At 35.9% G+C, this 72089-nt stretch overlaps 2 protein-coding genes across 2 annotated transcripts in view; one reads left to right on the plus strand and one right to left on the minus strand.

The window, feature by feature from the left end:
- LOC121266241 (membrane magnesium transporter) overlaps positions 1-6089 on the minus strand; it is a 9505-nt gene extending 3416 nt beyond the window's left edge. Inside the window, exons 1-3 of the mRNA XM_041170015.1 lie at positions 5924-6089; positions 5710-5762; positions 5415-5515 (exon numbers count right to left, since the gene is read on the minus strand). Of these exons, the coding sequence (XP_041025949.1) occupies positions 5415-5515; positions 5710-5762; positions 5924-5996 (227 nt within the window). The 5' untranslated portion in view covers positions 5997-6089. The remainder of the gene's footprint in view (positions 1-5414; positions 5516-5709; positions 5763-5923) is intronic.
- Positions 6090-19020: 12931 nt separating this feature from the next.
- LOC121264845 (phosphoglycerate kinase-like) lies at positions 19021-51124 on the plus strand. Its single transcript, XM_041168152.1, has 16 exons — positions 19021-19034; positions 21009-21015; positions 28552-28689; positions 32810-32994; positions 33085-33125; positions 33722-33992; positions 34167-34510; positions 34640-34925; positions 41694-41761; positions 42192-42434; positions 43626-43701; positions 43964-44040; positions 44122-44171; positions 44888-44972; positions 50273-50371; positions 50598-51124. Exons 4-16 carry the CDS (start codon positions 32841-32843, stop codon positions 50826-50828), a joined length of 2025 nt encoding a protein of 674 aa, XP_041024086.1. The 5' UTR covers positions 19021-19034; positions 21009-21015; positions 28552-28689; positions 32810-32840; the 3' UTR covers positions 50829-51124.
- Positions 51125-72089: the final 20965 nt, after the last annotated feature.

Below are 72089 nucleotides of genomic sequence, written 5' to 3' on the forward strand. Positions count from 1 at the left end.
GAAGACATTGTCCCTTGGTATCTCTTCCTCCATTAAACAATATAGATGGATAATCTTCGGATTGAGTTTTGCAAAAGGTTAATGAGATTCAGCATATTGTGGGAATCTCACATGGAGGATGTGAAGACCAATTTAAAGCTCTAATCACTAAGATTGAGGTGAGCCACTCACGTGATACCAAATCAAGCTTTAAGAAAAGCAGAGAGTTGAAGCATCTTTTTTGTGCAATCAACTATAACGCTAAGGGTGGAAGCTCAAGTCTAGGGCATAGAGGTTGATGTATGTTGGGTAGTCTTTCGGATAGAGGGTATTTCGGATGGAGGTTGGGCTATGGGAAACATTGGGTTGGGGTTGGGGAGGTGTGATTTATTCTAACTTGGGCTTGATGTATGTTGGGTAGGTTTTCGTGGGCTTTTGGGGCAATAGGAGCTTTCTAGTATGGGTTAGGGATTTTCTTGTATACATCCAGTGTACTTGATTACTCCTATTGATATATATATAATATTTTTACTTATAAAAAAAAATTATAAAATTTTTGCAATATTCAAACTCAATAGAGGATCTATTTGTTAGTTGTAAAAGTTCCATTAAATTTAGAACTTTTACAATTTCTCTAATTTTTAATTATTAAATCATATTTAAAAAAAACAACTTAAACTGAGCCGAATCGAGCTCAAACAAAGATTAGATAAAAATCTTGAGCTCGGGCTTAAGCTCGAGTTTTTTGAATCAAGCCGAGCTCAGCAATCTAAAGACCAGGTTAGCTCAGCTTGATTACAGCCCTATTGTTTCCAAAGTAGCAAGTTCACCTCAAATCATGCGATGCAAGGTCAATCGGTCCTTTTTGTTACATGTTAAAAGTGAACTCAACCTAGAGTTAGATTTAAGTAAACCTTCTAGGATATCTCACCCAAATAGAATACCCTATAATAAGTTTCCAAAGTAGCAAGTCCCCCCTAAAGCATGGATACAAGGACTAATGGGTCCCTTTTGTTACTACCAGCCTACTCAATTGCATGTGAACTGATATCATGTGTGAAGAATAAAATGGGTATCCCGGATGCAAATTTTATGACGTCATACCTCACCAAGGCAATATGCTTCAAAACTACGCATGAAGAGTATATCCCAAGTACACGACCCACCCATCAGAACCATGTATCAATCAATTAATTAAGGGGAATTCCTAATATGGAATTTTTTTTTTTTATGACGGGGGAACCACCCCACGGCATAGCCCTTAGAACTCACCCATGGAACCTAAACCCCCGGGGAGACTAGCATAGCAACCCACCACCATGGCCTCCCACTTAAATCCTAGTTTGATCCCAGGGGGAATCGAACCTGTGACATGGGCTCAACATGCACACAAGTTCGCCTTTACCACTTGGGCTACCCACAGGTGAGGAATTCCTAATATGGAATTGAACTCAAGTACCTGAATATACAATTCGTCTTAGATGAGGATTTACTAAATTAATAGAGCAAAAATACTATAATCACACAAATAAAAACAATAAGGAAAAATATTCATAATTTATTTATTTATTTATCTTTTTGAATAAATTGTATGTCATGCAAATACGATAAGATATTACACTTTCTACTACTAGGGAGCTAGCACAACAATCTCTAAAACATTTGATTTTCATAAGTTGCAACCATTGATGAACTAAGTTAGCTCTGTATACACGCAAGATATAGCATTATTGTTGACATCAATCTTACCAAGTCAACTAAACTAGCTAAAACATTCCTATAAATAAATATTTCCACTGGGAAATCTACTGTATAAAATGATAGACAAGATGAACAGCAAACAATCTAAACTAAAATCAAGCATAAGTTTTACACATGAGTAGTACTACACTTCCCAAATAAACGTCCCGAACAGCACATTTTATTTTATTTTTTTTTCTTTTGTTTTTCATATATTTTTTTAATCATCATAAACATTTTTAAAAAAATAAAAAAATTCACAACATCATTAAAAAACACTTCCTTAATCACTAAGGAAAAAAAAAAAAAAAAAACTCATTCAGGACACCTTTTTGCGTCCCGAATTCGGGACGTTTAGCATCTCTTTACACATATATTCTAGGAATTAGAAGAAAATTTAATCCCCTAGACTCTAAAATGTAATGCCGCAAAAGAGGCTTCAGGCATCCAGGTGGGAAATAATTGCTCTCTTATGAAGGTAGAAGATCTCACTAGAAGTGATGCATTCAATATATGAATATTCAAACATATATATAACTATTTGCCAACATTTTTCTTTCAGCTTTTCTTTTAGTTTTTGAACTATAACCAATATTTCTTTGTCATTCACAAATAACAAAAATAAGAAACTTGCATTTTTAAATAATGATTAAGTTTTTGTTCAAGGGGTTGACGTAACTAACCAAGGAAAGCCCAAACCACATCCGGTAGGACTCTTGATAAATACCAAAATATCTCGACAAAACCAAATAGAACCATCCAAACCGACCTGTTTTTTATCTGTCCGGTTTGGTCCTCTGTCCCTTGATTTCAGGGTCTTGATTCGTTGAGAATGGATCTGTCATACTCAAGCAACTAAGCTTTTAAAATTTGAGTTTATAATTTTGGTTGAGTAATCTCAAAATATGCCTCGATTTGCCTAATTACAGCATCTGTACGATAGTCTTAAGTTTCATAATTAGTTGATTTAGGAGCTGATTTGTTATAAAAGGCAAGTGGATGAAGCTTGTCTAATTAGGTGTAGTATAGAAAAAGGAAACATACCAAAATTGGGAAAGGCACTAACCTAGAAATTTCAGGGTTTTAGATTCCTAATCAAGGTAGCCATATTTGCTACTCCTAAATCAAGGTAGCCATATTTGCTACTAACCCTAGGAAGTTGCTTGAAACCATGACAAAGGAACCTTCCTAAAAACCTTAAAAGCCCTATTTTTGTCAGCAATTATGCAGCCCAAGAAAACCCTAACTTTTAAGTTTTTATATCAATTTTTGTTTATAAAGGACCTTTTTCTTAGAGGTAATTGTTTAAAAAGGACCCTAAACCTCATTATTTCAACTTGGCGTAAACTCCCACTAGGTGCTGCCCCTTTTAGGCCCTAAAACTCAAAATAAATAAATAAATAATAAAATCGTAGCTCTTCTCTTCCCTCAGCAGAAATCCTATCTGTTGGCCTCCAGTTGGAGAGTTATGTGAGTTTTCTTCTTCAATTTTAGAGTGAAAGTTACTATCTGTCATCCAGCAACTAAATAGGCATGATAACCCTGAGTTTTCTGCTTATTTTACACTCCTACAACACCTTTTCCAAGTCCTAACAAACCCCCAGAGGTTGCACAAGCTGCAACTCTTCGTGCAACCTCTAGGTTGAATCCAAGGAAAGTTTCATCAAGTATTATCTCTAAATTTCGAAATTCCTTACTTAGTGAACATGACATATTACTTATTCTTTCTGTACGTTGAAACATAGAATTATAGGGCTAGAAGAGTACAAGAACTCAGCTTTTCAGCAAAGGAAAAATGTGGACAGAATAGTCATCCTTTTTCCTTTAAAGGTAAAAGATATTTTATTAATGCTAATGGAGGAATCAGTGAAACCCAAGTACATAGGATGTATAAAAGAGAAAACGCCAAGTTAAGATTAAGAAATAGACACAAGGAAATCATGGAAATTGAGCCCAATAAAATCTATAGTTATTACCCAAAGGAACAATGCATTGAAAAAGAAGCTTTAAAGTTCTTCTAGTGTTCGTTCCATGTGCTTTAACTTTCTAAGAAAAAATGGTGATCAACAGTCAAAACAAACTAAAAAACAGAATGTAAAAAATAACGAAATGACTTTTAATCCCCACATTAAAATCATTTTTTTTTATAGGTAAACCCCCACATTAAAATCATACAGTAGACTAACCAACCAAGATTCCAATGAAACGAAGAACCAATAATATCAATCCCACTTTAAACAAAAAATTCATAGCTACTAAAGAAATGAAACAAAATTGTGGGAAACTGAAATTTTTAACAAAGGAAAATTCTTTAATTTTTTTCTTTTTTCATTCCATTTTATTAATTATATGCTGCCTTTTCTCGAACCAAAGTTATATGCAGATTTATCTGCTAAAAGAGCTCAATTTTGTTTTATTGAAATTCTATTTAGCTTATATAATAGATGATAAATTTTAAATCGTTTAGTATAGAATAATTATTCAAATCTTACGAACTACGAAAGATTTTGATACAAAGGGCCATTTCAAGTTTAAATTAGATAGACAGAAGCCAAGACCATGCACATTGCAACATCACTATATGTTGCCATACATTACCATGGGGTGAATGCATAAAATACCAGAGACCTATTTTTTCTTCCCAGATTTTTTCAATAATTTTTTTTTTTTATATTTCAAACACATAAATACTTGGTGGCACCACTCTATGTCCCAAATTCTATTATTACTTATCAAAAAAAAAAAAAATGTCCCAAGTTCTATTATCATTACATAGTCACATTATCATTTCGTTTATGGCAGATTGACTTGGGCATTTGCTTTTCTAGAATGGAAGTTAAATCTCAGTAAAACAAAACAGAACCTAGTGCTAGAAAAAAATCCGAAAATGTGTGGTAAAACCAAGTATTGATACAAAGAACAACTTAATTGCTCACTGGTTGAAGGGGATGTCTTTAAAACTGCCACTTCTATGTCTACGAGAACAAAAAACAGATAGCAACTGACTGCTCCATATTTGGAGCACAGAAACTTGCTTTTGGTGGGAAGAAACAGAGCTCCAAATAAGAGTGAGAATGCTGCACGAGTTTATGTGTGGGGTTTTTATAACACTAAATGGTTTTGCAGAGTTCAAAAACTTGATAGAATTAATTCTAAATCGGTTATCGCCTGTAGTTTATGTTGCTTTTGTTGAGTCCACTTTGATATATTTTTAGTATCGGTTATCTCCTATAATATAAGATACTATGAACTTATAAAAAAAATATATAAGATACTATGAACTTCTCCCTTCCAAGCAATGAGATACTATTCATCAAGCAGAACTCACCAACCTCCCATAGATGTGGATTGTTACAGTTACCAATTGGACCATATTTTGGATGCTAGTGTACTTTGTTGTAATAAGATCAAACTAATATTGAAATTCGAAGGAAACAATCACTTCTGGATTGTAATCAGGTTTGCTTGGATATAGATATTAGGTTCTACGTTCAACAACCAATAGAAGAACAATGTCCACAGACATAAATTGAGGTGAAGGTTTTAGCCTCATTGTGGTGGTTATATGGTGTTGCTTTGACTTTCTATCTCCTCCTAACCAAACAAAATGTACTCTCTCCAAGTACAAATCTCCTATCTCCAAGTGCAAATCTACCAAACAGAGAAAATAACGAAAGAAAGAAAGACAACAATACCTATTTTCTTCGGAATCCGGAAGTATGGATAGAAACTTCCCTGGCACGGTTAGCCCCGCCCACATACAGAACACTAGCCCAAGAAGCAGCTCAGCAACCACCTGCACTCCAAAGAAACCTCCCAGATTCGTAAAAACACGAAAACTCCGCACAAAACAAAAAAAGGGTTAAAGAATCTCTTTCAAGTTGCTCTGGGACAATTAGGAATTCATTATCGGTAGACACGAAGTAATAAACTTAGGGTTTATCAGGACCACCCTACTTAAATGATAAAAGAAAAGTCAACAATACTCACGTTCATCGGCGGTCCTGAAAACTCTTCCTCCGTAATCTTCAACAAACCCCTATCTGCAACCACAATCAAATCTATCAGAAAAATAGCAAAACATGAAATCCAACACCCAGAAAACTAACCTTTTACTTTCATAGAATTTAAATGCATAAAAATTACTATTAAGCAGGTAGGTATGCTTTTGCGTATGTATATGCATATATCTTGAGGTGTTTACATTGGATGGTCGAATAAGCAGCATGAGCGAGAATCAGGACTCCAAAGACGCCAACGACGAACCCCGGACCCATTTCAACTGAGACGCTTTCGGTGATTTTCTCCGAACTCCGCGGGGAACAGCTCCGGGATCGATTATGGCGAAGATGGAGGGTGCGCGTATGATGCGCATGTATAATCTATATATTCCCGTACAAGAACAAATCGAAGAACGATGTCGTTTCTTTTTGTATACGTGTCTCGGAGACAAAGACCGTTTTGACCATTTTCAAACTGTTCTTTATTTTATTTTTAAACTCACCGTTTCGCACGTCTAACACGTTTATTTTTCTTTAAACTTTTTACCTTTTACCTATTCTACTTCAAATTTAATTTATCTTTACTTATTTATCTATCCATAATAATAATAATGTTTAAGGCGAGTTTTGCCACCAACTAAACTCGATCGCTAACCTATGACAAGAAAATATGATGGCATGATATGTCTAGTATTTCTGATATCTAAGTTAGAGATCTATATATATTGCCTTATAATGAAGGGTTAGAAAATTACCTTAGACTACTAATGTTAGCCCTTTATATAGATGTGGATTATCGTTGATAAGGATAGTTCCATAATTTCCTTGAGTCTAGAAGACTCCATTATCAAATTTCTTAAATTTGCTTCAAGGAGAAAAAGATTAATATATCGAGAATAAATATCGCAAATATCTCATTCTTTCTTTAAGAGTAGATTTTTTTTATTGGCGATAGTTACCATATTAATCTCATTAGATGGTGCGATCTCAAGGTGTCAAGCGTATGAGCGTATGGTGCGTCGCAGCCCTCTAATTTATTGGGCCTCCTGTATAGATCTTATTCGGTATATTCGGGCATAATTAGGTGGAGATAAAAGAGCATATCCTAATAAAATAATATTTTTTTAAATTTTTTATTTTACTTGTCTAATTGAAAATAGTGATCTATAACCTCATCTTACAATAACTTATTTTTCAAATTTTTAGGGGAGAGAGAGAGAATGGAGATGAGGTTCTATGTAGCTCGTATGAAGGAAAGAGATGTTTGAGAAAAATCTTATCATGAATATATAGAAAATAATATTAAAAGAAGGAAACGGCTAACTCATTCCACTGTTACATATTTGTTAAGTGAAATTTTACTCACCGACCATTATTCATTCTCACATCTACACGTATAATTTTTTTATTTTTTATTTTATAGGATGTAGATATATTTTTCATAAAGTGTGAGGTATAGTAAAGTAATGAATAATGATTAAATTTAAAAAAATAAATGGCATGCCCACTTCAATGCAGTTCAATTTTAATCCGTATTAAGGCATTGACATGAATGGTTAATTTGAGCAAGAAGTAGCCTATATCACATTAGCCAAGTCCAAAATATTTTAGTTCTTCGCTACAGTCTATCTAAGAATGTTTCAACCAATTTACATCTTCACTGTAGCAAAGTCATCTAAACCCCTCTCCATCTTCGGTTCCGTTTGGATTCAGACATGATTCGAATAAAATATTGTTAAAATATTATTTTTTAATATTATTATTATTTTGAGATTTAAAAAAGTTAAATTGTTTATTATATTTTGTGTGAAAATTTAGAAAAATTGTAATGATGAGATGAGTTGAGATGAGTTTTCAATTCAAATCAGGACGACATCTCACTCCATTCTGCTTACCCTCACTGTAGTCTCTTTTGTGTGTCGTCCAAGTCCCAAGCTCTGACTCATTTGACTATTAGGGGTGGCACGAGGAAGGCGAGTAAAGAACGGAATTCAAGAATGATGTAGTAGAAACAAGGAAAGAATGAAACTTCGTTTAACTATACAGATGAAATTTGATGAGATGAGAAATTTATAAATAGTAATAAGATAATTTATAAATAGTAGTGAAATAATTTGAATTAGATATTTTATGGGGTTTTGGAAAATGAGAAAAAAAAATGGTTGAATAAAAATTATAAAGTTAAAAGAGGGTTAGAATATAATTTTTAATATTACTTTTGTTTTGAAATTTGAAAAAATTGAATTTTTTTTGTATTTTGTTTAGAAGTTTAAAAAAACTGTAATGATTATATAATGATTAAATGAAAAAGTTAAAAATTTAAAAATTTGAAATTTAAAAATATTTGTATTTAAATGATGTTTTGACGTTAAAAAGAGATAAAATGAAATGAGATAAGTTGAAAAATTTACGAAATCAAACCAGGCCTGAGAGTTGAAATGGTGCGTAAAAATTATATTAAAAATATATATTCAAACAACATTTTAATTTTATAATATTTTTATTCAACTTTTTATTTCTCATTTCTCAAAATCCAATAAAATATCTTAACTTAAATATTCATTATTATTCATAAGTAATTTAAAATGATGCATTTAATATTCTTGTAAAACAAATGGTGTAATGGGTTGAGTATATAAAAGCGGGAAGGAAAAGTAGAAGGGGTTTGGTATTAAGTTTGAAATTACGAGGAATGTATTTTATGAAGTTCCTATTTGAGGAAATTAGGAATGTATTTTTTTTTTTTTTATAACAAAATTAGGAATGTATTAAGTTCGAAATTATGACATAAATTTCCATATGGGGTTTAGTATTAAGTGACGATTAGTGGAAATAAAGGATTTTAGGAAAATTCATGTATCTAAATCTACCTTGACATTAAGTTTATGGAAAGAATTTGGGGTTTACAAGTAGAAGAAGATTTATTTAAATATGTGTATACCTTAGACATACATATTATAGGAATAATTATTAGGTCAGCACAATCAGAGATTGTCATGAGATTTTGAAGCTTGATTTGGAAGTTTAATTGATGTTGTTATGCTTATAATTGAGGTACTTGTTAATGGACTAGACATAGCTGCTAGACAAGCATATTTAGAGTAATACATTGGAGGTATGGGCCCATTACCCATAGGACCGAGATCATTGTAGTATTTCATTTTTAAAGATTTTAGGATTGATATATTTTTTCAAAAACACCAAGTTTAGAGACCTTCGTATTACTATTTATTTGAGGTTATTAATTTATAAGATATTTATTTATAATTTTATGCAGAGAGTTTTATTTATTATTTTATATGAAGATTTTTATTTATTATTTTATACGGAGATTTCTTACTATTTTTATGGAGTAAAGATAATGGGTTGGGTAAAAGTACTATTATTAGGCCTTGAATCCAACCCATTGCTAAGGTTTATATTTTTAAGCTTGTATTGGATTGCCCAATGGTTGACACTAAGGATGCGTTTGAATGTTGAAGTGAGTTGAGTTGAGTTGATAAAATATTATTAGAATGTTATTTATTATTATGATTATTGTTTTGAGATTTGAAAAAGTTGAATTGTTTATTATATTTTATGTTGGGATTAAAAAAGCTGTAATAATGAATTGAGATGCGTTGTGTTTCTAAACGAAGCCTAAGTGCGCAAACATGTATATGTGAAGGATTAGGGAATATCTGGAGTTTAGAAATAAATATCAGTAGACTTAAATCTCTTGGAATATTAGGCTCGACTGAATGATTATGGATTTAAAATAGAAATATGAAAATGATGTGATGGATAAGAATCTAGGTTGCTTGAGGTACTATCAAATTTCGAGAACGGAATTTTTTGTAAGGAGGGGAGTTTGTAACAACCTGATCCAGATACTATTAGGGATTGAATGCGAATAATTTTATCATTTGATTTTTCATATTATTATACAATTCTCTTATTGTTATTATTAGTATTATCAATTTTATCAGATTATATGACATTAATAAGTTATTTATATTTTAAATAAGGTTTTTTATTATAGCTATTATTTTAATTATAATTGTTAATAATTTTATTTTTCTTAATATTAATCTTTTCTAATTAGCTTAAATATTTTGGGATCTTCCGTCATCCTTCAAATTTTTACTTTCTCGAACGTTCACTAGTAATTTAAACGTTACGTTGTGAACAGAATGTAAGTGCCAAAATTCTCATTTTTATACCTCTCCTTCCTCTACATTATTTTCCCTTCACGCCGCTATTTTCTCTCGAGTATTTTCTTAATCTAGAAAATATTGTATATTGTAATCGACTTATGCCCACGTCTCTCAGTTTTGATTGAGTTGAAACACTTTCACTTTTGTAACCAACAGATTCACATGCATCAAAATCTACACTTCTTTATATACCCACGTAGCCCATGCACATGCACGTCTTTCTCGTCCGCTAGGATTTCCTAAGTTAAAAGGTTTCCTCAATTTGTAACGGACTAAACTTCCTTAGTAACCGACATCATGTGTTGTTGGAAGTCTATAGTTGTTTTGTTTCTCAACATATGCATTTGTGTTTGAATGCAAAAAGGAAGTTGTTGGTTAGTTTGGATGAGTTTGTAGATTACATTCTTTAATTTATTAATTGCTTGACAGTTTGTTGGAGTTGTAGATTACATTCTTGTTGGGCCTTTGTATATGAATGCTTTATGTTTTTGGATCTTTGTATATGAATGCTTTATATTGTTGAACAGTCTTTACATTTATATATAAATGTTTAAAGGACTGTTACATCTATAAAAAAATTATATAAAAATAATCTTACAAACTGACATTTGTGGTTAGAGTATTTTCCAATATAATACTTTACAATATTGCTGTCTAAAATATTTTTCAATGTTTGAAGTATTATATTGCTGGAAAAAGATCTAATGCTAGGCAATTTTGCCTTCCCATACCTTTTTCCTACACTACAACACTACTAATCCAGTACTCATAAAGAGTCTTTCCCCCCTCCCTCTCTCATGCTTCCACTCTCCATTTGCTTGTCGAGAAAGTGTTGTGTTGGACATCCAATGTCATTCTTTTTATCATTGAGATGCTTTCTACTTGAGGTTTCTTGTTTAATTTAAGAAAAATTTTATTTGCAATTTTGAATAGAGAACTGTATGTGCAGTCCTATTAATAAATGAGAGTGAAAAGAAAAATAAAATCATTTTAAAAATGATATTATTATAATTTAAAAATTTTTTTAAACATAATTGTATTGGCTTGTATAAGCAATCTCCATTTGAGGACTATATGTAGACTAACTTTTTATTTAATGCATTTTATATCTCCAATTTCGTAGATAGAGGCAATGAGAAATGATTTGTACAAGCTCAAAATAGATAAGCCTCATATAAACTTTTGTAAAAAAATAGACCCCACTTTAAAAAAGTGTAAAAAAAACTATTATTTATTAGTGAGACCCATTATTTTATAAAAGGCTTGTATGAGACTTGTCTATTTGGAACTTGTATCTTTTACCTTGCTGGAATTGTTTTTTAAAATTGTTTTGGACGCTTGAAGCGTTATATTGCAGGAAAGAACTTGATTGGAAAATTTCCTCTATTTGTACAAGAAAAAGAGATAGTAAAAGAGATAGTTAATTTGGTTTTTAGGTATAATAGTTGGATGCAAGAAAAGTTTGTACAAAATTAAATTGACAACTTTATAAAATTTTAGATATTTACCATTAGGTTCTCAGCTGCAAATAATTTATGATTGAAAATATAAGCAAAAACTAATAACTTAATTGGAATGAATGATATAATCGTTATGTTTCAAAAAAAAATGTACGTTATAAATTATGAAAATTAAAATTGAATATCTTTTATGTGGTTAAAAAATAAAATATAAGCATGAAAAGTGTGCATTTTAATTAGGATAATTAAAATGAAATATATATTTTTGATTAAAAATAAATTATGACCCGTAGATTATTAAAATATAATAAAAAAGTCAATAATAAATAATCTAATGTGGAAGTTGGTTTTGTGTTAGATAGACAAAATGGAAAAAAATTGTTTGGTTAGGCAAAATTTGCCTAACGAGACAATGAATCCAACACTAGGGCAGTGGCATTGGCTTAGTCAAATGTCATAAAATACAAAATATAGCTCATTTTCCTAGAAAATGCGTATATTGAATTAGGAGAAACGTGAAAAGTGAAATTTTGATCTACAATAAAGTAAATAAAAGGAGTCAATCATATAGAGCAAGTGTAGTACGAGATGGGTCCCAATAAGAGCGAAAGTTTTTTTTTCATTCATTTTTTTATACCCTTAAACATTTTTTGTTGTAAAAAAAAATCACAACATCATTAAAAAATACTTCCTTAATCATTACTTAAAACAAAATAATAAAAAAAATTTGTCAAGACCCAACAATCAGCGAGAGTAGATTTAGTCCGGTCATATATGGCTAGAAACTAATTGAATACCAAATCCTTATTTTATTATGTTAAAATGAAAATATTATTGCCCTCGCTCGTTCCATTCCCACAGTATTTCTCAATTTCTCTCTCTTTCTCTCACTCTCTCTTTCTCTCGCTTTCTCTCTTACGAATCTGTTACATATTGGTGGAACATGGACGATATGGTCTCAGCTTCGAGGGTGAGAGGTCTCCAGAAAAGGAAAGAAGTCAAAAATAAGAGAAAATCAATGTTGTATTCAGCATAAGGGGAAAATTCTCAATCATGTGAGCATATACATCACCTCCTATAACTGACTATATTAGAAATTGTTAAACTACTCGATGATTGTAAAATAGAAGAAATGACAGGCATTACTAACTATGAGGTTGAGGCCTTGTCTGACTAATGGGTCGAGACCTTTACACTACTTTATTACAATAAAATGAGTAAACAAAGCAGGTCCAAGGCCTTTAACCCACGACAGGCCCATACACGACCTCCCTTAAGCTTTCGAAGTACCCTAAATCTCCATTTCTCCTATTCGTCTTGATTCTGAGTTCAGATATCCTGATCCTGCCATCCACATCAGCCCCCTGGTAGCATCCTCTATATCTTCGCCCTAGAATGTTATATTACCCCTTTCTTGTAAAGCAACTCGCCCACAAGGTGCGAGAATGCTGCTTTTAACTTGTAATAATTTTCCTATGTTGCATCCTCCCTTCTCTGCCCTTACCAGTGCACCAATAGATCTGTCACTGGTCGATTGTTGACTAGATGAACCCTTCGGTCCAAAATCTCCTCTGGTTTAGGTTTCAACACCCTGAGATTGCTGAAGGGTGGTAGTCTCTCCACTGCCACAGTGCCCTTCCCCATGCATTTCTGACCTGAGAAATGTGAAACACAGGGTGGATTTGTGCTGTGGTGGGAAGATCAAACTGATACACTACATCGCCCACTCTACTGATGATTTGAAAAGGAACATAGAATCGTGGAGCCAATCTCAAGTCACAGTGTTGAGCTATAGATGTTTGTCGATACAACTGTAATTTGAGGTATACCCAGTCATCTACCTCGAAAGCTTGTTCCTTTCTCTTTAAGTTTACATTTGTTTCCATCCTTTCTTAGGCCCAATGTAAATTGTGGCGAAGAAGCTGGAGTATGAGCCCTCTTAATTGTAGTGTGGCCTCTACTTCTTCCACCAAGGTCATGCCAAGGGTGTAGGACAATAGCTTTGGGGCAGGGAGAGGGGGGGGGGGGGGGGGATAGCCTTACAGACCTTTAAAAGGGGTTAGCTTAGTTGAGGAATGTGGGCTGGTATTGTACTACCATTCTGCAAGGGGAACCCATTTTACCTAGTCCTTGGGTCTATCACCCACAAAACACCACAAATATGTTTCTAAGGTTTTATTCACAACCTCAGATTGGTCGTCGGTCTAGGGGTGGTAGGCCATGCTGAAGGCCAACTGAACCCCTTGTACCTTGAATAACTCCCTCTAGAATAGACTAATGAAAGTACTGTCCCTATCCGAGACTATGGATTGGGGCATACCGTGAAGCTTGAATATATGTTTGACAAACAACTAGGCCACTGTCTTGGCTGAATATGAATGGCCCAAAGGGGTAAAATGACTGTATTTTGTCATTCTATCTACCACTACCCATAGAGTGCTAAACCCATCAGCCTGGGGAATGCCCTCTATGAAATCCATAGCGATGTGGGTCTAGGGCCTCGAAGGAATAGGCAAGGGTTGTAACAGTCCATTAGGAAGGACAGTTTCTGTCTTTTGCCTTTGACAAACTTCACATCCCTTCATTAACTCCTTGATATCAGACTTCAAACTAGGCCAATAGAATTCTCTTCTTACTTGCTGAATTGTCTTGTGGAAACCTATGCCGCCACCCCCCCCCCCCCCCCCCCCCACCCCATGTACCTCCATGCATGAATTGTAGTAGCTTGCCCCTAAACTCTGGGTCTTGAGCATTATAGAGTATGTTCTTCTAAAACAATAGGCTCTCCCTCAATGTAGAATGTGGGCTTAATTTCCCCTGCTTGCACTTATTGACTAGTTCTTGTAGCTCTGGGTCAGCTTCATAGCCCTTTTATATTTCCTCTAACTAGTCCAGGGATGGTGCTAAGATCAATGCTAGAGGAATTTCTTCTTCCTTCTGTCGTGACAGAGCATCAGCTACTCTGTTCTTTAGGCCCCTTTTGTACTCAACAATGAAGTCATAGTCTAGGAGTTTACTTAACCATTTTTGTTGCATGGGGGTTCCTATATTTTAATCCAAAAGATATTTTAAGATGTGATGATCTGTCCTCACTACAAAGGACCTTCCTAGAAGGTATGACCTCCATTTTTTTCATGGCCACAACCAAAGCATACAACTCCTTTTCGTATGTTAACAATAAGAGGGCCCTACCTTTCAGGGTCTGACTAAGGAATGCAATTGAGCTGAATTATTGCATATTTTATACATTTAGAATCAATATATTTTATTTATTTCATTATGTTATTATTGGTTTTAGATGAAAAAATAGTTAAGATGCATAAATTCGAGTTGTGATTTAAATTGATTTATAGCATAGTTTATGCTTAATTTTATAACTTGTGATTTAATTGAGAAATATTTCTTTACATGCACAACATATTTTTTTTTTTATATATTCTATTCTTTCTTTTTATTTTATTTTATTTATTTATCTTTTCAACCCAAGAAATGCAAATGAGAAAAGTCAAAGCTGCAAGGGTTTGAAAAGTATATTTGGATGGAAGCAAAGGCAACACACAGAATAAAAGAAAAAAAGAAAAAAAGGAACCAAAGGACGCACGCCAAAATAAAAAGAAAGGCCATACAGAAAAGGGGAGAGGGTATTTTTGGACGGACGCAAGAGGCAAAAAAAATAAAGACAGGTTTCTTTTCGGCTTGAAGAAGAAGACGCTCCAGCGCCGCTGTTAAAGAGCTCCTCTGGGGTCCAACATTTGTCGCTGCCTCCACGGCTTCTCATCCTCATCTTCATTTATTTGGCTTGACTTTTTCATTCCATACTTTTTATTTAATTTCAGTTTAAAGTTTATGGAATATTTTTGAGATTTTTGACTTAGAAGTTTTGGCAATTTATTTGCTGTTTATTTACTTTGTGTTATTTATTTTTCTTGCTTCTTTTAAGCTTTCATTTAACAGTGATTACAATTGCCATAGATTATTTTGAGAATTTGTGATTTGAGTACAATGATGAACCCTATAATCTTGATTTTGGAGCTTTTCAATTCTCAATTCATATTTTATCAATTACTTTCTAATCTAGTTTAATTCTTAACTTAATTTTATTAATCTCTTAGTTCTATTGCTATTAGATTGATTAAAGTTTAATTAGGACTTAAATAATTTCAGTTTTATTATTTAATTTTCAGATTAATTAAGATTGTTTAGTTTAATTGATTCTTTGATTGTTAATTTCAATTTGTTAGTCTTTTATATTTCATTTCGACACTCAAAAATCTAAAAATATGAATATAGTCTACGACTAGTGCCCTTTTCATTTTTGTTGCACTCTTCCATTCATTGCACATACCACTATTTTTATTTTCTCTTTGTGAATATTTTCACCATTTTAAACGAGTTTGATTTTAAGTAATTTTTGCTAAGGAGAAGATCTAAGAATTTATTCCTAATTATTACGCTACATCCTCCTGCACTTAGGATAGCCTTTGTGCTACTAATTTTTGAGTGAGTCAGAATGCAACGGGCTTGCCCTGCTGCATTATTACTGCCCCCCCACCTTTCCCATAGGCGTCACACTCTATAATAAAGGGTTTAGAGAAGTCTGGAAGAGTCAACATTGGTGGTTGTGACAATGGTTCTTTCAAATTAAAGAAGACTGTATATGCTGCTTCATTCCACCGAAAGTTAATCTTTTTTAGGAGGGCTGTTAGGGCAGCAACCTTGATCCCATAACTCTTAATGAAACGCTTGTAGTACCCAGTGAGACCTAAGAATCCCCTTAAGGCCTTAACACTCTTGGGTTGAGGCAACTCTACCATGGCCCTTAATTTTTCTAGATCAACTCTTACTCCCTGACCGATATTAAGTGGCCTAAGTACCTTATCTCCTGACATCTAAACTTGCACTTGGACCACTTTGCAAAGAGCTGGTGCTTCCTCAAAAGTCCTAGGGTCAGTTTCAGGTGTTCCCCATGTTCCTCACTACTTTTGCTGTATATGAGTATGTCGTCAAAAGGTACCAACGCAAACCTCCTTAAATAAGGTCTAAAAACCTCATTCATCAAATTTTAGAACGTTGAAGGTGCATTGGCCAGCCCAAAGGGCATGACCAAAAACTCGTAATGACCCTCATGAGTGTGGAAGGTAGTTTTGTGCATATCTTCTGACTTTACTCTGATTTGGTGATAACCAGACCTCAGATCTCGTTTAGGAAACATCATCGACCCACTCAACTTATCCAACAGTTCATCCACCACAGGAATAGGGAACTTATCCTTTATTGTGACCTGATTTAAAACTTTGTAGTCCACACACATCCTCCAAGACCCATATGCCTTTCTCATCAACAACACTGGGGAGGAATAAGGGCTTTGACGGAGTTATATCATCCCTGAGTTTAGAAGTTCTTGCACAATCTTCTCAATCTCATTTTTCTGAAAGAATGGGTAACAATAGGGCCTTACTGACACTGGTTTAGTTTCAGGTAATAGATTAATTGCATGATCATGTGATCTGTGAGGAGGAAACCCTTTTGGCTCTTGAAAGACATCCCAAACTGTTGTAATATCCCATTGAGTGGTTCTGGTTCAGTAGTAAAATCTTATTTCTTAATCAGTTGAAGATCCCTCCCTTCCTTTCTAACTTATTAATGTTCTTGCAGGAAATTTCCTCAAGGAACTTGACTGTTGCCATTCCGATCAAGGTAATACTCTGCCCATTAAAAAGAAACTGCATTGTTAGTTGTTTAAACTTCCATGAGATTGTTCCCAATGTTTGTAACCATTGTACCCCTAGGACCATGCCACAACCAGCAAGTTCTAGGACAAATAAATCCATAGAAAATAAGAAGCCTTGTATGTTCACTACCACCCCCATTCCTTTTCCTTTACTGAGAAGTTGATCCTCATTAGCTACTCAAACCTTCACCTTCTCCTCCAAACAGATGGAAAATTTAGATTTTATGGCTATTCTAGGGCCCAAAAAATTGTGGGTGCTACTTGAATCTATCAAGATCACCACTCATTGTCTTGCCACCTTCCCCTTTACTCTCGTTGCTCTCGGGTTGGAAGAACCCACTAGAGGATGCAGGGGTATGTAAGGCCCTTCAGAGACCTTTGGGAATTCCACAATCTCCCCACCAGATTTTATCAAAGGGGCTTGACTGGCTACTATCAAGTCCTCCCCATCCCTTTCCTCTATCTCTTCTATCAAAAAGAGTTTAGGGTTCCTACACTTGTGCCCTGGGTTCCATTTCGAGTCACAGTAATAACACAGTCATTTTTCTCTTCTTTTTTCATCTAGTTAGAGTGTATTTTTTAGATTGGAACTATAGCCTTGTTATTGAGTTTGGTTTGGTCATTCACCAAATTGTTCACCCCCTTCCCAAGCCCATTTTCTATATAACTCGAGTTACCCCCTGAAATTTCTCCTACTCAACTTCACATTTTCCTCATGGAGTTTAGCCAAACTAAAAGTTGTTAACAGATTGAGGGGGTTGAACATACAAACTGCCAATCTAATTTCATCCTTAGACCACTCAAGAAACAACTTAACTTGTGTGGATCTGAAAGTCTCCTTAGTCTATTAGAGATTGTCTCAAACTCCACCTTGTATTCTTCTACATAACCTGTCTGTCTTAGCCTTGTAAGCACCTCCATCGGGTCATCATATGAGCTAGGGCCAAATTTGATCAAGAATGCCTTCATAAAAGACTCCTAATCCACTACGATTCCTGACTCCTCTAAGTCCTGGAACCATATCATGGCCTTTCCTTCCATGTGGAAGGAAGCCAATCTGAGTTTGTGGTGGGGCATAGTGTTGTAAAACAAGAAAAATTGGTTGGCTTTGTAAAGCCATCCCAATGGATCATCTCCACAGAATGATGGAAAGTCTATTCTTACTGACCTGGGAAATGCTTCCCCATGGACTTCCCCAAATCCTTTAGCTCAATGGTGGCTCCCCGATGACTCTTCCTCTTATTGAGGCCTTTTGTTTTTCCTCTGTAACTCCAATATTAGAGCTGCCAATTGTTGTATCACCGAATTTGACTACCTTTTAATTGCCAACATTTCTGCTTCCAGGGTCTTCAGTTGGGACTCCATAGTCTTCTTGAATCCATTCAAGCCATCCGCAACTGGTTCAATCTGGTTCCTTCCATGGTGATAGTAAACAATTGGCAAGGACAGCCTAACTGTAGATACCAATTTGTTACACGCTGGTGGAATATGGATGACATGGTCTCAACTTCAAAGGTGAGGGGCCTTCAGAAAAGCAAAAAAGTCAAAGATGGAAAATCAGTATTGTATTTGGCATAAGGAGAAAGTTCCCAATCACATGAACATATACATCACCTCCGGCAATTAATTATAGTAGAAATTGTTAAACTACTCAATATGACTGTAAAATAAAGGAAATGACAAACATTAGTAACTATGAGGTCGAGACCCTCACACTTCTTTATTACAACAAAATGAGTAAACAAAGCAGGCCCATACACGACCTCCTTTGAGCTTCAGAGGTGCCCTAGCTCTCCACTTCTCCTCTTCGTCTTCATTCTGACTTCAGATACCCTGATCCTCCCATACGCTGTTAGCCCCTGGTCGCAACAGTCATATCTTCGCCCTCGAATGTTACAGAATCACATCTGTCACTCTGTTAAGAAGAAGATTTGTTTCATTTCCTGGAGCCCAAATCCTCCATTTTCTGTTCTCAAAAGAAAGTGGAAAGGAAGGAATTCTGAAGAGAAGTTGGAAGCAAATGAAGTAGAAAGGGGAGAATGATTGAGGGAAGGCTTCTATTATTCTATTAGTTAGTTACGTAATAAGCACATGTCTTTTAATACATTATAATTACACTAGTTGCCTTACTTAATTGTCATAATGTACCAAAATGCTCTTATCTTCATAACAGAATGAATGATAGAAATTGTGTATAAAATGAAGGGCTTTGTAAATGTAAATCATTGAACAAAGTTCAGTAAAGTGAATCTTGGAGGAACTGATGCCTCGAAGATCAAATTGTGAGTTATTCTTGAGTTTTGACCTTACAATTGGTATTAGAGCAGTTTGATTTTTTGTGGGATTTTAATGGCCTCACAATGTCGTTCCAGCACAATAGCAAGTCAATAATCATTCAAAGTATAAATGCTACCAAGTCTGAAATAGTTGAAGATATTCAAATCTATCAATTAACCACAGTTGAGAGGAAAGGAATTTTGTTGCTGTTAATTCAGCAGCAACAAATTGATGTTCAAGAAGAAATTGATGAGGAAATACAACAGAGTTTAAGTGTAACAGCCCGTTAGAAATTCACTGGTAGGATTTCTATTGACTTTAGGAACCTCGTAAAAACCCCATAAGTTTTTACGAATCGACTAATCGCACAGGTTTTAATCTATCAACATAGTCATTGTTATCACTCACTATGGTGTTAGAAATATGAGTTTAATTTTTTGAGGCAGTTAGAAGTGTCAGAATGTGTTTTGGTCTATGCCATTAGACTCAGTTGATTATTTAGGATTTAATGCACAATAGCTCATTTTCATAATTCCGGACGAAATTCCTGTTCGAAATTGTGAAATTATTTTTAGAGGCATTTTGGAGTTGAATTTCTGTAAACGATTTTCACTATAGATTAATATGAATGTTTAGGATTTTTAGTACTAGGTTTATTATGCTTTTGTTTTAGTGAATAGTAACCTTGATAAGCGCACTCAGTGTAGTGTGTTCAAAATCATAGTGTGGGATGTCCAAATTAGGTTAGAGAAGTTTTATTTAGACATTTGGCAACTATACATAGTGAATATTATTAGACACTTGGTACCATAAGGAACCATTAGAAAGATTTGTGAAGGAAATCAATGTGTGAGATCATGCCACCTAAGTAAAGTTTTGTTTCATCTGATCAACCAAATTGTGTCAGATCAAATAGGGTTTCAATCCTAGTCAAAACCCTAAATGGTTGGAATCCAATTGAAATCCCAAAAACTTGGTTGAAACCGAAACCCTAAACTATTTCCTAAACCCTCAAGTTGGCCTCCAAACTATTTTTAATCCAATTTCTAGCATTGTGTTTAATCACTTGATTAAAGTACTTTCACATGCTATTAATTAATTAAACTATTGTTATGACATCATTATCCAATCTTTTGAACTTTGAAAATTTGATTGGGCTAAGAAAAATTAGATTTGGGCTTGATAACATCCTAATCAAACCCCATTTTAACTCCAAATTGAAGCCCATTTAGTTGAGGCCCACCAAGGCCCATGAATTTGTTTCTTGAATAAGTTTCCTCCCTCACATGGCAGACCATTCACTGCCATTGGCTACACTCAATAGTGCCTTGACGTGAAGGAGAAATCCACCCCATCAACCTCTATATCTCACAGCTGTTGTAGGCAGTCCTTGCTTCTTTCTATTCTTCACTTTATGTCATATAGCCACCTTCAATCAAGGGTCATTCAAGCCCATAACTCCCCCTCCATAAGTCTAAAGTCGTACAAGATACATTTCACTTCCTTTCATCACTTTTTTACCCCGTTAAAGAGAAATTCAAAAGAGCTCTCTCGACAGATTTCTGAGTCTCTTTGGATTGAGATTTTTGACCCATTGTAAGTATTTTTGCATGATAACTCTTTCATAAAAGTTGTTCGTCTTTGAGTTTAGTTTCCGTGGATATCTTATTAGTCTCATTCCATACACATTCAATTATTTAAAAGTATTTTTAACCATGAAAAGGTCATTCTGGACGTGAAACTAGAGAGTATGTCATATTTTAGAATTTTTGACCAAGCTAATGGACATATCTTGGTCCAAAAATTTTATGGAGTGTTGTTAGCATATGTTTGTAAATTTTCATTGAGACTTTGTTGCATGAATAAAGCTTTTGATGATAGAATTCTTTAGATCTAGAAATTTGAAAACTGGAAGTGGGAAAACAGTTTTTGTTTGCGAAAGTTTGATTTCGTGGTTCAATCTTATTCTAAAGGCTTTGATATTTTTAAGTGATGATCCTAAACCTCTTATATACATGATGTTATTTTGAAGATATTTAATATTAGTTTTAAAAATATGATTTTTCTATATAAGAGGATTTTGGTTAGGCCGAAGATTTTATGTTGTTGGGTTAGATTCATGTTTTATTGAGTTTTAACCATGTGATTTTAAGATTGATGGTTGAATCTTCTTCAGGAAACATTTTTAAACCATGGATCAAGAGGTTGATCAAAGTTAGTTGAGAGAAAAATTTCTGTTTTTACACTAAGTGTAAAACCAAAAACTTCAAGTGTTGTTTTGTGATTTTTGGTGACTTTTGTTTGATAATTTAAAGCATGGTTGATCTTAAGATGATGTTATGAATATGTTAGAAGTAAGATTTGATTTTTTTGAGATTCTTGGAGATGTTTTTATTAAGGTCAAAACTTGTGATTTAAAGGTTTACCTTTTGTTAAAAAGTTTGGGTCTTCTTACAAAACGTTTAGTGTTCATGATTAGCTTTTTCTTAATGAATATTTTAAGTGTGTTTTTAAACTTAGGATATGAAGATCTTTGCTACAAAATTTTGGTTTAATCATGGGTTTTGAAGATAGAAGAAATTGCAATCAAAATCAAGAAAAATGACCTATGAATGTTTTGGCTATAGTGAGTTTTCCATAGTTGTTAATGATTTTAAATTTTTTTGAATTGATATTTGAGTTTAGGACAAAATTTATATGAGGAATGTAAATTTTGGTAATTTTTAGAGTTAGAATGTGAAATCCTTAAGTTAGGAGTAAAGTGGTCATTTTCTCACATGTGGAGAATAAAATGGTAATTTTACTCTAAGTTGTCTCTTTTCATATTTTTAATTGTTAGTAATTAAATTTCTAACTTTTAGAATACCTTCTTATAGTTCCTCGTGTTTCATGCTTTGTTTTCGTAGAACGCGACGATCGAGATAAGTTAGCTCTTAAGTTACTATCAGTTTACTGTGTATGTGTGATGGGTAAGAGAACTACAGTTTATGTTCGTATATGTCATGTCATGTTATGTTATCACATGTTTATCTATTACACGAATTATTTTGTCACAAAAATCTTATTTGTTACACTATATATTTTGTCTCATGTTACTATCTGTTGCAAGTATGTCGCATTACGTATGCATATGTTACATGTATGTCATGTCACGTAATATTCACTGTCACATATTATGCCATGTTACAAAATATTATCTGTTACATTTATGTCTCAAAGTATGTCATGTCTGTCATCTTACGTTCATGTCACGTTACATTACATCATGTTACATTATGTCACATTCATGTCACGTCAAGTTACGAAATGTCATGTATGCCAATTAAGTTATTCATGTCAATCATGACCCTAAGCGCTTGGGTAGGGTAATATCCTAGTGGAACTTGTTTGTTCACGATAGAGTGTCTAAATAGGTGTGAAATTCTCTGATTTAATGAAGTACAGTCAACTGGTTGCAAATGGGGCCTAACTAGCCGGTCACCGGAGTGCGCCAGACACTAACACAGATGGAGCCACACTTTATGTTACGTGTGTCTACAGCAAGTGTGGCACTAACAAGTCATGGGGCCACAACAACTGTAGAGCATGAAGTATGAGGCCACAACAACTGTGGAGCATACACTACGTGAAATATCGATTATGACACACAAAATACGTAGGGTCACAACAATTGTGGAGTATGTATTAACGCACTCACAGCTGGTGTAGGCACTTGTGTTGTGATTGGATAATTTGCAATGACACACGGCTCAAGGGGACCCGTGTAGCACTCGTATGGTCACTTTTATTAATTAAGTCTATTGAATAAGATTTCAAGTTCATGTATTTTACGTTCAAGTCATGTTTCACGTTATGTTATATTCAAGTTCACGTTCACGTTATGTATATTCACGTTTATGTTATGTTTCAAGTTCATACCATGTTTCAAGTTCACGTTCATGTCAAGTTATATTTATGTTTATGTTATGTCATATTCACGTTCACGTTATGTTTCAAGTTCATGTTTATGTCATGTTATGTTCAGGTTCATGTTCAAATTATGTATGTTCACGTTTATACTATGTTTCAAATCTATGTTATGTTCCAAGTTCACATTCATGCTATGTTACTACTCCATGTTATATTTTAAGTTCACGTACATGCCATGTAACGTCAAGCTAAGTTTCAGTTTCAGTTCAAGTTATGTCATTTATGTCATGCTATATGTCAAGTTATGCTATGCTTACTTAACTTTGATTATGCATTCATTCCTTTACTGCCATGCATGCATCATTAACCTGTGTGGAAGTTTCCTGTTAACTTGCTGAGATTTGTAATCAAATCTCATAGTGGTAGTCCCAACTACCATTCCTCCCGAATAGTAGGTGATGTGTCAGGATCAAAGTAAGGAGTAGACATTGGTAGACTGGAGGAGGTTGACTAGACGTTGTAAATGTAACACGGAGCTTGCAACCTCTATAGTTAGGTCTTTGGATAGTATTCCGGCATTGTTAGTCGAGTTATGCGAGCTACTCAACGAACTAGTCCTGTAGTGTATTTGACAATGTAATTATGGAGTTAGGTCTCCGTTGTTTTGAGATTACAGTCTTCTGAGACTCATGCTATAATCGTGGATATTTATTTTGTTAAGTATGCATGATTTATGTTTTAACTATTTGGGATATTATAAGTTTGGTGCAAAGTATTGCTAAAAAAAAATATCCGTTGCGAATATTGCATAATGCTAGATGCATGTTAAGAACATTGCATCTTATATGTCATGAACGGGGGCAGGTAACCTTGTATTGTATGTCCCGACGCTTCGGATGTTTGTCTGATCCCAAGCGAAATCTGGGAGCGTCACATTAAGTTTCTCTACAGTCTTTGATGAACCGAAAGGATTGCCTCCAAAAAGAAGTCACGATTGCAAGATTAATTTGAATGAGGTTACAATGCTTGTTTTCGTTAGGCCATATAGGTATCCCTTTATACAAAAGCTGAGATTGCAAATATAGTCAAGGAATTACTTGAAGCTCGGGTAATAAGGTGTAGTTATTCTCCTTTTTCTTCTCTAGTTATTCTTGTTAGGAAAACTGATGGGTTTTGGCGTATGTGCATTGATTATAGGGCTTTGAATAGGGAAACTATTAAAGATAAGTTTCCTATTTCTGTGGTGGATGAGCTCCTTGATGAGTTGTGTGGGGTTACTATTTTTTCTAAACTAGACCTCAGGTTTGGTTATCATCAAATCAGAGTGAGGGAATCTAACATTGAGAAGACAGCTTTTCGAATCCATCAAGGGCATTATGAGTTTTTGGTTATGCCATTTGGCTTAACCAATACTCCTGCTACTTTGTAGTCCTTGATGAATGAAGTGTTCCAGCCAATTTTTAGGAAGCTTATCATAGTTTTTTTCAATGACATTCTGATATATAGCAAGACCAAGACTATCATTTATAGCATTTGGCTAGGGTATTGATAGTTTTAGCAAATCACTCATTGTTTGCTAAAAGAAGGAAGTGTATATTTGCTTGTAAGCAAATTGACTATCTTGGTCATTTATTGTCTACTGAGGGAATGCAGGTTGATCCATCCAAGATAAAGGCCATGATTGATTGGCCTCAACCTAAGTCTATTAAATCCTTGAGAGGATTTCTTGGACTGACTGGTTAATACAAGAAATTTGTGAGGCACTATGGGTTGATTGCTAACCCTTTAATTGATCTGCTAAGGAGAGATGCCTTCCATTGGGGACCATCAACTACTCAAGCCTTTGAAAGATTAAAAAAAGCTATTACTTAGCCACCTGTCTTAGCTTTACCTGATTTTACAAAACCATCTTTGATTGAGTGTGATGCATCACGTATAGGAGTTGGAGCAGTCTTGATGCAAGGTGGAAGACCTTTGGCATTCCTTAGCCAACCTTTGAGAGGGAAAGTTTTGGATTTATCTGCCTATGAGAAAGAATTCTTAGCCTTGGTGTTGGCTGTCAAAAAGTGGAGGTCTTACCTTTTGGGGACTAAGTTTGTCATAAAAACTGATCAACAAAGTTTGAAGTTTTTGTTAGAGCAGAAAATAAGCACAACATCACAGCAGAAATGGTTTAGCAAGTTGATTGGCTACGATTTCACAATTGAATATAAGAGAGGCAGAGAAAATGTAGTTGTAGATGCACTTTCAAGAATGGATGGGATTAGTGAGAAGGAAGCAGTGTCAACTGCCATTACTGTCTTGGATCCTATGTGGCTGCAACAATTTAAGGATTCTTATTTGCAAGATGAAGAGATTTCTGACATCTGCATGAGGTTGCAGCAAGGAGAGTTGGTGAATAAAGCTTTTACAGTCAAGAATGAATTTTTGTTAAAGAAAGGGAGGCTATTTCTTTCAGCTAAGTCTTCCTCGAAGCATCAAGTACTGCAATTTGTACATAACAGTGCCTTTGTATCATAAATCATTGCCCAGAGCCAGAGTAGACTTTATTTGGACTGGAATGAGAAGAGACATTAAGCAGTTCATTAAAGAGTGTGAGGTCTGCCATAAATGTAAAGTGAAGAATTTATTACTAGCAGGCTTATTACAACCATTATCAGATTCCTATGAAGTCATGGAGTGATATCTTTATAGATTTTATTGATTCTCTTCCCGAGTCACAAGGGTTTTCTGTAATATTGGTAGTTGTGGATCATTTAACAAAGTATGCTCATTTTTTGCTTATGTCTCATTCTTACAATGCAGCTTTAGTACTTAAGATTTTTATCTCCCAAGTTTTTAAGTTGCCTGGAATACCTGCAACAATTGTCACTGACAGGGATGCTACATTTACAAGTACTTTCTAGAAGGAGCTTTTTAGGCTTCATGGTACTAGGTTGCAATTTAGTTCTGCTTACCATCCTCAATCAGATGGGCAGACTGAAATTGTCAACATGTGTGTGCAACAATACTTAAGGTGTTTTGTATCTGATAGGCCTAAGCAATGGAGCCATTGGTTGGCTTGGGTAGAATGGTGGTACAATACCTCTCTACACTCAGCAACTAAAGTTACAGCATTTGAGGCCTTGTATGGTGTGACACTACTTGAAATGAAGCAATGTATTGTGAGTTAAGATCAAGAGAAGAAATTCTGTCATTGTTGAGGAAGAATTTGGCAACAACTCAGAATCATATGAAGTAGCAATATGACAGGAAACATGTTCACAGACATTTCCAAGTGGGTGATAGGGTTTACTTAAAATTGCAAAAATACAAACAACATTCAGTGGGGGTTATTGTCAATCCTAAACTAGCAGCAAGGTATTGTGGTCCTTTTAAGATACTGCAGTGCATTGGATCAGTCGCATACATATTGGAATTACCAAAGGGTTCAGCTGTGCATCCAATATTCCACATGTCCATATTGAAGAAGCATGTAGGTTCATTGACAACTGTTTCCCTAGTACTGCCATTGCAAGATTCTCATTGGGCATTTAGAAGCGAACTTGAAGCAGTGTTGCAAAGGAAAATGACTGTTGTTGATAATGAGCTTTTTATTGAATTGTTGATCAAATGGAGTGGCGCTACTGAGGAGGATGCTACTTGGGTTCCTATAGAACAGCTGAGGTTACAATATCCAGACCTTGTAGGCAATGTCTTTTGAGGGGGTGAATTGTTATGAGTAGCAAGTGGAAATGAAGGAATTCTTAAGAGAATTTGGAAGCATATGAAGTTGAAAGGGGAGAATGATTAAGGGAAGGCTTCTGTTATTCTGTTAGTTAGTTACGTAATAGGACGCTGTTAGAGGAACCGATGAAGTACCGATAAAACATGATTGATAAGTGTAAATGCATTTTTTTTAAATTTTTTTTCTCTTTTATTTCAATCATTTTTATATATTTTTAAAAAATAAAAAGAATACCAATTTACTAATAATCATTTTTTAATTATTAAGTAAAAAATAAAATAAAATAAAAAATAAAAAAGTCAATCAATTACTTTTATCTGTCAAAATTACATGTTCAAGTAGCATTTTCCTACGTAATAAGCACGTCTTTTAACACACTGTAATTACACTAGTGGCCTTACTTAACTGTCAGTGTATCAAAATGCCTTTATCTTTATAACAGAATGAAAGATAGGTGATGAAAATTCGGTTAAATTATTGATAGGTCGGGGCTCTTTCTCTCTCAAACTCTCTCCCTTCTCTCTAAAACTTTCTCCACAGATACGACTAGAGGGGGTAGGAGCTTTGGCTCCCTTCCCCTCCCTCCCTCCCTCCCTCCTCCTTCTTCCCTCGCTTCTATTTTGTGTTGTGTTTTGTTTTGTGTATTTTCAGGCGAAATAAGGGAAAAGCCTAGATCTGGGTCTTCCGGCCGCCCACAGGCCAGCACGCGCTCCGCTATGGTGTTGCCTAGCCACCGATCTTCAAGACCATCGAATGCGGCACCAAACGGAGCGGCGAGTAGCCTGCACGCGCGGGTCGATGTTCCGACGTCGTTTGGCGCGTGGTTTTCATGCACTACCAGGGAGCCCTTTGCCAACGCCACGTGCGGCGTTTCTGGAGTCTGTGAGTCCGGAATCTTCAAGATCGACTGTTGGTTCTCTTCCAAGAGTGGCGCATAACAGCCTCTATGCACTGCTTTTCTGTTTTTATGCAGTGGTTTATCTTTGTAATTCTTTTGTGTAATGTTGTTTTTAGGAAAAAAAATAAAAAAAAATAGTGCCTTCGGACTTTGATCCGAATGGAGTAGTGGTCCCCCCTTTGTGTTGACGGGGTTTGGTGAACCCTACCCTGCTTAGTCAGGATATGGGGCTTTGTAACCTCTGTCGTGGACATCTATGGTATTTCTCTAAGACTTAGGTATTTAGAGATTTATTGTTTGAACTAGACCATATCAGTCATGAAAGTGTACTGGAAAACTACTAATGTTTATAATTGATTTGTTTTTTCAAGTCAACTTTATAAATTCTCTCTTAATGAAGGGTTATGATCTATTTAAAAAAAAAAAAAAAAAAAAAAAAAGAATGAAGGAAGGGAATTGTGTATAAAAGGAAGGGCTACATAGATGTAAATCATTGAACAAAGTTGAGGAAGGTGAATCTCACCTGATCCCTCAAAGATCAGATTGTGAGTCATTCTTGAGTTTTGGCCTTACATTTTCTCTCCCTTTCTCTCTTCCGAATCACGACTGTCACTGTTGAGAAGAAATTTTTTTTTTTTTGTTTCGTTTCCTGGAACGAGAATCTGCCATTTTCTCTAACTTTCTCTCCCTTTCTCTCCATTTTGTAATAACCTTCTTCTTCTCTGCTCTCCGCAGTAAGCTTAATCTCTCTTTTGGTTCCTACCCATCTCGGTAAGCTCTCTCTATTTAAACCTGATTTATATGGATGCTATTGATGTCTATTTCTTGTTTGGTCTTGTCTGCAAGATTATTTTTGATTTTTGTTACAATGGAAGTAATGTATGATACGAGACTGGGGACTTAACTCTCCATTTGGATTTCTCGGAGAAGATAAACGACATGCTCCTAAGGGTCTTTTGTTTCCCCAAGTTTAACATCTTTTTTTCGATTCTTGGTTCGAAGTTTTAGAAATATTGTTTTCATTTTCCTTCTCCTTACGAAGATGTTCTTTTATTTGAAACAAGTACTTAGTTATTTTGTTTCTATAGCTCATAGATATCACATTCCCGAATCGTTATTGAGAATCTGTTGAGTCTCGAATTTTTTTTTTGGTCTGTTTCTCTCATCGATTGAGAGGGCTTCCCTCTGGCGATTGAATCTTCCTGAGCAGCGATTGATCTTGTGTGGCAGCTAGGTAAAAATTCTTGCTTCTTGTTATGTTTGGGCTAGTTGTTTTTTACTTCATTGTGTACTGGTTTTTAGTCCTTGTCGGTGGTATTTTGTATGAATTTTAGATTAATTTAGGGCTTGTTCAAGTGATTTTGTAGTTGGGTTCCGTGTTTGTGCTTCTGTGTTGGGGTAAGTTTAGTAATTTGTTGTTCTAAATATGTGGTGTATGCTGCTGCAAGAATGAAGTTTTAAATCTGTGTTGGGGTATCTTTGTTGTTTTAAATGCTGCTGGGACCTCATTTTAGTTTTGATTTTATTTTGTTACTAGAGAACTATATATTCTTATCATACGCACATCATGCTTAAATGTATACCACATTCTCTTTTAAAAAATAAAATTGTGAAAGATATGGAGTTAAATGGTAAAAGACAAGTTCTGATAGAAGGTGAAGTTATTGTGCCGGCCTTGGATTTTTGTCTATTTTCTGTGTTTAATTCATGTGAATACTTCCAAAAATATGAGTTTAGATTTTGAATATGTACTGTCTTACTCTCTTGCTTGAGCTGCTAATCATGGGCTCGAGAAGTTAAAATATAAAACTTTAGTTTGTTGTGAAGGCTAACTTCACCTGCCTTGGATTTGTGTCTATTCTTAAAGTTGATTGATTTGAATGGTTCCAAAAATATGAAGTTTAGAGTTTGAATATGTATTTTCTTTTTCTTTTGCTTCAGCTGCTAATCATGGGCTCGAGAAATTAAAATTAACACTTTAGTTTGATGCCAGAGTCCTTTGTACATTCAAACTTTTTGGTTAAATGCTTCACCTTCATCATCAATTTGGGATAAAATTTCAATTGGTTGTATATATGGTGTGATCCTTATTACGACTTCAGCTTAAACACATGCATTTATTTTTAATAAAGTTATTAAGTGAAGCCTTATTCCTGCTATATGTGATTGGTTACTAGGATTGTGGTATACCATACTGCTTTATTTGTTAATGACTAGGTCATGATGCATTTGTCTTAAATTTCAGCCTCTGCAACCTCTTCCTCATGCGTTGCAATTACTGTCATTAATCAGATGCGATCAGATTTCTCCTTTTAGATCCTTTAAAACATCTTGATCAGTTAGTACACACATATATACATACTGATGCGGGGTCATGCTATGGTCTTTTAGAACTTCAGGTCATGATCATTGGAGATACGAGCATGTAGCATGTAGGGTCATCATGCAGGGTCGTGATCATTGGTTGTTGTTGCATGTACCAGACTTTATGTCATTCTTGGTGAAAGCCATCTCTTTTATATTTTTCATTGGTACCCCTTTTCTTTTAGAGTAATTACTGTAACTTAAAATCTGCATGGCTTGGACCATTCAATCAGTTCAGAAAATTGCAGCAAAAAGACTAGCAAGAGCAGCCCCTTCAAAGCAATGTGGGATGAATCTATTGAACTTATGCCCATTTGTTATTATTTCAAGTTGGGATTTTTTATGCTGGCAAAAAGACTAGCAATGGCAGATTTTTTATGATGGATCTCATGATGAATTATTATTATTTTTTAAGTTGGGAATGTGCTTGGACATGTTTCAAAAATTGTAGATGTGATTGTTGGGTAGAAGAAAGGTTGACAAAATGTGTTTGTTGGATAATTAGGTTGACAAAAAAAAAAAGTTGGCAAACAATAATTTAATTAAAAATAAATTATTAATTAACATATGGTTAGTATAATTGCAAAATATGAAAAACAAATTTTATAAAAAAAATATTATTATTAAAAAAATAATATTTTATTATTATTTTGGCTAATAGATGGATAATCCAATGAAGGGTTAGAGCATTGGCAATGTCCAAAATTTGACTAAAAAAAAAATTGGAGATATTAATCCACATTGGATTATCCATCCCAAAGTCAAAATAATAATATAATATTACATATTTAAATAATATTTTTATTTTATTTATTTTTTATATTTTGTAAATATACTCCATATATTAATTAATAATTTAATTTTTACATAAAATTATTGTTTCGTGACTATTTTTTTTCTCAACCTAATTATCCAATAAACACATTTTGCTAACCCTTCTTACACCCAACAATCACATGTACAATTTTTGCATCAACAACCACAGTTTGCCAACTTTTCTTCTACCCAACATGGGGGTGTAACCCGTTCAATGTGCCACAACTTTTCCAAGTCCAACCCACAACTTTTCCCATTTCTTTTCCCTGGAATTAAGAAAATCCAATCGTCTCTCTGATTCATTGGTTTTTTTCCCTTTTCGGGTTTGGTTTTGTTTTCTTGTCTTGCTCTACAATTTCCTGATTTTCATTCATTCTTTCCTCTCCTTTGATCCTATTTAAGTTCCATCTCAAATGTTTTGTGCTTTGTTTCTGAAATTTTTCGTTCGTTCTATTCTCTTCGTGTTTACATTCCAATCGACAACAATCTTGATGGTCAAAGCCAGCAATTTTTGCAGCATTATACGTGCAAAAATGCTACCATTTTCTCCTGTAGTTTTATCTTTTTTGGGTATTATTCAAATTCCCAATTTCTCCTAAACTTTGCTTTAATGTTTTGTTCGTCAATCAAGAACCCTCAAGTCCCACATTTACCCAAATAATCTCTTTTATCCGTAATAATTCTAAAAAATCTCATTTTGATCTTACATATATTAAAAGAATGAAGCTTTTGGTGCATGTTATTGATGCTCGGAATTTACCGGCAATGGATTTGAATGGGTTAAGTGATCCGCTCGTGAGGTTGCAGCTGGGGAAATAGAAGGTGACAAAAAGAAGGAAAAGACGAAAATGGGGGCGTCGGGTGCGAGTTCTCTTTTGGCGTGAGAGAAAAGGAAGAGAAAAAAAGAAAGGAAAATGGGAACTGAAAAATGAGGGAAGGAAGAAGATATCGTTGGGAATATTTTTAGAGTAAAATATTGTTTTGGAGATGAACAATAGCTGACCAAACTTGGAGAATTGTTTGACTTTACTGTAGCTCAAATGTAGAGCATTGGAGTTTTGACTACTCCAATGCAGACCACTTTAATAAAAGTTAGCCAACATTTGACTAGGCACTGGCATTTGGCTAGGCCAATGCTAGTGCTCTTATATCTTAAATGGCAAAGGCAAAAGGCAAAACATCTACTTTTAGGTGAGGTTTGGATAGTAAGTTGAGATGAGATAAGTTGAGATAAAAGTTGAATATTGAATAAAATATTGTTAGAATATTATTTTTTAATATTATTATTATTTTAGAATTTAAAAAAGTTGAATTGTTTATTATATTTTATATGAAAATTTGAAAAAGTTGTAATGATTAGATGAAATGAGATAAGATGAATTGATTATCTCTCAATTCAGATGGGGCCTTAGGCAAATTTTGGCTTTGCCTAGACCATTGCCAATGCTCTAATGCTAGGCAATTTTGCCTTCCCATACCTTTTTCCTACACTACAACAAATGCTTTGAAGGAGAGAAAGATAAAAGGGCATCAGCCACCTCTACTCTATCTCCTTCCAGTACTCAAAAAGATTCTTTCCCCCCTCCCTCTCTCATGCTTCCACTCCGCATCTGCTTGTCGAGAAAGTGTTGTGTTGGACGTCCAACGTCATTCTTTTTGTCATTGAGATGCTTTCTACGTAGGGTTTCTTGTTATTTAATGCATTTCACAGCTCCAATTTCGCAGATAGAGGCAATAGGGTGATGAGTCAGCTTCTGAATCTAGTCCAAGCAACTTTCTTCTTAAATAAACTTCGTTTCTACGATGGACCCAAGTTTCTTCAGCAAAAGTCCTGTTTATACTTGGGAAAGTATGCTCAACTTCAGAAATATCAGGATCTTCAGTTGTCTTTGCAAGGTTAAAGAATTTCAATAATTACTTTTAACATGTTTGTTGTTTCTCTTTCCATGTTTTACTATATTGAAATGTGGAAGTTATGTTTTACAGGGGAGGTAGTTGTTCATGTTGAGTGCTTATTCAAATGTAAGGTATCATAATGTCCTGTTTCCTTTGTGAGATCATTCAAAGTTATTTCTTCCTGGTAGTGATTATGTTTTAGAATCCCTTTCTTCAGTAATCGTTAGTGTTAAGTCTCACTCTATGTACCTACATAGTGGGCAAAATATTTTAAGAATAATTAATTCCATGTTATGTATCATGAAGTCATTAACAATTGGTATTTGTGTCGCAACTTTTACAAAAAATCTTCAAAGATGCAGTTATAGAATTAATTGACAAGAAACCTATCTTTATTTATTTGGGGTACTTTTTTTTTTTTTTTTTTTTTTTTTTTTTTTTTTTTTATCTCCTTTCTTTTAAGGATTAAATACTGTCATATACTTATTTGAGATTGGAAATAACGGAGAAAATAAAGAAATGTGTCCTTTAGTTTGAACTTAACGGCAATATTTCTTTTATATTTAATTTGGTCAATGCCCCTAGCAGATACATATCTCCAACATTTCAAAATGCTATGTTGCATAAGCAGTTATTAGTGGTATTGACTTGCATGTAATTGCCTTGTTACATCATTTGAAGTCTCTGAAAACTCTTGTTGGCTGTGGTATTAAGTGGTTTCCCTTAGGCCTATCTTTGCAGTGGAGGAGAATTGGATGCCTTCCCACACATACAAACTCTAAGAAAATTTCCCAAGGAGGAGCTTGATGCAAAAGCTGTCTTGGTCCGATTTGATTCTGCCATATTGCTCAGGGAGGAACAGGAACAGCAGAGTCAATTAGTCTCCAATGCGCTTTTCACCATTAAGTATTTATATGAATCTGGGGCCAAAGTAGTTCTAGCGAGTGACTGGTGTACAAAAATCAACCCAAAACTTATTCATGCAGAGTCTGTTGCAGGTAATGTTTAAACAAACTCCTGCTTCTGATATAGGACATCGTTTAGTTAATATTGGATATAGGATCCTGCTATCATGGTTCATTTGTGCTGGACATTAAGTGCAGAATTCAGTTCTACTATGTGATTCAATTAAGGAGTTGTTCCGGCGTAATTAATGGTTCTCTATATTTCAGATTTCTTGTCATCAATCCTTAAATGCAGAGTTGTTCCAGTGTGCTCCATTTCTTGTCGCACTCCATCAAAGAGGGAAGGCCTTGAGAAAGCAGATATCCTTCTTCTTGAGAATCTTTCTGAGTTTAAAGAGGAAGTTGCCAATTGTTCAAAGTTTGCTCAATTGTTATCATGGGGAATTGATATTTTTGTTAATGACTCATTTTCCCTGTCACATAAAATCCTTGCATCAACTGTTGGTGTTGCTCGCTTCTGTCATTCCTGTGTAGCTGGTTTTCACTTTGAGGAGAGCCTTTGTCAACTGAAGAAGGTTGCCGAAACCAGCGGAAATCCTTATGTTGCAGTTGTATGTCTCTGCTGTTAGTTACAAGTTATTATTATTTGTTTAGTAGTTCAATGTTTCTGTATAGTTCTCGAAGTTGCAGAACTTTCCTCTTATTATTTTTAAACTGTGCTTATTATGTATGCAATGCAGATTGGAGGTGGTAATCTCTATCAAAAAGCTGCTGCCTTGCATTTCTTGGCTTCTAGATGTGATGGTTTGGTCTTTATTGGAAAGATGTCATTTCAAATAATGCATGCACTGGGTCTATCTGTACCCTTGGATTTTGTGGAATATGGGGCACTAAATGAAGTTTTAGATATAGCCCAGATAGCATACAATAGAAATACACAAATTCTCTATCCAAAAGACTTTTGGTGCAAGAATGATTGTTTTCCTGGGAAATTGGAGTTATTTCCTTCTGATGGAATTTTGGATGGTGAGATTGGTTTCGATTGACAACATGAAACTTTGCTTTTACTTTTTAGTTATTAGACTATTCGAGGAATGAGTAACCCTTATGAAAAGTAGCCTAGTCAGGCTTAATTCTATCTTATTTCTACAAATTGTTTTCCTAGTTAGCATGTCACTTGGTTATATCTGAAGTTGCATTAATGTTTTGATTGATAGCCAAAATTCTTGTCTTTAAAAGTGCACACCCAAAAGAAAAAATACTCTCTTGTTAAAAAGGCTATCTGTGTGGTTTCGAAGGCAAGGGCTGATAGACATACATTAACCATCCAGTTTTTTCTTTATTGTTTCAATTCCCATTTTCCTTCACTTCCTTTCAACTTTTGGCTGTAAGCAGTATTAGAACAGCTTTGTTGTTCACTTGCAAGTTCTTTGTTGTCTACTCCACAATTTGCAGTCAACTTATATGTATTTAATTTACAGCTAATATATCTTGGTGTTCCATATATTCTTGTAATCATGGTAAGGAATATTGTGTCTAGCTGCCCCTGTTTGCATTTTATGCTTGATTTGACTGTATATTTTTTACAATATCCTTTTAAGAGGACAGGTTAAACTGAGGCTTTGAGACCATTGATCTCTGATAACAATCCATTTGCAGTTTAATTTGGTGATCCCATTGGAAGAGGTCTCTCTGAAGGGAAAAATGGTTGTGGCTGGTCTAGTTTCGTGCAGACGGCTCGTGAGATTGCCGGGTCTAGACCCTCTATTTCTGTTCAAGTAAAAAGAGGTCCATTTGATGCTGTGAGGAAGAATAGTACCAGTGAAACTCCTTACTTAGTTGTTGCCAAGAAATTTGCAGATGTTGATTTCGACATCAATAGGAGTGATTTGGTTGAATCATTAGGAATAACCAAGGAGGTATTGAAGGAGATGAACAATCGTAGGGTCTCTTCTGTTGAGGGTGATGTTTGGAGTTCCGAGATGTGGAAAAAAGTTGGGGAAGTTGAGGGGTCTCTCTGGCAAATTCGGGCGGAACTATTGGGTTGGAAAGAAAAAATTGGCTCTTTATTATTTTCAGTAGATAAAGGCTTGGGTCTCTTGATGGACTGGGGAAATGTGAAGGGTGGGCCTCAGGCTGTTAAGCCTTATGGGAGTATGATTGTTGGGCCAAATAGAGGCCCAATTGGAAAGCCCTCTGAGGTTGGATTTCGCCCCTCGGCTATGAGGCTTTCCCCGGTTTAGAAGTTTGATCCTTCTTCTCAGACAAGGTCGCTGGCGAGGTGGGAACAGTCGGGGTCCGTTCTGGTGATGAGTTCTGCGGCCGTGAATAGTGCGATAGTCCCTGGGTATTCTCCTTCGGCTATGGTGGATTGTGATGGTTAGTGTCCTGGTCTATCTTCACAGAAAAGGTCGCCGGTGAGGTGTGAGTTGACGGGGACTTTAGAGTTGCCAAGATCGACAACTGTGAATAGTGTTGGGGAGTCTATTTCTGCGGCAAAGTTGGTGTATGCCCAGCTCAGGGAGGAAATGGGTTAGATCCTGTCAGTGCCTTTACAGAAGGGATCGATGGAGGTGGGGGGGGGGGTCTTCTAGCTGTATCCCGACATTGTCTGTGTCAGTGCAGGAAGGGTTGGAGGATGGAGTGCCGTCGGTAGAGCTTATGGGATCGAGCCCAGTTCAGATTGTGGAGGCAGATGATGCTTTATCTCAAGATGTTAGGGATGGGGCCATGGAGGAGTGTAGGGAAGGTTTAAAGGGGTCAGATTCATCTGTGGATGGAGTGCCCTGCACTTTTCCTAATAATTCTGGTTTATAGTTGGTGTTGGGGGGAGGTGAAGACTCCGTTTCATGTGAGTCGGGGGAGATTTTAGAATCTGATGAGGATGTAAATCCTGTCCCTTTGAGTTATTTGAATCCAGTTCTTGAATGGCCTTGCAACTCTTCTGATTGGGTTTTGAGGAAGGTTGAAGAGATCAAAGATGTTGTGGGGATTTCTTGTAATGGTTATGATGAATAGTTCAGTGCTCTTCCAATTGCTATAGAAGCGGGTCAACCTGCTTTGGCTAAATCTGCTGCTAAAAAGGAGAGGGAACTCAAAAGGTTGGAGTGTTCTGTCACCTACAAGTCTAAAGATGGAAGGGTTTTGAGGGAAAAAGGTAAAGAAAGGGCTGTTTCTGGTATGTCATGAAGCCCAAAATCATTTCTTGGAATGTTTGGGGTCTAAATGATTATAGGAAGCGTTTAAGGGTGAAATATTGGTTGCGTCAATGGAAGGCCGATGTTATTTGCTTTCAAGAAACCAAGCTGAAATTTGTGAATCAAGCCTTAGTCCAGAGTTCATGGAATTGTTGTAGTGTGGGTTGGGTAGAGTTGGTCTCTAATGGGGCCTCGGGTGGTATCATTATTTTGTGGAATAGGAGGGTGGTGGAGCTGGGGGAGCACTTTGTGGGGGAATTCTTGGTGGCATGTCACTTTAAGAATCTTGAGGATGGGTTTGAGTGGGCGTTTGCCGGGGTTTATGGCCCTAATGTGGATAGTAGGAGGATTCATTTATGGGATGAAATGTCGGGTGTTTGTAGTTGGTGGAATTTACCTTGGTGTTTTGGAGGGGATTTTAATCTTACTCGGTTTCGTAGTGAGAGGACGGGGGACTCATATTTTTCAAGTGCTATGACTACTTTTTCAGATTTAATTTTTGAGTTAAATTTGATAGATTTGCCTTTGGTGGGAGGAGATTATTCTTGGTCTAATGGCAGATCTTCTTCTAGATTGGATAGGTTTCTGGTCTCGTCTTCCTGGGAAGCCCACTTTTCTGGTTTGATGCAGAAAGTTTTGCCAAGACTGTGTTCCGATCACTTTCCCATTTTGTTGGATTGTGGAGGAATTGTGAGTAGAAGAAGTTATTTTAAATTTGAGAACATGTGGCTTAAGGTTGAAGGTTTTGGGGATAAGGTTAGAGGTTGGTGGAATTCCTATAATTTCTCTGGCTCTCCGAGTTTTGTTTTGGCTAGAAAGTTGAAATCTCATATGAAAGATTTGATGTGATGGAATAAAGAGGAGTTTGGGCTGTTGGTTACCAAGAGGAAGCGGCTTCTGGAGGAGATGCAATCTTTTGGAAGAGAAGGAGGTGCAAGGGTTGTTATTGGAAGAGGATAGAACCAGAAAATTAGGGGTGGTTTCTGAATTGGAAAATTTAGCCTTAATGGAAGAAATTTCGTGGAGGCAAAAGTCGAGGGTGTTGTGGCTGAAGGAGGGGGATAGATGTACTAATTTTTTTCATCAAATCGCTAACTCTCATAGAAGATATAATGCGATTGAGGTTCTTCGTGATGGGGACAGGTTGATTACAGATCAAGAAGAGTTTGGGCTGTTGGTTACCAAGAGGAAGCGGCTTCTGGAGGAGATGCAATCTTTGGAAGAGAAGGAGGTGCAAGGGTTGTTATTGGAAGAGGATAGAACCAGAAAATTAGGGGTGGTTTCTGAATTGGAAAATTTAGCCTTAATGGAAGAAATTTCGTGGAGGCAAAAGTCGAGGGTGTTGTGGCTGAAGGAGGGGGATAGATGTACTAATTTTTTTCATCAAATCGCTAACTCTCATAGAAGATATAATGCGATTGAGGTTCTTCGTGATGGGGACAGGTTGATTACAGATCAAGAAGATGTTAAGGCCCACATTGTGAATTTTTATTTTTTTGAGCAGTTGTTTTTAGAAAACTATTCTTGGAGACCAAAACTGGACAGCCTTGTTTTTAATTCTATAGAGCAGGTGGATGCTGTGTGGTTGGAAAGAGAGTTCGAAGAAGAAGAAATTCTAGATGTGGTAAAGGGTATGGATAAGGACAAGGCTCCGAGTCCGGATGGGTTCACTTTGGCATTTTTTCAATTTTGCTGGGATGTTGTAAGAGATGATATTTTGAAGGTGTTTGCCGAGATCCACTCGTATATGAGGTTTGAGAAGAGTTTGAATGCTACTTTCATTGCTCTTATTCCGAAGAAGGCAGGGGCTGTGGAGTTAAGAGACTTTATGCCTATTAGTTTGGTGAATGGTATTTATAAAATTATCTCTAAGGTGCTGGCAAATCGTTTGAGTAGGGTGATGGAGAGGATAATTTCTCCATCTCAAAATGCTTTTGTGAGAGGTAGACAGATTTTAGATTCTGTTTTAATTGCTAATGAATGTTTGGAGAGTAGATTGAAGGTGGAGCAAGCTGGTATTCTTATTAAATTGGATATGGAAAAGGCTTACGACTATGTAAGCTGGGATTTTCTTGATTATTTATTGAGGAGATTTTGTTTTGGTGTTAAATGGTGCTCGTGGATTAAGCATTGTGTTTCGACTTCAAAATTTTCTATTTTGGTGAATGGAGAACCGGCTGATTTCTTTTGTAGCTCCCGCGGATTGAGGCAAGATGATCCCATTTCTCCATTTCTTTTTGTTATGATTATGGAGGCTTTGAGTAGAATGATTGAGAAGGCTGTGGAGGGTAATCTTCTGTCCAGTTTTGTGGTGGGTAATGAGACTAGGAATAGTCTAAAGATCTCTCATTTGTTATTTGCCGATGAAATTTTGATTTTTAGTGAGCCTGATTTGGATAATATACGTGCTTTAAGAGCACTTTTGCTGTGTTTTGAAGCTGTTTCGGGATTAAGAGTTAATTTATCGAAGTCTGAAATTGTTCCTGTGGGGGATGTTCAGAATTTATCAGACTTGGCTAATTTATTGGGATGCAGAATCTCTTTTTTGCCCTTGAGGTATCTTGGGCTTCCTTTGGGAGCCTCTTTTAAAGCTGTTAGCATTTGGGATGGGGTGATTGAAAAAATTGAAAGGAGGTTAGTTGGTTGGAAGAGGATCTACTTGTCTAAGGGGGGAAGACTAACTCTTTTAAAGAGTACGTTGTCCAACATGCCCACCTATTTCCTTTCTCTTTTTCCTCTTCCGGCAAGGGTTGAAAAGAGAATTGGGAGTTTATTTCGAAATTTCTTATGGGGAGGCAAAGGTGAGGAAAAGAAGTTTCATTTGGTTAGTTGGAAGAAGGTTTGTCAACCATTGGATTGTGGTGGTTTGGGGATTAAAGATTTAAGGATTTTTAATAGAGCTTTACTTGGGAAATGGCTTTGGAGATTTCAAATGGAGAGTAAAGCCCTGTGGAAAAATGTGATAGAAGTGAAATATGGAAGCTTGAGGGGAGGTTGGTGTTCTAAAGCAGCTAGTGGAGCTTACGGGGTTAGTTTGTGGAAATTTATTAGAAAAGGATGGGATTCCTTCTCCAATAATTTCAAATTGAAGGTTGGAGATGGAAAGAGGATTCTCTTTTGGCATGATCTGTGGTGTGGGGATATTGCTCTTAAGCTGGAATTTCCTACCCTTTTCAGTATTGCTAGGGATCATAATGCAACTATTTATGATTCCTATTGTAGTAGCAACAACAAGGTTGATTGGAATATCATTTTTAAAAGGGATGTTAATGATTGGGAAGTGGAGGAAGTTAAGGCTTTGCTGGTTAAACTCTACAGTTCAAAGTTGGTGCTAGAAAGAGAGGATAGCATGGTGTGGATTCCTGCTGGAAATGCTAAGTTTTCAGTTTCTACTTATTACAGAATTTTGTCAAGCCAAAGTTGTTGTGTTTTTCCTTGGAAAAGTATATGGAAAGTGAAAGTTCCCTCTAAGGTTGCTTTTTTCTGTTGGGTGGTTTCTTTGGGCAAAGTTTTGACTACTGATAATCTTAGAAGGAGAGGTATGTTTATTGCTGATTGGTGTGTCATGTGTAAAAGGGATGGAGAATCTGTAAATCACCTTTTTCTTCACTGTGAAGTGACAAGATTCTTGTGGAATGAGGTTTTGAGTTGGACAGGATTACATTGGGTAATGCCTAGAGAAGTGGTGGATTTATTGGTAGGGTGGAAGGGTTTGAAGGGCTGCAAGAAGGTGGCGAGGGTTTGGAAGATGATTCCTCCTTGTCTTATGTGGTGCATTTGGCTTGAGAGAAATGGTAGATGCTTCGAAGATAAAGAACGCTCTTTGGGAGATCTTAGGGATTTTTTCTTGAGTACCATTGAGTTCTTGGGCTAAAGCTTTTGTAATGGTGGATAATTTCCGGCTTCTGTTTTAGTTTTTCTGGTGTCAGTTTCTTTTTGTTTTTGGAAGTTGTAGGTGTTTCCTTTGTATACGTCCTGTGTACTTGGGCTTATGCCTATTACTTTGAATAAAATTATTACTTAAAAAAAAAAAAAAAAGGAATGGGAAAGGGTGGTTGGTTTTAAGGTATAGAGGGCAATAAATAACAATTGAGTTTTATATCCGTAACTCTCAAGATGAACCGTATAACAATTGATTTGTACAGGTGGCAATCCTTCAGAAGCATGAATTCATTTTTCCATGCCACTCAAGTTTAAGTGGAGCATTCTCTCCCTGTTAATAGGAAAATGAGCCCGATCACAGAAATGCGCTACTCATATAAGTAGTGACCTGAAGCAATGTTAGCAAGGATCTACAATTTGTTATAACATTTTTTTTTATGTCCAATACTTTGTTATCAGTTCCTATGTTGCTTGGTGCTACTGTGTATCAATGACTCTAGAAACCTAGACACCATCGCTATTTTCAATATTTGGTGGGTACCATGTGTTTTCAGTTTGCAAGACCACCAAAAGAATGAAAAGAAATCTGTAACAAGTGGATTTTGTGGGTTTTAACATCAGAGGTTTTGGTTGTTATAATTATAGAGTTACAATTTCAGAAAATAATTGTAATTACTGATTTTGAATTATTTATTTGAGGTTTTCTCTGTTTTAGGTTGGGTACCTGTTGATCTTGGGCCAGTGTCATTGGATGAAATAAACTCCTTGCTTACAAAATGCAAGGTAAAATACGAATAGCAAAAAAATGAGTTCCATCTTTCATTTGTTTTTGTAGTTCGAGGCTGCCATTATCTGGGATGGTTATTATTTAAGTATATCATAAAGGGTTCCATGAGATTAGCTTTTTCCATGGCATGCTGAACTTAGTCCAGGATACAAAGATCTCAGAATTTGACAAACTAAAAGGGGAAGGTCTTTGGTACATCTATTAGAAGGAAGATAATTGACAAGGGAGAAGGCTATACCCATTATGTACTCTATTAAGTATGACATGACCTTATATAAATTTGATTGAACTTTTTTCTATGATTGCCACTATGCATAGCATTCATTCTTAAGTAAATTCTTCTTTAACTTGATGATCACTTTATGTTCTCAGGACTGATTTGCTGTTGTTCTCAGTACCTGAATTCTTTTCCTTATTTCAATACAGAAAGTTCTATGGATTGGTCCCTTGAAATTCAGTGACTCAAATCAACACACAAATGGGTCATCTCCATTGACTCAAATGCTTGATATTCTATGTCGAAGAAAATGTGATTTAACTGTTGTGGGGAGCATGGCTGAGATGAAGAAATCCTCTTCTGACTCAGATTTTAATATGCTTGTGAATGCTTCGGTTGTATGGGAGTTTCTCAAAGGAAGAAAGCTTCCAGGGGTTATGGCCTTAGATAGAGTATGTTTCATTAATTCATTCAATCATTTCTATTGATGCAGTAGAACCTAAACTAAGAATTTTGCTTGACTTGGACTATAGAATAAAACTAACGATTTTGTAACTTCTGAATGTGTCAGATTCTCCTCATGGTTAGATTTACCATTAGATGAGACTTGCCATCGAGTTCTTTAAGTGAGAAATTAAATGATGTTTGACAATTGATGTGGTGAAAAACCAAATCCATTCAGCAATGTTCATTTTTGGGAATTACTCATTTCTGGAGGAAAGCATACATACCTGACAAACAATGTACAGAATCAGTTTACCATGCGTATCTTAATATCCCTGAAGAGATTTAGCAACTTCTAATATTTTGTGCCTTAGAAATTTTGGAATTAGAACATAAAGATCATGTTTGCATTAAAGAGTGCCCATGTACAAAAATTAAATCTCTTAAGACCTTTTCCCATTCTCTAGATAATCATATGAATCACAAATGTTTGGGATTCTTGCTTCATATCTTAAGATAGTGGTGTTATTTCCTTGCCAAGTGTCACACTATATATGGCATACAAGGACATGAATAGATTTTTTCTTTTGGGGGGGGGGGGGGGATGGACAACCTACCCTAAGTGTGCGTGTAATATGTGCGTATATATATAAAATAAAAACAAACAAGTCAAATTTAATTATGTCATAACTATCTACATAAACTACAGGTCTATAGAGTCATCTTAGAATAAAACTTTTCTTTCAGAAACAAGAATTTCCTAGTTTGCTATAGACCTGAACCAAAATAAAATTATAACAGGAAGAAGTTGGCATCTTATTCAAATTGTGCTATGATCTTTTTTGGAAGTAAATTCATATATTATCATCCCTGTAATGAAGTTCTTAGCAATTTCTTTCTTTCTCATCATGAATTATCAAATGAGCTGCCAAATACTCTTCCTCTATTATAGTTACATAAATAGTTTTTTATGTGTTTCTTGGCAGAAAAAGTGAAAACTGCGGTACATAAGTCAAATTCCTTACTATTAATAGTTTTTTTTTTTCTTTTTTTTTTATGAAGTGACCTCCTAAAAATTACTTTTTTCTTATGGTGAGAGGTAAGAGATTTGACTTATGTATTCTCATTTGAGAGGCCGGAAGGGATGAGAAGTTTCACTGGGTACTGTTAAAATTGCTTAACATAGTTGCTTTGTGCAGGCATACCCATTTGAGATCAATTGGAATGCTACTTACTGTGATCCAACACAACCTTTGGTAGTAGATATTGGAAGCGGTAATTTTTCCCTGTTTGCTTTCTATGATTTTTCTTTTTTTTTTTGGCATGGTTCAGTTTCTTTATATTAGTTATTTAAATTATATTGAACTGAGATGAAAAGAATCCATTGATGTTCTTATACGTAGGTAAAAGAAAGTAATGGATATAAATTAATGATGCAAGAACAAATATGATTTCATTTGATTCTATGATCCTAACCGAAGCTCCTAAACATGAAAAGGCAAAACATTTTTGCTTGACATTTTCATTATGTCGACAGGTAATGGACTTTTTATTATGGGGATGGCTAGAAAGAGGACAGATTTGAATTTTCTTGGTTTAGAGATTAATGAAAAGGTTTCCGGCATTCTCCCCCCTTGCATCGTTTCCAAGTCATAAACTTCATCATATTGTTAATTCCTTTTTCTATTTTCTCAGCTCACAAGGCGTTGTGTAGCTTCTGTTCAACGCTCTGGAATAAAGAATGGGTAAGGGCCATTAACTTTTAGGCTGAACAAAAATCACTCACCTCAAAAACTATTTTCAGTCTAACTGAACCTTTGTGTTAAAACTTAAGTTTATGTTTTCTAGATTCGACAAGAAGTTTTGCAGTGTGTGAAGTTTTCTTTTCTTTTCTTATCTGTATGTTCCGAAGTTTTAGTTCGGTTTCATGTTTGATGGGCAAAATGATAGAATAGGATTCTATCCGTTTCTGATGGAGAGAAGCCATTTAGTGCAAAACATAAGGTGTTTTGATCATTATGATTAACGGATTAGGTCATTTACCAAAAAATATTTGTGATTAAAGGATTAGGTCAACAAGTGAAATTACCAAAACATGTATGTCTCATTTGCATTTCAACCTAAACGGAGAGTTTTGTTGTCCCAAAATGATACTGTTAATGTGTTTTCCATTTAGACAGGTAGATCATGTTGTTTAATTGATTGTGAGTTGTGTGGATGCCCTTTGATTTTTCTTTTTTTCTCTGCCAAAGAAATGTTTTCATTTTCATAGTCAAGTTGTCTTTCCCAAGATATTATGGGTTTAGGTGAAAAAAAATGGCACCAGGCATATGTTGGGCTTCATTTATATATTGTTTTTCATTGCAGCTGTTTTAATATTTTTGATTTGCTGCATTGAACTATGAACTTTGAGTTTTTATTTCATCATCTTAGCTATGTTTCGTGGTTTAATCTGTTTAAGGTACTTCATTGCAACAAATGCAACGTCAACATTTCGTTCCATAGTTTCTAGTTACCCTGGAGACTTGGTTCTTGTTTCAATACAGGTCAGGACCGCAATTTCATAACCAATTTGCAGTATCCACTTCTTTTACTAAATATATACAGATCTTGTTGATGTGCCATATTAGGCATAGCAATTTAAAAGCTCAAACTTTAGAACCTTTTTGTTTGTGTCCTTTATGTGTAATGGAACTGACGATGTGTTCTCAGAAAAAATTGGATATGAGTTAGTCTCATTGGCATTGCATTCTTGAAGAATGATCTTTTACATTTCTATTGGATTTGCACAATATTACATTTTCTACATTATGATGTGCAATTCACAATGTGAGATCCCTGGAGATAAGAGAATGCAATGCCACTATCACCAACTCCCCAGAAACAAGTCTCCTTTGAGCCGTCATGGCCATGACCTGGCTCCTCTGCTGGATTCATGACGCTACCTTTGCCACTAGTGTCAGTACCACTGTTAAGTTCCCCTGCCTCCCACCATCAAACAACCTTGGCACCCCAATTCCATATCTCACCATCACCATTCTGGGAGTTTATCTTTTATTTTATATTTTGCTTAGCTAGAATTTTTTTTTATAAGTAAGAGATAAATATTATTGATATGAATGAAGTAGGCGTGGCCCTTGTACACAGGAAGTATACAGAAAGAACCCTAAGTACATTCCAAGAGCGATAAATTAGAGACAAGAAATCACAAACATTGTTCCCATTTAGTAAAACAGCAGAAAACCAAAGCATTAAAGTGTGAAAGAAAAAATTCTTCAGCTTCGCCATAGTGTGTTCCTTGTCTTCAAAGCATTGCACATTCCGTTCCAACCAAATACACCAAATGATGCACGACGGGATTATCTTCCACACGGCTGCCACTTGGTAACAACTTTGCATCTTCCTCCAACACCCTAACAAATCCACTGCCCTCAAAGGCATAATCCAATCAATATCAACCCTTTGAAAGATCTCATCCCATAACATCCTTGTTACCTCACAGTGCAATAAGAGATGATTCACAAATTCTCTATGCTTTTTACACATAGAACACCAATCCATCACAATACATCCCTTCTTCCTCAAATTGTCCGTGGTCAAGATCTTTCCAAGAGCAACATTCCATACAAAAAAGACTACTTTAGAAGGCAATCGAGACCTCCAAATATTCTTCCAAGGAAATGGAGTAAGATCCTGTGTTGACAATATTTTATAATATGCCTTAACCGTGCATTTCTTGTGATCCTTGTACCTCCACTTCCATTTGTCGCGCTGTGCCGTAGGAGTTCCCATCGAGTATAGTTGACTAAAAAAGTCTGATACACTAGATAATTCCCAATCATGAAAGTCTCTATTAAAAATTACATTCCACTGGTGAGCGCCATGGGAAAAAAGCCGCATATCTGCCACTGAAGCCTCCCTATTAGCTACAATACAATAAAGAGCTAGAAAAACCCTTTCCAATGCATGTTCTCCACACCACACATTTTTTTTTTTTGATAAGTTTTTCACACCACACATCCCGCCAAAAACTTATTTGATTACCCTCTCCCACTACAAACCGAATGTGTTTTTCGAAACAAGGCCACCCTCCCTTATAAACTTCCATAAACCCATACCATGCCCCCCTTGCACTTCATTGGAGCACCAACCGCTCCAAGCAACTCCATATCTAACGTCAATAATTTCTTTCCATAATGATCCCTCCTTCGAATGATATCTCCAAAGCCATTTTCCCAGTAAAACTTTATTAAAAGTTCTTAGATCACTCACTCCCAACCCCCTATACACAACTGGAGCACATACTGTCTTCCATCTAACCAGGTGGAATTTCTTTTCCTCTCTCCCCCATGCCTCCCCATAAAAACACCCTAAAGAGTTTTTCAATCCTGTTCACCACCCCTGTAGGCATTGGAAACAGAGATAAAAAATGTGGGGAGGTTAGTAAGGGTGCTCTTCATAGGAGTGAGGCGACCCCCTTTTGATAAATACAACCATTTCCACCCAGCCAACCTAGTCTCTATCTTCTCTACCACCCAATCCTATATAGCTCGAGCCTTAAAAGATGCTCCCAAAGGAAGATCCAAATATTTCATTGGTAAAGAGGACACTTTGCAGTCTAGAAGGCTAGCTAGACTGAGGATATTAGAAACTGCACCCACCGGAACCATCTCAGGCTTACCAAGATTCACCTTGAGCCCAGACATTGCTTCAAAACAAAGTAGTAGTGCTTGTAAAGTTTGGATCTGGTTGCTATCTGCTTCACAAAAGAGTAGAGTATCATCTGCAAATAAAAGATGTGAGATGATGATGGAACCACCAGTGCCATTACCCACCTGAAAATCAGATAAGAGACCTCCACCAATAGTAGACTATACCATCCGGCTAAGGGTCTCCATAACTATAACAAACAATAGAGGAGATAGTGGATCTCCTTGTCGCAAGCCTCGAGAACTATCAAAGAACCTAGCAGGTGTACCGTTAACTAAAACTGAGAACCGGGCGGTAAAAATACAATGACTCATCCAGGAAATCTACCTATCACCAAAACCACACCTCCCAAGCAGATATAATAGGAAGTCCCAATTCACATGATCATAGGCCTTCTCCATGTCAAGCTTGCACAGGATTCCTGAACCTCCCTCCCTCAATCTATGGTCCAAGCACTCATTTGCAATAAGTACCGAGTCAAGAACTTGTCTCTCACGAATAAAGGCGTTCTGGGACTTGGAAATGATCTGATCCAACACAGGACTTAACTGATTAGCAAGAACCTTTGAAATAATCTTATACACACTACTAACTAGGCTTATAGGGCGACAATCCTCAATAATCGAAGCCCCATGCTTCTTGGGGATGAGCGCAATGAATGTCGCATTAAGGGATTTTTCAAACTTTTGGAAAGAGTGAAATTCACTAAAAACTTGCAAAACATCACCTTTCACTATGCCCCAACAAGTTTGAAAGAAACCTATTGAAAAATCATCCGGGCCCGACACTTTATCTTTAGCCATACCAGAAATAACCTTATAAATCTCATCTTCATCAAAAGGTCTCTCCAAAACACACTCGCACTTTGAGAATCAATTGCCTCAAAGGACAAGGCATCAAGCTTCGGTCTCCAGCTAGCCAATTCATTGAGAAGGGCCTCGTAATAATGTACAATATGATTTTCTAGCTCGGAAGGAGAAGATAGGACCTGAGTACCTGAATAAAGCAACTCGATAGTGTTGCTATGCTTATGTGAATTAGCCACTTTGTGAAAATACTTTGTACACTTATTACCTTCTTTTAGCCAAAGGGCCTTGGATTTTTTACGCCAATAAATCTCCTTCGACAACAAAACCCTCTCCAAATTTGCCATCATTGTGGCCTTCCTCAATAACACCTCCTCCGAAATATCACCCAAAAATTCCTTACCCTCTATCTCTTGCAATTCCTCCAACAGAGTCGACTTTTGATTGTCAATGTAGCCAAAAACTTCCAAAGTTTTACTTCTTTAGGTCTTGCTTCAAGGCCTTCAGTTTACTTGCAAGAATAAAACTTGGAGTGCCTAAATACTGATATGCTGACCACCAGGCACACACCATCTCTACAAATCCATATGCTAAAAGCCACATGTTTTCAAACTTAAAAGACTGGCGACCCTTGTTCATACCCCCACAATCTAGAGTAATAGGAATATGATCTAAGCTAACTTGAGCTAGCCGTTTCTGACAGACTTCCGAAAAGTGGGCTTCTCATGACGGAGAGATAAGGAATCTATCCAATTTGGACCAAACCCGACCATTTGATCAAGTATACTCTCCCCCTACCAGTGGAAGATCCATAAGTTCCAGGTCAAAGATGAACTCTGAAAACTCCTCCATTGCCATAGAATTCCGATAATGCCCTGATCGCTTACTAGGGAAGCGAGTTATGTTAAAATAATCCCCATACACCACAGCACATTCCAAACAGAGTATAGGCCCGCCAACTCCTCCCACAGCCTTCTTCTATCCCTGTCCACATTAGGACCACATGTGCCTACAAATGCCCATTCCCATCCATCAACAACATTTATGAAAAGAGCCGCTACTGAGAAATCTCCAATACACCTCAATCGCCTTAACCAATCTTTTATCCCACATAAGTAACACTCCGCCTGAGGCACCCTCAGAGGCCTAGTAAGACCAACCCACATACGAGTATCCCCATAGGCACCGCACAATACTTCTATCAATGAGTTGTAGCTTTGTTTCTTGAAAGTACACGACATCACTCTTCCACATCCGCAATAATGATTTGATACGAAGGCGTTTATTGCGATCATTGAGCCCCCGCACATTCCATGATATGATCTTAGGCTTCATGTAAATAGAAATTGCCCCTTCCTTTCGATGTATCCCTTCCACCACTTCCTTCCTTCACATCATAATTAATAGAGCAAGTTAGCCTTCTAAGTTCCCTATTGCTAGAATTATCAGCACTATACCATTGCTAATACAATTATTGCCTCTTTCTCACTAGTACTTTTACTATTGCTGACACCTCCACCATCACATCTTCGGCTACAGTCCCACCATGCTGCCGAAAACACCACTTCACTGCCTCTAACATTTGGCTTCTACTTACTGCTGGTTACCTGCATGAGATCTTGACCACAGCCTTTGTCTTTGCCTCCTGCACTACAGTTGTTTTTAGTCATGACCGTGACTGCCATTTATTTTGACTGGGAATGTTGGCCTCTTCCTCCCTGGCATCAATTTGACTCATAATAGTTGAACTAATTATCAGGTGCGTAGACCTTTTGGGGTTTTCATTATACTTTTTAGCAAGAGGGTCTTGGAAGGGAGGGAAAGAGTGAAAGGAAAGAGCTCTTCATTATACTTTTTGACAGGATATGAGCCCTGAACCTAATGTCTTAGGACATAGGATAAGAACAGTTCAGATGTATTTTTCCTCTATTGTACAGTTCAGCTCAGTGTTTGGTGGAACTTGAACGCCCTCTGAATCCTTTTTCCCAAGCTGCCAATGCCTAAAACATGAGAAGAATATTTTAACACAATTATTGTTGTTATTTCTTGCGAACAGCGTTAAGTATGGTTTCGTTCTTAGATTTCTCATCGTAAATCTTATTAGAAGTTGATACGGATCCAAAAGGGGGTATTTCTTTAAGTTGTGCTTAATTTCACTTGACTCTCTCCCCCTCAAAAATGAAACCCAAAATAGGCCATTATGATGGAGTTACAAATTCGATGGCATTCACTTGCTTTTTTCTTTAATTTCATTCTTTCTTTGACATCCTCTGATAAATTTAACTGTAGTTATAGTTTAAATAAAAACTTCCTCTGTTCTTTTCATGTAGTGTCCAAACCCTGATTTTAATAAACCAGAGCATAGATGGCGAATGCTGCAGAGGACATTAGTCGAAGCAGTAGTAGATCTTCTTACATCTGATGGAAAGGTAACGGTGTTTCTCCGTGTCCTAATATCTTTAATTTTGTTTTCTACTCTTCCATTGTGAAACTGGGTATCTGTTTGCTTTTCTAAGTGAAGTGACACTGTTTGCTTTTTTTAATCATGTTGCGGCTTGCTCAAAATCAGACAACCAGGAAATGCCCTGATCCAGTTTGTAAATTGTAGCCTGACCGTTAGACAGATTATTAACCATCATTTTGTGTCTTTAATAGGTTTTTCTTCAATCTGACATAGAAGCAGTTGCTGTCCGAATGAGAGAACAATTTCTGAAATATGGCAAGGGTAAACTTTCTGTTATGCATGACGAAGGAGACACCAAATCTAGAGAAGGGTGGCTTGAGGAGAACCCATTTGGAGTTAGGTCAGATTGGGAACAACATGTTATATATCGTGGGGCCCCAATGTATAGGTTGATGCTTTCCAAATCAACCAATATTGAATGAAGTTGCTGGAGTGTTGATTTGTGAAAGCTGGCTATTGTTTAGCATTAAGCTAACTGGGACGCCCCTACCTCTAAAAAAGTACACAAAAGTGAGCAAAAGTCTGTGCAGCAAGGCTCTACTGTTTCTAACAATTGTTTCTCCAAGCGACATCATCTTGAAATAGTAGTATACAAGTAAGATGCTGCATCATATTAATTTTTTTTTTTTTTCAATTCAGATACTGATAGCATGCAGGAAACTGATGGTGAGAAATGGTGTGTTTGCTTTATCACCACTCTTAAAATATCCCTTTTCATTATGTTGAAATGCAATAACCAGGGCAGATCGATACCGTTAACAAATGGAGCATCAAAGAGATAGGAGAGGCTTATTCCCTAATATCTGGACGTCGGAATTCAAGCCAACGTGAAACACAAAGATGTGCCTTTCTTCCATTAATTTCAAAGTTTCACGGCATCTGCTGCACATTTTGTCAGAAAATTCTGGTAGTGGTTCAATTCCTGCCACAAACTATGTAGCTTATGGAAATAAGTTGTTACAGACCATTCTGACCTTGGGGTTGTTCTTTGGAAGTCAACGCTTCATTTCATAAACCTGTTACATTACCAGTTTTTGAATAAGTATTGAGTTGTTCCCAAGCCTCCTTCGTAGTTTGGAAAAATAATACCTTGACTAATATCTGCTTGCAGAGAATGCAATAGCCACATAATTATGAAGTTACGTACATTCCATTTATCATTAAATTCCATTTCATACATTCCATTTATCATTATGTCAAAAAAGTTGAAAGCGCTTAAACAGGACTTGAAGTAATGGAATGAACAAGTTTTTGACAATGTGTTTCAGTAGACTCTCTTATGAACTACAAGGTCTAGAAGGTGAGGAGGAGGCCAGAACCCTTTTTGAACTTGATAAAATTTGCAAGAGTCAGGTAGTTGCTGATCTTGAAACGGTTACTTTGATGGAGGAGATTTCATGGAGATAGAAATCAAGGGTACTCTGGCTTAAGGAGGGGGACAAATGCACGGAATTCTTCCCTAGAATGACTAACTCTCACAAGAGGAACAATACTATTGATACATTGATGGTAGATGGGGCATCTTCTTCAAATCAGTTGGTTATCAAAAACCATATTGAACAATACTATCAACAATTCTTATCTGAAGAGCATAATTGGAGACCGAGAGTGGATGGTTTGTCTTTTTCCACATTAGATTAGTAGAGTGTAGGGTGGTTAGAGAGGCCTTTTACAGAAGAGGAAGTGGGCAATGTTATCAAAGGTATGACAAGTGATAAAGCTCCCGATCTGGATGGGTTTACTTTGGGTTTCTTTCAAGTTTGTTGGGGGGTAGTCAAGGAAGATATTATGCAAGTCTTTCATGAATTTCATTTTGATGCTAGATTTGAAAAGAGTCTTAATGCCACATTTTTAGGGCTAAAAAGGTGGGGTCTAGGGATGTGAGAGACTATCGCCCCATTAGTCTTGTGAATGAGATCTATAAGATTCTATCTAAAGTGTTAGCAAATAGATTAAGCTCGGTGGTGGAAAAACTAATCTTGAAGTCGCAAAATGCGTTTGTCAAGGGTAAACAAATCCTTGACTCGGTATTTATTGGAAATGAAGTCTTGGATGATCGATTGAAGTCTAGAGAAACCGAGCTATTTTGCAAGCTGGACATGGAGAAAATTTATGATCATGTCAACTGGGAGTTCCTTCTTTACTTACTTGGAAGATGTGGTTTTGGGGGGAAATGACATAAATGGGTAAAATTTTATATCTCTTTAGCTTTGTTTCTCTATCTTGGTAAATGGCTCACCGATGGGTTTTTTCAACTCCCTTCGTGGCCTGATTATGTCTAAAGAATAATGCGGTAGTTGTAGCATAGTTTTGGGGTGTCGATTCCACAGAGAGACAAATTAAAAAAATTGAAGAAAGAATAAAGAAACTAAAGAAAGATTAAATTATTAATGGGAAAACAAAGATTAATTTTAAATGCAAATTAAATTGAAACAAAGTGACTAATGGAAAAAATACTCAAGTTTGACAAACAGCAAAGCGTCGGGAACCCCTTGCACAAATATGATATTTTAATTATTCTTAATTCATTGAATAACTCAATTGGGAACTCAATTCCTAATATTTCCAATCGGAAGGTATAGATTTATAAACCAAGATCAAACCAAATGTAACCCTTTGAAAAATCATTCACCACTTTTAAAATACGTAAATTATTATCACTATTGAGAAAATCCAACGATGACAATATATCTAGGAAGCGATATTGCAGCAAAGAATTAAATCAATATAGAAAAATAATTGATCCAAACATAATCAAAGAGTCAATCCATTCAATAGAAAAAGCATGACTGAATCTATAAACAGAATAAATTCTATAATTATTTGGAGAAGAAAACATTAACGATGAATTGAGAATGATAAAACAAAAGAGTTTTAGTAATTGAAAATCAAATACATAAATTAAGAATAAATTAAAAATACCATCTAATGTGCAAGTTCATCCCTAGCTTTACTTGAGAATTTAGTTACCCATAAATATAATGGACAACAAAAATCTCAAGAGAAAAATAAAGCAAACGGTGGCCGTGGAAATTAATTTTAGATCTTCCTCCTTCAAACTGAGCGTCTCCCCTTCTTCTGGACTCTCAAATTTCGTGCTAATGATGTGTTTAAATAGGGTAGAAAAGAAACCCTAATGTCTTCATATTCCTACACACAAAATCGCCTAAAGTTTAGGACTCAACTTGGCTGCCACGTACGTGCTTCAAGGGTTCGAATTTGGAAATCTTTATTAGAGACAACTTTGTAGCTCTTTGAGATAACTTTCCAACACATCAAGAATCGTATTAATTCGATATCTAAGTGAAAAGTTATGATAAAATAATAAAGTGTGTCTATTCTGTCTCCTAGCACATTTTGGACTCTAGTTCAAATTACTCTCAAACCCCATCATTATCCTTATTTGAATAGTCCTACACTCGTTGAAAGTTTTTAGGTTGTTCCAACGTATTGCCCACTTGAAAGTCCTTTGAATTTGAATGGGTTTGGACTTGCTCTTTTATAGACTCTGAAATTAAACATAAAAATCTGCTTAGGAGTATCCCAAAGTAAATAGAAACTCAATTCAAGAATACACATTAATTTCAATGATTTCTATTAATATTTTAGCATTTTAGTCTAGTAATAGGGTATTTAAAGTGCACTTTCGTACACTCATCACACCCCCAAGTTGCTTATTGCTAGTCCCTAGCAATTTCTATGCTATAGAGATGAAAGAGATGAGAATCACTAAAATAGGCCACTAATTCACATTTTTCAAATTCACATATCAAAAACAAACTAAGGAATCCAATAACCCATCAAGATCAATCCATTTATAGCAATTCACAGAGTGTGTGTTTTTCAAGCTATAACCATCTTACCACTAACCTTGACACATGCAACATCAAGAACATCTCAAGTAAAATGTTCAACTCCATAACTCACGGGTATAATAGTGTTTCGTGTAAGGGCTCTCTCCATGGAGTTGACAAATGGTGTACACACAATCATATATAGATTTAGGTAATTATGAACAAGCAACAAGCAAGTATTGATCTTATGATAGGAACACTAACAAATGAGAATTCAACCATTCTTTCTAAAAGCTTACTTAGGATCAGAATGGTAAACATAAAAGGTTGTAACGTGGCTATATGAAAAAAAAATGAAAAATGATTCAAAAACTTCCAAGTACATAAAAAGGGAATCTCATTAAATATCTCAGTAGACCACATTTCTCACTTGATGTACTCTTCAACATTTCAAATCATCAAATAATGCCTCTTTTTCTTTTCCCTTTTCTTTTTTTTTCTTTTTTTTTTTATCATTTTCTTTTTATAATTTGGTGATCAATTACATGTCACCCTAGTATTTTGCTATTTCTACCCAGCCTTAGTATTTTTGCCTTTGTAACTCACTCACCTGAACACCTTGTAACTCGTGTTCTTCCTTTTTTTCTCTCTTTTTTTTTTATTCCTTTCAAAAAGAAGAATTCCACATCTAGTACACACTTGGAAGAAACAAGGATAGGAAAAATTAGTGTATAAGCTATACTCCAATGTGGAGAGGCATGCATGTGGGCATATGAAAAGAAAATGTTACATGTATTTATTGGCTCAAAGTTGGCTACTAGGGATCTATAATGGAAAGGGTTAGCTTGAAAGGCTCAAATGTTGATCAAAGGCTCAAACGTTGATCCTAAGTTGATCTTCGTCATATCCCGTGTATATCCACCATTTTATCACAGACCATGTAATGATATTCTCAAAAGAAGTGTCCAATTCAACATATCAATGAACGCTTATCACAATTTATTGCATTTATAGGCTCTCAATCCTATCCAAAACTCACATTAATACTTAAGCAAAAGAGTTCTCTAACTACATATGTCAAAACACCATCTTATCATAAAGCTTGGATGAGTGCATTAAAGATTTTGTGAATGCCTTAACAAAAAATGATTATGGTGGGTTTGATGAATTCACGAAGATGTCTATGAATGAGAATGAGTACACATGTGAAAAGGATGACGTGTGATGCAAAATTAAAAAAAAAAAAATTTGACACATGAAAATATGCTACGGAGTTCCAATAAGCATTTCCAATACTGAATTTGCACCACCACGCCCCAACTTAAATGAACCATTGTCCTCAATGTTTAAGAATCAAATTTGAATGAGGAATAACTAAAAATGGTAGAATACACCTGATGAGTGACGTGGGTAGCTCGCTAAGCACCAAAGATGGTAACCTGAAATGATAAAATGAAACTAACCTGCAAACAAAAACAAAGAAAACAACAGCAAACAAAAAGGAAAAGAAAGAAAATAAGAGATAACAAAAATAAAACAAAACAAATAAAAAAAATACCTGTGTGGTGTGGTCAAGGTTGATAGACCGGATCCACAAGTGGAATGTCTTCCACTTCCGGAACTTGTCTATCAATTAATATTATAAGGCATTGACCATTTACTTTAAAAATCCGACCATCCTTATGATCCTCTATTTCTACCGCCCCATTTGCAAAAACATTATTCACAACAAAAGGGCCAATCCACCTAGACCTAAGTTTTCCTGGGTGCTTATGGAGTCTAGAATCATATAAGAACACTCGATTATTAGGCTTAAACGTTTTTCTCAAAATATTTTTATCATAAAAAGCTTTTATTTTAGCCTTATAGATTCTAGAGTTCTCATAAGCATCATTTCTCAACTCCTCTAACTCAGTCAACTGAAATTTTCTAAGCTTACTTGCTTCTTCCATGTCAAAATTGAAATGCTTGATGGCCCAATAAGCTCGATGCTCCAACTCCACAGGTAAGTGGCAAGGCTTTCCAAAAACAAGCCTATAAGGTGACATGCCTAAGGGAGTTTTGAAAGCTGTACGGTAGGCCCAAAGCGTATCAATTAGTCTCAAAGACCAATCTTTGCGATCCAAGTTGACCGTTTTTTCTAAAATTTGCTTAATTTTCCCGTTTGCAAGTTCTACCTGTCCACTTTTCTGGGGATGGTAGGCAGTAGAGATCTTATGTACCACCCTATATTTTTTCATCAAAGCCTCAAAAGAAAGGTTGCAAAAATGTGTACCCCGATCACTAATGATAGCACGTGGTGTACCAAATCGAGATAACACATTCTCTTTGAGAAATTTAATTACTGTCCTATTATCATTACTCCTGCAAGCTGCTGCCTCTACCCATTTTGACACATAATCTACTGCCACAATAATATACTGGTATCCAAAAGAAGGAGGAAATGGTCCCATAAAATCAATGCCCCAACAATAAAAAATTTTAATCACCAAAATTGGGTTTAAGGGCATCATATTACGACGGGACATAACTCTTAACTTTTGACAGTTTTCACATGAGCGACAATAGATATTTGCATCCTTAAACAAGGTCGGCCAATAAAATCCACACTGTAGAATTTTTGCAGTGGTTTTCTTCATTGAAAAGTGACCCCCACAAGTTTGGGAGTGACAAAATTCCAAGACGCTAGTAATTTCTTCATCAGGGATGCAACGCCTAAAAATTTGGTTAGGGCAGTATTTGAAAAGGAAAGGGTCATCCCAATAGAAATTACGTACCTCATTCATGAACTTTCTCTTGTTCTGAGCGTTCCAATCCACCGGTATCTCACCTGCAGCCAAATAATTCACAATGTGAGCAAACCATGGTAGAGAAGTAATAGAAAGTAAATACTCATTGGGAAAATCATCCCTGATTGGCAGATGGTCAGATGTGTCCTCAAATGTGAGCCTTGAGAGATGGTCAGCCACTACGTTCTCCACTCCTTTCTTGTCTTTGATGGTGATGTCAAATTCCTGCAAAAGTAAAATCTACCATATCAGTTGCGCCTTAGCATCATTATTTGTAAGAAGGTACTTAAGGACTGCATGATCTATGAAAATAATAATAGGAGAATCAATCAAGTAAGCACGAAACTTATCCAAAGCAAACACTACAGCTAGCAACTCTTTTTCAGTGGTGGAATAATTCATCTAAGCACCATTTAGAGTTCTACTAGCATAATAAATAACAAAAGGCTTCACCTCCCTTCGCTGTCCAAGAACAGCATCTATAGCAAAGTCACTAGCATCACATATGATCTTAAAAGGTAAAGTCCAATTAGGTGGCTGAGTTATGGGTGCTGAGGTAAGCTTGCCAATTAGCGTTTTAAAGGCTTCTTGACAAGTTTGTGTCCACTCAAATGGGGCATCTTTAGCTAGGAGGTCACATAATGGTCTAGATATGGTAGAAAAATTCTATATGAACCTCCTATAAAAGCCCGCATGTCCAAGAAAGGATCTCACATCCTTTACTGTCCTAGGTGTAGGCAACTTAGAGATTAATTCAATCTTAGATTGATCAACTTCTATCCCCTAAAAGAAATAATATGCCCTAAGACAATACTTGAAGGTACCATAAAGTGGCATTTCTCCCAATTCAAAACCAATTCCTTCTCCTCACAACAAGTCAACACTCTTTCTAAATTCAATAAGCATGCATCAAAAGAAGATAAAAAAAAGTCAAGTTATCCATAAAAACTTCCATGCAATTTTCAACCATGTCACTAAAAATGCTCATCATGCAATGTTGAAAAGTAGCAGGTACATTACACAATCCAAATGACATTCTACGAAAAGCATAAGTATCAAATGGACAAGTGCAAGTGGTTTTATCCTGGTCTTCTAATGCAATTTCAATTTGATAATAACCAGAATAACCATCCAAGAAACAATAAAAAGGATGACCAGCCACACGCTCAAGAATTTGATCAATAAAAGGGAGAGCAAAATGATCTTTCCGGGTGGCAGCATTCAATTTTCTATAATCAATGCACATCCGCCACCTAGTCACAAGTTTTGTAGGGACTAACTCTCCCAAGTCATTCTTTACCACAGTAACACCTGACTTTTTAGGAACAACCTGTGTAGGACTTACCCATTTATTATCAGCAATAGGATTATCATTCCTGCATCTAATAGTTTCAACACTTTATTTTTTATCACTTCTTTCAAAGTAGGATTAAGCCTACGCTGGGGGTCTTTACGAGGGCCAGTTCCTTCTTCTAAATTAATTTTATGAGAACAGACCAAGGGACTAACACCCTTTATATCAGTAATGCTCCAACCTAAGGCTGACTTATGCTCACTTAGGGTCCGAATTAATTTCTCATCTTGAGACTGAGATAATTCAGATGAGATAATAATAGGAAAAGTATCGCCTGGACCAAGGAAGCATGCTTTAAACCCTTGGGTAGAGGCTTCAATTCAAATTTGGGTGCTTCCACACTTGAAGGAATTTATTTTTCACATTTCTTAGGCAACTCCTCAAACTTCAGTTGCCATGCCCGAGTGCCGTAATCCTGAGTTCTATAAAAAATAACACAAATATCAACTACATCAGATAGATTATTGATAGAATCAAACTCAGAATTAACAAGAAAATACTCAATGGGATCAAAATCATGAGTTATAGAAACTCATCTATCCACGAGTGAGTCAATCATATATGTCTGGTGGATCTCGTCATCATCTTCTGGCTGTTTTGCAATATAGAAGATGTTCATCTCGAGAGTCATGTTTCCAAAAGATAGCTTCATGAGCCCATTCCAGCAATTAATAAGAGCATTAGCAGTGGCAAGGAAAGACTACCTAAAATCAATGGAATTTTTGAAGTGGTATCAACAGCAGAGCTAGTGTCAAGGATTAGGAAATCAACAGGATAATAAAATTGGTCAATTTGAATTAGAACATCCTCTACCACACCCTGGGGTACTTTGACTGAACGGTCAGCCAATTGCAATACCACAGTGGTTGGTTTGATTTCTCCCAACCCCAACTGCAAATAAATAGAATATGGCATTAGATTCACACTAGCTCCTAAATCTAGCAAAGCTTGCCCAAACTCATGATTTCCAATGCTGTATGCAATGGTTGGACAACCAGGATCCTTGTACTTGGGAGGAATCCGCAACTCAATTAGAGCACTAACTTGCTCTGTCAGGAACGTTGTCTTCTTCACATGGTGCTTTCTCTTAACTGTATACAAATCCTTGAGAATTTTTGCATAAGTAGGAACTTGTTTAATCACATGCAATAGATGAAGATTGATTTTTAAGTGCCTTAGATTCTCTAGGATTTCATTGTTAGGATCCAAAGTTCGCTTGCTTGATTTTAAAACTTGATGGAATGGTACCTTAACAGGACTTTTTCTCACCTCAGGTTCCTTGGTCAGCTCGGCATCACTACTATCTTGATCCTGTTCTACATCCTCTGATTTATTCGTTGTTAGGATGTGTAATGACTTACCACTTCTTGTCACAATGGCATTCACATCCTTCAAATTCTCTTGTGCCATGTGTTGACCACGGGGTGCGGACTGAGCCTGAGAAGGGAACTTACCTCACTCATTGACACTCAAGGAGCTCATCAATTTGGACACTTGGCTCTTTATCTCCTTATTTTCTTCAACAATCTGCGTAATTAAAGATTCAAACTTTTGGTTAGTCTTACCCTGTGCCTCAATAAAAGCATGCAATGTGTCTTCTAAAGGATTCCTAGACGATGAAGGTGCATGATATGGTGCAGGGTATGATCTAGGGGGTTGTGCAGGTGGCTGGTTTTCAGACTTCCAGCTTAAATTGAGGTGATTGCGCCACCCCTGATTACAGGTATCAGAATAAAGTGTAAAAGGCTTCTTGTACATACCTAAGGCATTATATTATTCCTCATACATTCCTCTCATCTAGTAAATGTGAGACACTCTTGGGCGAGGTGATTTATCGCGCCACACACAAAACATGGTCCAAAAGACTCTGCATGATTAGCCACGTGTGTTGGCTTTAAGTCCTTAGTCTTTAACACATCTAGTTCCCTAGTGAGTATCTCAACCTTAGCCTTTAGGCTATCATCTTCCCTGAGATGGTAAATTCTATCACTATTTGGGTTTCCTGCAGATCGTGACCTATTTGTGCTTTCAATAGCACTAGGTCCAGTCCAAGTGTGAGCTTTTTCAGCAAGCTCATTAAGGTATTCTATGGCCTCATCAGGATCTTTATGTAAGAACTCACCATTACACATCATCTCCACAAATTGGCGCTCTCTAGGTGTAAGTCCCTCATAAAAATAGCTCACTAAGCATCAATTCTCATATCCATGGTGAGGACACATACACAATAACTCCTTAAATCTCTCCCAATACTGATACAAAGTCTCACTGTCCTTTTATGCAAAGGTGGAGATTTGCCTTTTTAAAGCATTGGTCTTATGTTGGAGAAAGTATTTATTAAAGAAGACCTGAGTCATCTCACTCCATGACCAATAGATCGGGGTCTCAGTGAGTATAGCCAACTCTTAGCTCTATCCTTCAAAAAGAAAGGGAAGAACTTAAGTCTCACAACATCATCAATTGCATTTTGACTATGAAAAGTCGCAACTACTTCCTCAAACTCACTAATATGCATATATGGATTTTCATTTTCCAAGCCATAAAAAGTAGGGAGTAACTGTATCATCTCTGTTTTAAAATCTAGTTGGCGAGTATTAGCTGGAAACATGATGCATGATGGTGTGGCTGTGCGTGTAGGGTGGAGGTAATCATGAAGAGTTCTAATGGGTTGATCTTCGTGTTCACTCATTTCTTCAGGACTAGATGGGTTGTCAAATAAAGGATTTAAAACGCTTGATTCTGACTTTTCCACAGGCCTACAAGCAAATATACCCAATGTGTCTCTATATTTGTGCATGCAAGATAACAAAATACTATGAAAGGAAAGAAAAAACTAATAATAATGCAAAAAGCTAAAAGAGGGAACGGAGTTACTGCCTTTACAAACTGCTGAAATGAAAACCTATCTAGCAATTCTTCTACCGTTTTCTTGGTAACGGCGCCAAAATTTGATTACGTCCAAAGAATAATGCGATAGTTGTAGCACAGCTTTGTGGTGTCGATTCCACAAGGAGACAAATTAAAAAAATTGTAGAAAGAACAAAGAAACTAAAGAAAGAGATAAAATTATTAATGGGAAAATAAAGATTAATTTTAAATACAAATTAAAGTGAAACAAAGTGACTAATGGAAAAAGTATTCAAGTTTGACAAACAGTAAAGCGTCGGGAATCCCTTGCACAAATATGGTATTTTAATTATTCTTAATTCATTGAATAACTCAATTGAGAACTCAATTCCTAATATTCCCAATCGAAAGGTATATATTTATAAACCAAGATCAAGCCAAATGTAACCCTTTGAAAAATCATTCACCACTTTTAAAATACGTAAATTATTATTACTATTGAGAAAATCCAACAACGACAATATATCTAGAAAGTGATATTGCAGCAAAGAATTAAATCAATATAGAAAAATAATTGATCCAAACATAATCAAAGAGTCAATCCATTCAATAGAAAAAGCATAACCGAATCCATATACAGAATAAATTCTATAATTATTTGGAGAAAAAAACATTAACGATGAATTGAGAATGATAAAACAAAAGAGTTTTAGTAATTAAAAATCAAATACATAAATCAAGAATAAATTAAAAATATCATCTAATGTGCAAGTTCATCCCTAGCCTTACTTAAGAATTTAGTTACCCATAAATATAATGGACAACAAAACTCTCAAGAGAAAAATAAAGCAAACAGTGGCCGTGGAAATTATTTTTAGATCTTCCTCCTTCAAACTGAGCCGTCCCCCCTTCTTCTGGACTCCCCAATTTCGTGTTAATGATGTGCTTAAATAGGATAGGAAAGAAATCCTAATGTCTTCATATTCCCGCACATAAAATCGCCTAAATTTTAGGACTCAACTTGGCAGTCATGTATGTGCTTCAGGGGTTGAATTTAGAAATCCTTATTAGAGACAACTTTGTAACTCTTTGAGATAGCTTTCCAACACATCAAGAATCGCATCAATCCGATATCTGAACAAAACGTTATGATTAAATAATAAAGTGTGTCCATTCTGTCTCCTAGCACATTTTGGAATCTGATTCGAATTACTCTCAAATCCCATCATTATCCTTATTTGAATAGTCCTACACTCGTTGAAAGTTCTTAAGTTGTTCCAACGTCTTGCCCACTTGAAAGTTCTTTAAATTTGAATGGGTTTGGACTTGCTCTTTTATAGACTCTGAAATTAAACATAAAAATCTGCTTAAGAGTATCTCAAAGTAAATTGAAATTCAATTCAAGAATACACATTAATTTCAATGATTTCTATTAATATTTTGGCATTTTAGTCCAGTAATAGGATATTTAGAGTGCACTTTCGTACACTCATCATGGCCTGAGACAGGGAGATCTGATTTCTTCTCTTCTTTTCTTATTTGTCATAGAAGCTCTCAGCAAGATGATTGAGGGTTTGGTGGACGGTGATTTACTCCATGGTTTTTCGGTGGGGAATGGCGATCTGAACATTTCTCACTTGTTATTTACTGATGACACGCTTATCTTTTGTGGTGCACACCTTAGACAAGTCAGCTTTGAGAGTGTTACTCATTTGTTTTGTTGTTGTGTTTGGTTTAAACATTAACCTCGCAAAGTCAGAAATAGTGCCAGTCAGGGTTGTTCCTGATGTGGAGATTTTAGCTACTACCTTGGGATGCAAGATATCTTCGTTTCTTATGAAGTATCTTGGCTTACCATTGGGTGCCTCTTTTAAATCTGAAAAGATTTGAAATGATGTGGTTGAAAGGGTGGAGCATAGATTGGCTGCTTGGAGGAGGCTATACTAGTCAAAAGGTGGTAGGTTGACTTTGATTAAAATCACTCTTTCAAACTTACCCACCTATTTTTTGTCTTTGTTTCCGCTTCTCACAAAGGTGGCTAACCACATTGAGAAGCTACAAAGGAATTTCTTATGGAGTGGATTGGGGGAAGAGTTCAAATTCCACCTTGTTAATTGGTCAATAGTTTGTACCCTAATTTCTGGGGGAGGGTTGGAGATTCGCCACTTAATGAAATTCAGTCAAGCTCTTTTGGGTAAGTGGTTGTGGAGGTACCAAAATGAAAGGGAGGTCTTAGGAAAGTCTATTATAGATTCTCAGTTTGGGGAAGCTTGGGGAGGATGGTGCTCGAATGAGATACGGGGCACTTATGGAATGGGTTTGTGGAAAAACATTAGGAGCCTTTGGGGGACCTTATGAGGACATGAACATTTTGTTGTAGGTGATGGTTTGCATATCCCTTTTTGGTTTGATATATGGTGTGGTAACCATTGTCTACGAGATACCTTCCTTGCCATATTTGCGCTAGCTAGAGTGAAGGAGGCATCGATTGCCAACCTTCTGGTCTTTTCAAATGGCACCCCTCAATAGATCATGGACATCAAGAGAGAATAATGGATGAGGTTAAAGTTTTCTTTTTTAAGTCATTGTTCCTATGGGCGGGTGCTATAGTTTGTAACGGACTTAGTGTCCATGATCTTCTTCTTTCTCTTGTAACCTCTAGCTAGGCGTTTTTTCATATATACTTCCTCTGTACCTGGGCGTTGTCTATTTTTATGAATTTAATATATTTGATTACCTATAAAAAAAAAATTTAATTGCTTATAAAAACTAACTTTTAATAATTATAGTATTCTAGAGGCATTGGCTTAGCCAAATGCCTTTTCATCTTCAAATTTGGTTAATATCATCCTCATTTGGCCAACATTGAATTAGTCAAACTGATTTCATATAAAATATGAGCTATAGTAGTTCTATTTTGTAGCAAGTCTAAATGTATTTTTTTATTATATTTTGCTTCCTGTGGCTCTTCTTCTTCCCTATTTCTCTCCCGCTTTCTTATTCTTTCCTCTTTCTCCTAACTCTACCCGTTGTTGGACCAAGCCGGTTATTGATCGCGTCTCCATCATTGTCCTTGACACCCTCAGGTACTATCAACCCCTCTTTGTTTCTTTCTTTTCCTTTAGATTTTAGATTTTTTTCCTTTTAGGTTTGATTTGGTTGCTCCCAGTACGTATTTCGAAGGTCAGAATTTTTTACTGCTTCGATTTCTCTTAATTTCTGCAAGACTTGAGGTTTTTATTCTTAGCTGGCTTAAAACTGAGTGGTTGATATTGATTGAGTGCGTGTAAATGTTAGTGTCGAAGCCATGGATGGACAAGTTACGAGTGATTCAGAAGCTTGCTTCTGAGCGAGGATCATCGGCTAGGATTTTCAAAGCTAAAGCAGATCCACCAACCATATGAGTTTGCAGCGTTTGAAAGTGAGATTTTTTTTTCTTGTTTTTTTATGGTTTCATGTTCGTTTTTTAATTTTTTTTCTGTGCATTCATTGTTATTATTACGTTTCATTAAAGAAATATAAATAATAAAAAAATAATATTTTATTATTATAGAGAATGTGATGGCTAATCCAACGTAGATTTTAAGTGTTAAGTAATTAGTTAAAAGTTAAAAAGTTACATATTCTTCAAATTTTGAAAATTGGAATGATCAATCCAATGCAATGCTACGAGGGGATGGGAGTAACATATATCCATGTGCTCTGAGACTACCTAATAATTACTTGTAGGATTGACTCCTTATTCTTTTGCTAAGCATGATATTATGAATACTAAGAAAAAAGATACAATAGGTGTGGAGTGGGCTCTTTAATAAATACTTCATAGCAATTGTTACAACATCGAGGGAAAGAAAATCAGAAAAATGAAGGTAACAAATTGGTCTTGTTCCACAATTTTTTTAGCTAGAAGAACCATGAAAAAAAATCTTATGGAGATGATTGTTGAAGAAATCTAGTGGATGGTCTACTTCGAGTAGTCTATTAGAGCATTGGCAATGGCCATTGCCAATTCCAAAATTTGGCTAAAATCTCAACTTTTGAATATAGTATCAACTTTTGACTAGATAAGTCTATATTGGACTAGCCATCTTAAAGTTAAAATAATAAAATAATATTATATATTTTAATAATATTTGACATTTTTTTTATACAATACACATCAACACAAGACAAAATTGAAGGTTTTTTTCTCCCAAATTGAAGTTTTGTCACAACAATCCTAGCTGATTGTGTAGTAAAACAATGTCAACATATGCCTTAGCCAACAATCTCTTTACTTCCATTGATAACCACCTATTGTAGGAGCATTATACTGAGATATTGTAAATTATATTACAGACTAATCTAGACAAGGCATCAAGAAGGATATCTAAACACTTAAAACATTGAAACATGGATTAACAGTCTGGCACCTGAGCTGTGAAGAATAATTAGTAAACTAGCCTCAAAAGGGAAAAAACAATAGGAAGAACAGATGCTAACATATAAGAGATTGTTTCGTATCACTAAAAATATAGTCAAAATATATTTGTTGAGATAGTATTTCAACAGCTTTAAAAGAGATTATTATCTAAAATCCTAAGTACCAAAATGGCATTGGTTTTTTTCTTCAACTGGAACTTGATTAGTTGATCTTAGAAGCAAAATCAACTTTTCTCAATAATAAAAGATCAAAATTTAACCGCTTAGCGTCTTCTAGCAACATAAGCAACAAATGCTGCAGCAAAAATTGTAGTTGCAGAAGAAACCAGAGTCCAAAAACTCTTCTGCTTATGTGCTTCGCTACAGAGTTCTGTAGATACCCAAGCCGTTTCTTCATATCTTCTGTCATCTTCTCCTTGCTTTTGAAAGTAGTCTTGATGGCATCTAACTCTCTCGCATATGGTTGAATTTCATCCTCTCTATATAGTATATACTAGCTAAAAGAAAAAAAAAATCTTTTAGATGAAGTTCAGATATTCTATATTTAATTTGTGATTTAACTGGCCAATTACTTCAAGCTTGGTGATTATTCTCCTAGAAAAACATGAGCAAAAAACAGAGAAGTGAAGCAAAATATCCACCTTAATTTGAGACCGATTTGCAAGGTCCATCTTGTTCATCACTATGATCTTCCTTGATGAAGATGCGTAGTCTCTCAATTGCTCAAGGTAACAAGAGTACTCTCCAAACCAATTAAAAAACTCGCTTTTGAATAAGCCACGTAAACAATTTTCACTTCAAAGCATGCAAGTTACTTAATCTACTAGTGAAAAAAAATAAAAATTTACTATAATGAAAAAAAAAAAAATAGAAGATTACTACACCATGAACATAGAGATGAATCAATAATGAAACAAAACTGAAGCCAGCCCGAATCTAGATTTGAATCTACTACTCATTGGAGCATTCATCTGAAACTCAAACACATATATGAATAACAACAAAAAAAAAAAAATATCTCTGCAAAGAAAAAGGAAACATGCATGGAACGCCTAATCAGGAAAAAACTACATTCTAATACATTCTAATCCCACTATGAGTTTTGGTTATCTTTATGGGGACATCAATAGTCCCACTCTCCTTGCACGCCTAATCACCAAACCAAAGGTTGCAGGCCATCTTTTGGAAAAGTAGAAAAAGGCGATATCAAGCATTATTTAAGACCCCATCACAACCAAACATGATGCAAACCAAATCAAGCCAAAACCAAAACTAAACAAGAAAATTACAAATCGAAAAAAATAGGAGAAGGGGAGTTGATTACCATCTGTGAAGCACAATAGAACCCTAATAGAGGCCTGAACTGTTGATTAAAATTGATTTTCTCTTGCAAATTGATGGCTCATTCTCCTAGTACCAGATTCCCAACTTCGACAGCCCTGGGGTAATGAAAACAGCAAGAGAACTTGAAAAAATGGAGAGAATGGGAGAGAGGGAGTGTCGGGCCAAAGAGACAACTGATGATAAAGAAAAGGGAAGAGAGAAACGGGGAGAAAAAAATGAAGGGGGTGTTCGATGAGAGAGAAAGGGAGAGAAAGTGAAGGTTTTTGGGGGAACGGATTCACAAGGGAAATAGAATGTTTCAGTTGAGGAGATGTAATTCTAGAATAAAATAATGATTTGACGATGAATAGTACCTTGCTATGTATGGAGAAAGGATGGATTTACTGTAGCTGAAAGCTTGAACTCTTCTAGTTTACCAAGTCCAATGCAACGGGTTTAAAGACCACGAAGTTCATAATTTGGCTTTTTAGGAGTTTTAGCGAGCCCGGTGCAGATGCTCTTATGTACGTTTCCATAGTAGGAAGGATGTCTAGGGTTTGCAGTGTTGAACTAAAATATTCACTCCCACATTCTTGGACAAGATAGCATGAATGCTATCTTGAAGATACTCTGAAGATCATGCATAGAAGGGATTCTAGGAAGGTCATAATGGAGAATAGGAAACATGGCAGTTGGGGTGCATGCACAATGATAAAGGAAAAAATCTGATACATCTAACTTCTAGCATCTAAGGAAGAAAAATGAGGACAAAAGAAATGAAAAAAGGAAAAGGGAGGAGAAAGACGAACGAGAAAGGGCAAGGGGGAGGGGAGGAAGGGAAGAGTCGAATCTCCTCCCTTTACCCTACTTATTTGTGGTAACTATTAGAGTTTTTTTTACTAGATTTTTTTAGAGACTATGTGATACTCCTTTTATTGTTAGGATTAGGATTCGGGTACCCATACTCAGCCCACCCAAGTCCCACTTGGGGTAGGTAGTCATATCACCTGAGGCTGGTGACTAGGTGGGGGTCAATCCTTAAGAAAAAAATGGGGACGGGTGCTGGATGGGGCACTGCCCCCGCCTGACTGCTTATATGTATAATATATAAATACATATTATATTACTTGTTTAAAAAGAATTAAACAAAACGATGCTGTTTTGGAATCTTTTTTATGTTCCAGAATGCCCCCTCCCTTTTTTCCCTCGAAAGCCTCTTAGCTCCGTTTCTCTCGACTCTTGGTCTTCGTCTCTCCTCTCCAACTCTGTCTCACTCTCTTCTCCGTCTTTGTCTCACTCTCTCTTTTCCTTCTTTCGCCTCAACATTGTTATTGTCACTCTCTTCTTTCAAGCTCTCTATCTCACTCTCTTTTTTGTCTCACCTTCGCCATCTCCAATGGCTCATTGAGGCCCATGGGTGGCCAAACGGCCATGGGCCAATCCGCCCGTCCATCCTGTTGAGTGGAGCCACCGGCCTGCATATGGCGGGGCCGGGCAGTGGGGACAAGAAGAGAATCTCACCTAGGCAAGTGGGGGGTCGGAAGGGCCAGCTGCCCGCCCACATAGGGTGGGTAGCAGCCCTAGTTAGGACTAGAATGCTACACATCATTCATTTAATAATGTAAATATTTAATATATTGTAAACCAAAAACTTATTCAAACTTAAATAAGAAACAAACAAATTACCACCAAATTGTAACAGGCCATAAAACTTAAGCATCTTTGTTATTAGTGCTTATTATAAAACATCTCCTAGGTAAGAACTTCGATTCTAGTTTTCTTGGCCTTATTGGATCATCCTTGACTGTAAGTGGATGGTTATAACATTAAAAGAATAAAAATGAGTCTAATACTAATAAATAGATGAATTATACAATAATTAACATCATAAATATTCTATTTTACAAAATAATATAAAAATAAGCATCACTTTCCATTTTAGCCACGAAGTAGTCATCACACATTTATGTGTTGTTTTAGGGTTATTGATCACAAGGTCTCGAGTCCATTACAGTTATAGTACAAAGTGGATTTGCTTCGCATATATATAAGATATGCATTCAGGTGTGTCAATCTGCATGAATCACACATTGAAGGTTACCTCCATCTTTTAACGTTGGTGCCATTTCTCATCATCCATCGACCACGATATTTTAAAATCAAGTACCATGCATTTTTGCAACAATTTTCTTTTATTTCGATCTTTCCTAATTTCATCCTTTTACTCATCCCAAGTTTTCATAGTATGGCTAAAGTATTTTCCTATATCATGAATATAGCAGCGTGCACCATAACAATATTTAAGAAGGGATAAATGCACAAAACTCCTTTAAACTACCATACAATTTGCACTCATCAGCCTCTCAAACTATCAATTTTGGCAAATTATCCCCCAAACTACCAAAAATTTAGATGTACCCCATTAATAAAAGATTCGACATAGACACCCCTAATAAATTGTAACATACGGATCAGAAAATAATAATAAATAAAATTAGGACAATAAATAATTTAACTTTAGTTTAATTATTATTAGACATTTTTTTTGAATAATAATATTATTATTTATGGATAAATACAATCAAATCTTTAGTTAAAATTTTCTTCATTCTAAATTATCAATTTAGATTTTATTAAGTTTGAATTTAAATCCATTGATCGAGCTTCTCTTGGAATTTACAACCAAATTTTAACTCTCCATGAAACTCTCACACCAAATAAATACGCTGAACAGTTCTCCATCTTCAAATTCCTATCCTGCGGCAAATTTAAAGTACGCAACTATTTCGAATCACAGTCAATGGTTGATTTTAGGGCTGTAAACGAATTGAGCCGAGCCGATCTTTGGCTTGCCGAGCTCGGCCCGACTCAATATACTCGAGCCCGAGCTCGAGATTTTTTTTTATTCTTCGTTCAAGCTCGGCTCGATAAGCTAAATGCTCAACTCGAGCTCGAGCTTGAGCTCGAATTGTGTATTTTTTTTAATAAGATTTAATAATTAATAAATAAAATAAATAAATAAATAAAAATCTAATATTAAATTTATTCAACTAACAAGTAGAATCTCTATTGAATTATAAAATTTTAAAGAATTTATAAATAATTAATATCTAACTAGTTGATATTTATCCAAAATAACAATATATTATATGCCTACATATATTATTAATACATACACTTAATATGATATCATATATCTATTTCATATATGGTTCTCATATACTAGTATATAAAATTATTAAATTTTATTTACTAATTATTATACAAATTATAAAATATACCTATGAAGTATATATTCACTATATAGACATAAGTAATTAGATTACATATTATATATTTAATTATAAAAGTGGTATCCTTATATTATTAGTTACTACATATATATGTGTGTGTATATATACATATGTGTATGTATATATTTATCAATATATGAATGAGTTTTAATTGAGTCGGGCTAACGAGTCGACTTGAGCATAAACGAGCGAGCCTTAACGAGCCTTAGTTGAGTCGAGTCGAGTTTTGTCGGGTATGTGTCATTTACAATTCGAGCGGGTATCTGCTTTAATGAACGAGTTTTTTTTTCACGAGTCGAGTTCGATTCGAGTTTAACTGAGCGAGTACCGAGCGGGCTATCGAGTAGACTAGTTCATTTACAGCCCTAGTTGATTTCAAGTGGAACACGTTCAACACTCTATATACCCTTAGTTTTTTTGCAAATTCTCCATAGAATATTTATTCTTAGCCACAATGTAGACAAGCTACCAACTAGCCCCCAACATCGATCAATCAGAACACACACCCACTACAAACCAAAATTTCCCTCACAACCAAACCACCTATAGGTCCCTACTGCAGCTTAGGCTAGCATAGATCTACCATCTTCCGTCATCTCATTGTCGCTGTTGTTGATCTCAGACTAGCCACCAGTCTGTCGCAAGGTCTCTTTTCTCTCGATAAGGCTCTCTCTTTCTCTCCTTTCGTTCTTTCTTCTACAATTGCTAGATATGAGACCTCTCTCTCTCCTCCTCTCCCTTTTCCCTTCTCCCCTCTCTCTTTCCTCTTCTCTCCCTCCTCCCCCCCCCTCTCAGGGTGGCACCTGGGGGCCCTTTCTTCTCCCCTGAAGTGATTTTTATCTTCTCTCCTGAAGCCTTTGTTCTCCCTTGAAGCCATTTTCGTCTCAGCATCTCTCCGATTCAAAGGCCATCTTCTCCCTCGAAGCCTTTTTCTCTCTGATTCAAAGCCCTTCTTCTCTGATTCGAAGGCCTACTAAGCCCATATTCATTGTTGCAGGTAGTAGCAGAAGGCCTTCTCTGAGGCGTATTTCCTTCTCCATCCTTGGCGTACCCTATTGTCCATCACTTGTCCTTGCATAGTTGGCCAACCCTGAAAACATACTTTCATTCATAACATAAAACTTTCTGTACCATGAGCATGCTGATCTATATATTAGACTAATGCCAAAAGTTAAAGGTCTGTGTAAGAATTATTCTATTTGCCAAAAACCAGTATATGTATAAGACAAGTAGTGAAGGTGTCCAAAATATCAATTTAGACAATATATTGATAAGGGAGAGAGTAGGTCACGGGGTGGGGGGAGGGAGGGAGAGAGATGGAGAGGAAGAGAGCGACAGAGGATAGGTGATAATTTACATAATTTCTTATATTTTATCACCTCTTAATTTTAAACTTTAGTTTAATTTTATTTATTTTTTTGTTGATTTTAGGCTTCATTATCATCATTTAAATTTATTTTAGATTTGAAGAAAATGAAGATCTAAATTTTACAAACCTATCGTCTAGAGACTCATTCTAATTTAAATGAAGAGTTTGATATTTTAAAAAATAAAACGCAAAAAGAGTTTTACGTAGAGGAATAGCACGCACCAGCAGATTGAGAAAAATAAAGCTACGTAAAATAGAAGGAGCATTAGACGTTGGAGCAATATGGGGACTTTCTTTTAATTTTATGAGCTGGCATGCATGAGATTTTTGAATGGATATACAGCAAGTATTTGACTTGGTCGAAGACTTGCTTTTATCTATGGCTAGCACGAAACGAATTGGACGGGATTTAAAAAAAATTCAAGTTGGGTTCTGGCTACTACGCGCACGGGAGGGGGACGAGTTTTTAATTTATTATTTCCGAAAACGTAG

Source organism: Juglans microcarpa x Juglans regia, chromosome 5D (genome assembly GCF_004785595.1).
Source record: "Juglans microcarpa x Juglans regia isolate MS1-56 chromosome 5D, Jm3101_v1.0, whole genome shotgun sequence".
In the NCBI taxonomy this organism is placed as follows: Eukaryota; Viridiplantae; Streptophyta; class Magnoliopsida; order Fagales; family Juglandaceae; genus Juglans; species Juglans microcarpa x Juglans regia.

Coding starts and splice junctions, on each gene's coding strand:
- LOC121264845 (XM_041168152.1), top strand. CDS start 32,841: ATGAGTCAGCTTCTGAATCTAGTCCAAGCAACTTTCTTCTTAAATAAA. Junction 34,511..34,639: donor GAAATCCTTATGTTGCAGTT/GTATGTCTCTGC, acceptor TATGCAATGCAG/ATTGGAGGTGGTAATCTCTA. Junction 44,973..50,272: donor TGGTTCTTGTTTCAATACAG/GTCAGGACCGCA, acceptor CTTTTCATGTAG/TGTCCAAACCCTGATTTTAA.